The 68401-nt window shown below is 39.9% G+C and overlaps 2 protein-coding genes across 3 annotated transcripts; one reads left to right on the forward strand and one right to left on the reverse strand.

Annotated features, from left to right (window-relative positions):
• Positions 1-28143: 28143 nt before the first annotated feature.
• RPL7 (ribosomal protein L7) lies at positions 28144-34810 on the reverse strand. Its single transcript, XM_015855784.2, has 7 exons — positions 34682-34810; positions 33842-33944; positions 32873-33039; positions 32080-32217; positions 31648-31757; positions 30426-30636; positions 28144-28206 (listed from the first exon to the last, which is right to left on the reverse strand). The coding sequence occupies exons 1-6, from the start codon at positions 34693-34695 to the stop codon at positions 30428-30430; spliced, it is 741 nt and encodes a 246-aa protein (XP_015711270.1). The 5' UTR covers positions 34696-34810; the 3' UTR covers positions 28144-28206; positions 30426-30427.
• An 866-nt stretch (positions 34811-35676) lies between these two features.
• Positions 35677-60115, forward strand: RDH10 (retinol dehydrogenase 10). 2 transcript variants are annotated; one of them, XM_015855783.2, is made up of 6 exons: positions 35677-36250; positions 36565-36800; positions 54817-54915; positions 56300-56445; positions 56783-56914; positions 58739-60115. In XM_015855783.2, the coding sequence occupies exons 1-6, from the start codon at positions 35971-35973 to the stop codon at positions 58860-58862; spliced, it is 1017 nt and encodes a 338-aa protein (XP_015711269.1). In that variant the 5' UTR covers positions 35677-35970; the 3' UTR covers positions 58863-60115. The 2 variants fall into 2 exon arrangements, with proteins under 2 accessions (XP_015711269.1, XP_015711268.1); XM_015855782.2 differs by having other exon boundaries at positions 35679-36250; positions 36562-36800.
• The last annotated feature ends 8286 nt before the right edge of the window (positions 60116-68401 follow it).

A 68401-nucleotide genomic window follows, 5' to 3' on the forward strand; every position in this document is an offset into this window, starting at 1 on the left:
TTTTGGAAAAACCTGAGAATACATAAGAACAGAAGCACCAGAGTAGTCGTGTTCATCACCCATCAGCCTCAAAAATTCTTGTGGTGTCTACAACTTCGTGTTTAATTTTCTCATGCAGGTAACAGTTCATGTCTGTATCACCAGTACCATTTGCCCCCACTGGTATCAGTAGTAAGGGGGCATTGAACTCTTAATTTTAGCTGCCATGTGTGAATAGGTTAACATGAGCAAGTTGTGGATTCAGAAACTGATGTGTTATTTGCATTTAAATGTATGGTGGACTACCACAGGACAGAGAGAAAGAATTATGTGCTTAGTGTGAATCTTGGTGGCACAGAAAGCTCCCATGTCCACCAGAAATTTCAAACCTTTCAAGCATCTAGAAACATGCCGTATTCTGCCAAGTACTGAACATTTGTCTCAGCAAAAAGCTGCCTAACACATTTCTGAAAGTTGAAATAAAGCATACCACCTCCTCCCCTAAGTTGTAGAGAGAGATAGCAAGATGTCAGTGTGCTATATTTCAGATGAATTAAGGTTTAACTCTGCTTTTTTACAGTTCAAGTTACAAAGACATCTTTCTTTACTAATGGAGAATTTGCTATTTGCCTCCCACATGCTATTGCTGCTGTTTCTTATAAATACACAACTATAAGATTTGATTTTAAGATATATTAAACATCTAAAGCTCATAGTGATTTCAGTGGGAGCTCTAAGTTCTCAGTCTGACAGGTCCCCTACTTCGTTCTCTGATTACAAAGACCGGTGTTTTCTTTCCATGAAGTTTCTATACCCTTTAATGTCTCACTCTAAAGTGTTTTCTTTTTCTTTCACCTGAATGCTAATAACACACAGCTTTTGAGGACATTCTTTATTTCAGCAGTTAGCTACTGCTTATTACTTGACCTGAAAGGGAGATGATAGGTATTATTATCTCCAGTTTTAATAAAAGAAAATCTGTGACTTGTGGGCAAATGGGAAAAGGTTCCTCCTCCTTCTTATAAACCTTTCTGTGTAAGCTCCTGCTTTCTACTGATGATTATATAGGGTTCCTCTTAAAACTGGAACCAGTTCTTTTTCTAACTAAAATTAATTGCTGGATGAAGAGCAGCAGGGCAAAGATTGCAGTGATGTTAGTGGAAAGACTGCTGTACCAGCTAGAGAACCTAGCAATTAGTGAAAATGCATATTGACAATTACAGTGCTAAGACTAAATGTAAAAAGCTTGCAGGTTTGAGGCACATCACAAACTGTAAACTGACATTAAAATCTTTAAAACCTGTTATTTCCTTGCCTTTGCGTAAATTTACCAAATGATTTTTAAAATATCTTAGGAAATTCATTCTTGTCCTATAGTTCTTGAGCAACCTTCTCAGGAAGCCTGACTAACAGAACCCAGAGAGTCCATACACAGTTTTGAAGTGCAGAATGTAGTGATACTGCACACAGGGCAGTGATACTGCATATAGAGCACTGTTTGTACAAAAAGACTGCAATTGCCAGGTAGAATGGCATCAAGGCCACTGAAAGAACTTCTTTGCTGAAGAAAACTCTTAGAACACAAAGGATGTGTTCTAACACCTAATGACAATAGAAAAGTCTCGATTTCAGACTTCCATACAACACCTATTTCTGTCATGAGTTCAACATTTATCTTATACATTCTTATTCTTTATAACTGTCCTGTTTCAATGCATAGGCCCCCCAGGGGTAGACTTGGATGGCTGAATCTGAATATCTGGGCAGTATCTCTAACAATTTTGCTTCTCTGTTTCATGAGAGAGAATCCAGCTTTATTAGATTTTTTTCCCTATTTAATATGCTGGGTATGTGCATGGTTTGATGTGCAGCATAATATTTGTTTGGTTTTATTTCCCCTCTGTGACATATAAAATCTAATAAGCGAGCCTTTTTCTTTTGTTGCTATGGCAGAAAGATTCTTGAAACACTTAGTGATAGAAAATAATTTAAGAAAACACGGAGTGGCATCTCGCTTCTATTTTTGGCAAGTTTGTTCACAGATGTGTTTACAAAGCCAGAACTCTGTAATGCTCTAAGCTAAGAGTTCCACAGTGAAACAAAGCCAACCTCATAAAGTTCAGTTACTCCAGAATCTAAATTCTTATGCTAAATGTATTATTGTTCAAAAGCAACTTGTAAGGATCATTTACTGGGAAGGCATGCCTTCCTAATGATTTCCAAAGAAAGCATTACCTTTTTGCCACAATGAGGCAACACAAAGGGTTCGTGCTTTACAGGCCATGATTTCAACCCTCCAACAGTTCACTACTCCAGTACTCCTTCGATATTCTTTCCCAGCATTTTGCTCACCCACCTCCATCTGAAGTCTGGACATTTTGCAAAGTGTCACCATTAAGGAAGTTTCTAGCAACATTTAAACTTCTCAGTGGTTCTGGATTTGAGGGGTTGCACCACAGGCCTGTGGTATCAAACCAGTAAAGTAGAGAATCACAAGGTAATGATTCTGTCAAAATCTTGTTAGGAATGATACCATGTCAGTGACATTTCCTGGCTATGCAGTGCTTCATTGATTTTAGCTTGTAATGGCGTCTGATAACTTAGTGTTGGAGGACAGAAAAGATAAAATCTTATTACTGATTTAATGCTTTTATCTTCTCTCCTTCTCCCTCTAGTCCTATCACTGTTACATGAGAGAAGAGGCCGACCCCCAGCTCAGTAAAACCTCCCTTCAGGTAGTTATAGAGAGCAATAAGGTCTCCCCTGAGCCTCCTGTTCTCCACCTGTAATGATTTTTTTGTCACACATTCAGAGGATTACCAAAGCTGCTAAGCATTTGAAAAGCTCATTTTTGGAGAATCTGCTATCAACAGGCTTGACAGCTCCTCAGGCAAAAGCAAAATCACATATTTCCCAGCAAGCATCTATCTCTGGTCGATCAAGTGTGCCTGCCTGCCTTAGCAAGAAAGCACATCAGGGTGGTAAGGGTTTTCTTCTGGCTCACATTCAAAGAAATAAAATGAGCTTACAATACTTCTAAAAGTAAATTTTAATGAATGATTTTTTTCATGGTGTTGCCAGAAGTAACCAAACACAGTAACATATTGTACATGTTTGTATTTGGCTTTTTTTCCTCACAAACCTGGCTCCTAATGGAGTCGTGTAAGAGTTTTCAAAAGGACAGGATCTTGCAGCAGATGACTTTTGAAGCCAGGCCCCAAGAAGCAGACAAGCAGAACTTAATATCTCTTCTAAAGGGCCCTAGAAATAGCTGATGCCAGGAAAAAATAATATCCTTTTTTAATGTAAAAATAGTTTTTTACGGGTCAGAGATACAACACCGTTATCATACAAATATTTTCATGGGAAAATAATGAATTTACAGTATTTTGCTGAAATATTATCTGAGGAAATGATGTAATTACATGTTACAATGAGAATCTGTTTTCTATTATTTTTCTCCAATTTTACTCCATGTCCCAGTTGCCACTGCAACTGCATGCACAGCAGAACAAAAAAGCAAGTTAAAAACTAGGATTAGAACAGACAACTGTATGCACACAAAGGATGTGTTTCACCAGCTTGTGAATTAGGAGATGATAGTCACTGGAACTTCAGATTTCACAGTGGAGAGATCGTCTTGTGACAGTGGGCTCTTCATTGCATCTAAGTACAATAGGATAGAAGTCTCTTTGCTATTTGAAGTTGGAGGAAACAATGAAAAACAAAAAGATTACTGAGCCTGTTCAAAATGTATAACCTGCCCTCTGGTAAGATTCCATAGAGCAACAGAATATATTACTCCAAAGGCGCCTCTAAAATACCCTACATCCAGTCACTCAAACACCACTACCACAGACCAAGTTTGATCCCAAAATCCCACAGCAGTTCTTGACCTTGGCTTGCAGCTTCCTTAAAGCACAGTACAAAGGCTTCATCAGGATCTAACCCTACATATATGGAAGCACCACAAATTCTACCCCAGTGTGGGTATTCCTTGGGATCACCAGACTAGGTTTATCACAGGTAGAAGATCAAGTTTTTGTCTTCTGTCTGGTAGGGTGTGGGGGAAGGCCACTCAAGGCTCTCTCTGATTATTCAGGGTTGTGAAGTGCTTGGGATGAGATGATGGGGATAAGGCTCTCTTCCCTCATCTTGCTCCGTCCTCGAACCTGTCAGCTTACCTGTTGGCTGTATTGCTGAGTACCTCCTGTTGAGGGGGTTGAGCACTTTGTTCTTCCTTCACAAAAGAAGAGAGGAAGAAGTGGTAGGCCTAGAAGGCCTCATAAAAATACAGCTATACTTAGAAATATGGAGTGATTTATTGTGAGTGATAAATTGGAGTAACTGGAAACTCAGCCAGTTAGAGGAGCATGAAACATCACAGTGGTGTACAGAATGCTGTACAACAACCTGGAAGGCCTAGTCAAGCATGGCTATCAAATGTGCAGTTGGAAACGCCATAAGTTTGAAAGAGAGGATAGTATATAATTACTGGGAGTAGGGTCTTACAGAACTCAAACTTTAAAGCCTGTTGGCACAGTGCAGAAGCTGGTGATGTTTTCACTTTTACAATTAACTAAAGTTTAATATTTTTTAAAATATCATTAAGGCTTATGTTTTATTTTAATGTTTAAAGGTGGTTTTCTGGATTTTTTCTTCATTTCCTTCTGCATTTCTAAATCATATGCAAAAAATTCCCCAAGATCTTCATTTTTGTCATTAAATATAAGTGTTTTATTATTGTTGTGTAATATAAACATCAAGATATCAATGGATACAGGGAAAAAAAAAAACAAAGACAGTCCTCTTTTTTAATTAGATAGATACCATCCATGAATATAGCAGAGCTATTTAAAGTGCATTTAGAGATGCAGAGTCTGTTGTACTAAAGTTGGACATGGAGGGTCTCTGAGCTCATCAAGCTGCTTCTTTGCTGTAAATCATTTCAGTGAAAGAGGCAGTACTGCATGTTGAATCAGAAGACTGGATCACCACTGTTACTGGCTTGTATTAAGATTTAGCATTATGACAGCATTCCACCCATGCAGTGTGAAAAGGAGAAACGTGCAAGCTTGATGATGTCCCAGGTTTTCAGATTGGGGAAAGACAGGAGCATGTTTTTTCCTTCTTGCTCTTTCTAAGTCTTCTCCTCTTCCTGCAATCTGCTTTTCAAAATGTGGTGATATAATTCTAGAAATTTAGAGAGGCGTTTATGGCAGACAGATTGTAATTTTTTGCATTGCGTCCTTTCGGGCTGAGGTTGTGGTGTAATGTTACAGCTAAACAATGTGATGGTGAGCTGCTGCCAAACAGAGCAGAATCACTACAGTTTACCCTCCATCTGCATTTTGTACTTTGGCCCTTGCTGCCAGCTCCCAGTGTTTCACTTGCATCCTACCTCATGTCTGCATGGCTTCAGGATTAGTCTGTATAGGTGGCCCATGCCACAGGAAACTAAATCTTCTTCCCCAGACGGAGTTCTCCTGGATCAGCTAATCCATGATTGCATGTTCACTAGATCCAAAACACAGCAGTGGTTTTCAGTTGTTTGGGTATTGGGTTTTGTTGGTGGTGGTAGTAATGTGGGGTTTTTGTTGTTGTTGTTTGCTTTTGTTGTATTTATTTAGTTAGTTATATTATTGTAAGCACCACAATAAGTTAAAAGTTTGAGAATGTAGAATCTCTATTTCTTCCACTGCTGCCTATGTGCACATCTTTGTTTCCAGGAACAGACTCATGTAAATGTCACAAGTGGCGTTTGGTCTGTTAAGACTCTTTCAAAAATTAAACAAGAAGGGAACACAGTGCTTACTAAAACTTAAAGGACAACACTGCGTGTTTTCCTGTCATCGCTTGTGTCTTCTCTAACTTTGTTAGACTGTGATGAAATATATGTCCAATTAAAAGATTTGTGAACTCTCACTGATATTTGTATACCTCAGAAACGAGCATTCTCAACTGCTTTGCTTTGTGGATCCATGGTGTTGCAATCAGTTCAGGCAGACATGGAATTCTGAAAAACAGAAGGCCACCCTCAATGATCAGACTCGTCTCTGGCCGCAAGAATTCTGTGTTACTGCCTATGTGGGTCAGAAGCAACAATTTCTGCTGCACAGGCAGATTGATTGAAAAAGCAAGGTTTGTTCCTCTCAAAAGCAGCATGGATGATTCAGAGATCTGGCTGATCCAGATGGTACCTGCTGGTTAGGAGGCACATGTTGTTGACAATCACACCTGACATCTTCAGAAATCCACCTCACAAATACAAGATGTCATGACAGCCTCGGTAATGGAGACCAGATCTCTTTATAGCTGACAGAAACATTTGTTTGCATTCCACTGGGTGATTCTGTTTCCCATCACAAAGAGCTTAAAGAATTTCTTGACATTATGAGTTTTTTAATAGCTTTTCTTTTTATTAACTTAAACAATTTTCCATTAACATGCCAGTCTTCTAACTATTTGTTTAATGTCTGAGGGTGATGTAGAATCACCATAATGGCTGCTTTATCACCATTTTCTATGCTGGTCTAGTCTTTCCCCAATATATATCTGAAGTAATCCTATCTGTCAGCATCCTCTGTTCTCGTTGGAATAGTGTGCTGGCATTACAATAAAAACAATATAAAGCACAGTCAGCCTCATAGAGGGTCTTACTCATAAAGAATACAAAACCGATATCCAGAGGATTTCAGGATGTGTTACAGGGTATGTTTTTGAGAACAAAGGGTTTTATAAATAATTTCAGCTAGTTTTAGAAGTTTTCTATCCTCCTCTGCTGAAATCACAGAGATCTTTCTTTGAAAACTCACATCTAATTTTTAATCCCTTTGCTGGTGTCCCAGTGTTTTTAATGATAGTCTGTACTGACAGGTAGAACACTTCATCATTACAGAAAGATTTCATGGAAAGGGTTGTTGTGGTTCTAAATCAATGTGGTTCATTTACATCCATGGAAATCATTTACTCAATCGTCCTTCATTTGGATTTATGGAATATGAATGACTTAACCAGAAAGTACAGTAAAAAAGCAGTAAGTTGTAGAAGAAAACTTCATTGATAAGTTCAAATGTATTCATTTAAAACATGNTGGAATATGAATGACTTAACCAGAAAGTACAGTAAAAAAGCAGTAAGTTGTAGAAGAAAACTTCATTGATAAGTTCAAATGTATTCATTTAAAACTTGAGCAGCCCATAGACGTTGTCATAAAATTAAATCACCCTTTCTCCTTGACAGTCTTTTGTTATTATGACCCACAAATCTTTTGACTTGTTGAAAAAATTTAGCCAGCGAAAAAAGATCAGCCAGGGCAAACAAATGTTGGGGGCTTCAAGAACCTATTTATTTGTGTGCCTGTCAGTAACTGATGTGCTTACTGTCCTGTGTTGTGAAACAGTTTCTGCCTTTTCACTGCATTTATTGGCACCGCCACGTCTCATGTTATAGTAGATATGGTTTTGAATAGCCGTGCTGTAACATATCTACACATGTAGGGTCTGCTTTTCCAAGTGCATTCCTTGGCATGAAGGAGCCTTTCAATGTGAATTCTGCATTTCCCTTGCAAGATCCTGTACTGTCTGCCCATAAGGCAGTGTAGGTTGGCTACTCACCTGCCTCAAGCCAAAGTGTCACTGTCCACTGCTGCCTCACTGCTCCATTCTTCGCTCATGAGCCACTCCCTGAGCAATCACAACAAGCCATTTTAGCAGAAAACTATCACTTTATGTTAACTTCGCTCATGTTCTGATGGAAATAAGGCAGAAGGTGATTACATGGCATCTCCAGGTGGAGAAGCAGTGCTTTTGGCATGATAATAATGGCAAAAAAGGTGCATGTCTCCTGCATGTTCTATAATGCTATTTTCAGAAGTTTCTCATAACCAAGTATCTCAGCACTGCAAGATGAGCACATGAAAGGACTCATTCTCAAAATAATTTGCCTCTCATTTTAAATTTATGAAAGGACTTTAATAGGAGTTAGTTCATTGATGCTCTTAAATATATCCAATGTCATTATTATGACCTAATGTTAATGCCCCATATGTCTCTCTAACTACTCATTTTGAGCAGAATATACCTCCACTTTTTCTCTTGAGGCATAGTGAGCAGAGTGATGCACTACCTTGTCTTACTTTAAGTCTCTAGAGCTGCCAAACCATCCCATCTTTTTTCTTTCTTCAGACAAAAAAAAAAAAAAAAAAAAAAAAAAGAACCCCATCAAGGTCTGGTGCTCTGCTTTCCAACATGGTACTCTCTCTATATACTAAGAACACAGATATAATGTAGGTATATACACATGTCAGTTTTTTACAGATCGAATGCAGCATGAATGATACTGCTTTGCTATCTGTCATAACTCCCTGTAGGTGCTTAATCTTGCAGTCTCAGCTATTATGTCCAGAGGATAGCAAGTTAAATGTATAGCTATATTATCATTTTACTCTTGAGTGATGTTTATAGAAGAATGGCAGTTTTGCTGGATACATAATTCTGAAACTATGTTTCTGTGGAGCCAGTGAAAAGATGATAAAATTTACCTTTCCCTTCCAAAACAGAACAAATCCCATAGTACGTTCTAATCTCTAATTTCCAGGTTAAGTTAATAGTGTCATGCAATTCAGTCTATCTTCATGAGCCTGGCTCTTCATGTCACTAAATAGCGCTGTTACAAGAGAAGCCATGGACAGACCTGCAGACAAACTGCCAGAATTGCACTGCTTGTTGTTAGTGCAGTTCTGCTACTCCAACAGGATTTTTTCTCTTTGTTCTTACAGGCATTCTACATAAAAAAAGGAATAACTAATCCTTTGTTGGATGTCATTGTTCAGCCATCCTGACAAAAGAGTACAAGACAGACCTGGCCTTGGAATAAGTGATGAAGCATGCTCAGTACTTCCTGCATTCTTTCTTCAAAACCTTACAAAACAAAGGTCTTAATAAGCTCCTAAAGCTCTGTGAATGTATCAGTGCTTTTGTATTGTGCTGAATGAATGGCTTGTGGAAAAACAAGTTTCTACCTCAACAGAGAGAGAACAACTCAATCTGTGGACATGTAGCTCTACCTGCATGTAGGACAGTTCTCCTCTCTCATGCATTTCAGTGTTTTCAAGTTCTTGGATTTCTCTTTCAGATCACCTCCCTGACTCAGTTCACGGTGCTCCCTGCTGGCAGATCAGCATGGAGGCCAGACACAAACAGTAGGGTTGAAGGCTGGAGACCAAAAGCTCTTTTAACCAGCTTTGCTGCTTTCCTTATGTCAAACACACATGCATTACTGTACATTAAATTATTTATGCAAGCATTGCTCGGTTCATTATGTCAGTTAGGTTCATGTGAAGTACATACACACTTCCTGTAGTAAAACTTTTCCATCATCATAGAATCATCCTAGAATGGCCTGGGTTGAAAAGGACCACAATGATCATTGAGTTTCAACCCCCTGCTATGTGCAGGGTTGTCAGCCATCAGACCAGGCTGCCCAGAGCCACATCCAGCCTGGCCTTGAATGCCTGCAGGGATGGGGCATCCACAACCTCCTTGGGCAACCTGCTCCAGTGCGTCACCACCCTCCGTATGAAAAACTTCTTTCTAATATCTGACCTAAATCTCCCCCGTCTTAGTTTAAAACCATTCCCCCTTGTCCTATCACTACTTATCACTGCAAACAGCCATTCCCCTTCCTGTACATATGCTCCCTTCAAGTGCTGGAAGGTCATAATGAGGTCTCCCCAGAGACCTTCTTTTCTCCAAGCTAAACAAGCCCAGTTATCATCCACCCAAAACTGAGCCTGAGCTTGATATTGAGTGTGCTACCTACCAACCAACCATTTCCTTTTTTTTTTTTTTTTTTTTCCCTGTTTTCTGGAATGGCACATTCATGTGACTGGCTTCAATCTTATTATGAAGAGTTTGGGTTTTTTAATTTGTTTTCCTTTCTGATAATTGACAGCAATATTCCAGATCAGATATATTTGTGTGATCCAAAGTATTCAATACAGTGATGAAATAACTTCTCCAGTACATATTGTGATTTCACAAAGTTTAATTGTAAATAAGGCAGCTACTTTACAAGATTAGAGACGTCTGGATACACTTGGTTGTTAACTGTACAGAGGGCAGAATACATACACTCGTGTAAGTGACCCTCTTGTTGAGGTGCAAGGTTCAGAGTGGACCCTCCTGGTTCCAACACACCCTAAACCACTGAGGTAAGGAGCCTAGGTGTGGCTGAATCCACTCTGAGACCCAGGGCTGGTCAATAGTTTATATCTAAGGATTATACGTGCACAGTCAATGTAAGATATAATCTTTACAAAGCTAGCAAAGTCTAAAACTACCTGTTAGTCACTTACCAAAGATTTGTGTTGGCAAGATATCATGCCATCAGGGTGTAAGAGATCTCTGTACAGGTGTAACTCCAGGAGCTCTTAGGCTGCTCACTGTTAATGGATTGAGATGACAGATTCAGTCGTAGGATTGCTTTTTAGACTCATGCTCAATTGGTCCTCAGCTGTTGAACCAGGTGTCTGCTATCAGTTCTTTCAGCTCCCCAGTTTGAGACAGATTTGTGGTTGTTAATCTGTTTTAGCAAGACTGTTATCAGTACTGTTGCTCATTGTCTTCCTGTGCAAGGTCTTCTGTGCAAAGCCAGGCCGAAGGAGGAAGCTGAGAGAAAGAAAGAAGGGGAAGCGAGGAGCACACTATCACACTACTTCGTTCTGCAGAGAAGTGTAACTGTGATGGGAGCAAAGCATCCTGGTACTTTGGCACAGCGGGGAGTGCAGGTATGCACAGAGGAGATACAGAGATGGAAAAATGGAGGTAAATAGTTTGTAGTAAGGCATATAATAACTTTATGTTATATTATATATGAAGAGAATATTAAATAGAACACTGTTGGAAACTGGGGGCAGAGGAGATGCAGAGATGGAAAAATGGAGGTAAATAGTTTGTAGTAAGGCATATAATAACTTTATGTTATATTATATATGAAGAGAATATTAAATAGCAGAACACTGTTGGAAACTGGGGACAGTTGAACAGTTGTGAGGAAAGAAGAGCTCCTACAGAAATGACAGTGGCTCTGTGCTTTTGTTATTGCTGTGGGGATGAGTTGTTTTTTGTTTTTGTTTTATTTATTTATTTTGCCAATAGAAGACATACCATAGAAAATTCTGCCATCTTCGGTTTGGCTTTAATACTCAGTTTAGCAACATAGAAATCTCTGGGGTGTGCTGAGCTATAATTTCCCCGTCTGGAATTTGACAAGAAAATTGGATGCAATTTTACATGGGTAAGAAGCCATACTGAACAACAATCAACATCCTTCATCTAAGTACCCCATCAGAAAAAAATAAAGGAAATCAAGTGTATTCGAGCAGATAAAGTGGATACAACTGTTTCTGGTTAACAGTATGGACACGTATTGATGAAGCAAAGGGAGATTTTCTAAACCATGATGATTTAATTGACATCAGGCTTAGCACTGGCTTAGAGATTCAGCACATACCTGAGATATGTAGAGTGCTGTGCAGGAGTGAGATCCATAGCTAGAAAGGAAGGAGATTGCTCACAAGAACTTCTTAAGTAGCCATGAGCTCTGCAGGAAACAGTGGAGCTACAGAGAACAACTCTATTGCTGTTTGTATGCTGTGTTTCAGTATGATGCTAACTCACAACATTTATCTAAGGCTTCTTGATATAACACAACCATAAGTCCAAGAAAAATAACATATCTAGACTGTAGTCATTTTCAAAAGAACCCTACCACAAAACTTGGTTAAAAAAAAAGCTGTGTATTACATCTGTGTTTTTGAAAGTCTCTCTTACTTAAATCAGCTCCTTATTTAGAACAAAATTCTGTAATAATTGCAATAACCATTAATTTGTGATACGATTTCTAAGAGATTGTTAAATATATTCATTTCAGTGATGTTTTTAATAAACTGTGAAAATAAATGTAATATTATATAAATATAAATTTCCTTATTTTAAAAGAGGGGTTTTTGTGTTATCATTGTGTTTTTCTTCTTGTCTCTTACTAAGCTTGGCTATAAGAATATTCTAAATAACAGTCTGTTTAAAAAATGGTGAAGAAAATGATTGTCCTTTCTATAGTTGCAGTGGGAAGAAACTGAATGCAAGACATAATAATTGTAATACAGGATATTTAGCACTCAGAATGTCATCTAGTCACTAGTCTTATATTCACTGGTCATCTAGTCTAGAAACATCACTTAATATTCCATGTTTTGAATGAGATAGGCAAAATTTGGGAAAGTGTATGATTAGTCCTAGTAAAATACATTTGTCATACATTTGTCCCATTAAAATACAAGTTATTATTTATACACTGTGATGCTTTAATAAGTACACAAATACACCACATCTTGTGTGCCAGGACTGAAGGACTACACTTATTTCTGAGAATAAAGGAGAAAATAAATATAGTAAGGGACTAAAAGACCAGCTAACAGGCAAAATCAGGTTTTTCAAAATGTTACTTTGTGAACACAGTTGTTTTTCTTTGCTGTTGAAATCCCAAAATTACTTCCTTGCTTTGTCTACTCAGCAATTTTTTTTCCTTACCAATGTGTTTCATACATATCACAATTGGGTGATGCATATTTTATATCTCTATGGATAAATATATAGCTGCACCACATTAAATCTAGTCTGCTGGTGAATTACTTTGCTGGTAAATTTGCTCTATAATAGCTTCATATTTATGTAGATAAATATTGCTCTATAATAGCTTCATATTTATGTAGATAAATAGTTTTTTCCTGACTTTTTGAAACATCAGGGAAATCCTCTCCACTCTCTTCACCTCAGCACATTTTCTTCTTCAGACTTCCACTGGGTGGCATTGTTTCTCCCATGTAACAATCCAGTAAATGTGAGTTTCCTCCAAACTATGTGATTCTCCACTAAACTTGGAACTTAGCTCTTCTCTGCCTCTTGGACAACTATTGTTGTTGCACGGGTGGCATGGTTGGTAAGAGAATGTTCTCTCTGGAGTATGCTTCTTCTGTCTATTTATGGCAGTCTACAAACAGTCTCTGACGTAAGATTTTCAAGACTATGTTGAGAAGAACTGCTAAGCGCATTTCTTCTGTTTTCTCCTTTTCTATCCCAGGGTTCTGGGGAAAGCAGCATACTTGGCACAAATTGTCTTACATTTTACAAAGCCTTTTATTGATAAGGCAGTATTAATGAAAACAGCAGCAAAGAAATAGTGGAGGAAAAAATATCTAAGAACTGTACTGTACAAGGACCAGGCAACAGACATTTCAGTCTCTTTCTATTAGCTCCAGAATACTGGCACCCAAAGCTGCTACTGAACACAATAAAAGAAGCTTGCATCCATGTTGGAAGAAATCTCAAAAGAGTGCAGACTTTAATCGTCTCCTCCTTCCCCTCCCCAACCCCCAAAAAACAAACAAGAATATGCACAAAAAATAAACTGAACTGAGGGGGTAGGAAGAATCTCCAGTCTTTAACTGTCTGCAGAACTTGAAACTGAAGGCTATAAATGTGTCTGTCTCTTCAACGGGGTACCTTTCTTCGCTTAAAATTTGCTTTTATGAGTATTCCTACACTCAGAGTTGAATGATGACACTGATTGTATCCCTAACTTTCTACAGAATAACTCAGAAATCTTCTGGATATGTTCCTGCTCAAGCACAGGAGCTCTGGTCAGAGGGAACTGAAATCTCTAAGCATTAGCATCAGTCAGCATGTGCTGTCATGGGACACATAGACTCCTAGACCTCTTCTACAGCCACCAATTGTCTACTGTTCATACATCAAGTATTCTTCTATATTTGCCCGTGAAAACTAGTGAAATAATACTTGTGCACAGCTAAGAATATGATATTTCCTGGTTTATTTCCAGGTCCTTGGGTGTATGTCTTGACAAATTATTTTATATATAAAAAGACAATTCCTGGCATGTAGCGTTTGGGTGACAACTATCATCTTATTCCTAATTATTAATTTCTCCCTGCTTTCTTGTTCTTAGTGGTAAGTCCCTCCCAGAATACAATTCCACTGTCTTACCCAGATCTAATATAAGAACAACTGTCTAGTTCTTAAAAATTAAAGAGAAAAAAACATTCAGACAATAGAAAAAAATAACTACTTCAGTACATACAGCTTGAAAATCAGAAGGAGCTCAGTTTTAATTTGAATATACGTCTTAAATGATGTCAGCTTCCAGTTGTGGCCATTTATGGTTTAAGGTGGTATTTTGGATAGGATGGGTAGGACAGCAATGAACCTCTGTTAAATATTCCATATCTGCACATACCGGCTTTGAAAATGACGTACTCCTTAAATGCTGCATGCTGCTGCTAGACAAGCTCTTGTTTGCCAAATTATTGGTCTTTATCTTTGATCTGAAAACTTCTTAAGAAATACTGTATTGAGTGAATCATTTCTTTACCGATGTCCAGCAATTAAGCAGAAAATGTGGCATGATTTGCAGAAAAATATCATGGTCTGCAAACAAATTTGACTAAACACGATAGCTGCCTTGAGAGCCATTCAGATCTCATAAGCGCTGACAAATGTTTTGCCCTGGTTTAGGAAGATAACACATCTTTTTTAATGCACAGTGCCAAAATGTGAGGAAATAAATATGCTGAGTTTCACTATGTGAATGGCAGCCTTTGGAAAATTATGAAACCTTCATTCTGATCTCTGCAGCATTCTGCAGGAGCTGCAGGTGCTTAGCAGCTTTGAAATTCCTACAAGCCTATATAATGAATCAGTGGATGGTAAACGTTTGCTAAGCATTTTCAGTGAATATTTAAAAACGTGGGGGTATTTCAGAGGATAATAAACACTTTTTATATCTTAGAGCCCAGAAATTGAAGGTGACACATAAAGAACGTGAAAAGTGTAGTAAATTAGTCCAACTTTTATTCCTGTATAATGTTATGGTGGTGCGAGATTAGAAAATGGGATCCTTCCACAAATTCTGGATGTACACATCAGTACAAAATGAATCTTTAGGTCTTACCAGACAGAGAAAATAGATTTTGCTTGCTGAATAGTTATTCTTCTGTAAAGCTAGGAAGTATAAATAGGTAGGTCATTCTGAAAGTCATGCCTCCTATTTTTTTTCCCATGGAAACTACAACAACTACAAAGAGCACAATATTGGACAGAATAAATTCTCAGCTACAAAGCTCTGTTTTTCAAACGTCACTATCATTAGCTATGTATTTTTGTCACCAGCAATGATGCAATCCAGGAAATTGTCCTCTTCAGCCACATGTATAAAGGGGTCCAGCATTGACATCATTGTTTCTAACACACTGAAGCTGATATTTAGCTCCACATACAGTTCTCTGGTTGTAACCTACCAGTTCATGTGGATGAGCTGATCAAGATGGTTTTCATTTTGTGCTATGACAGCCGTGCATAGTCTGGAACATGACTTATCTTTCAGACCATTGTCACCATCACTGAGACACATCACTCACCACCTCACTGTGCTTACATCCACTGTTTGCTCTCCATAAATGTTCAGCAAGGGTTTATGACTCTCAATGGGTACAGTTTTTTTCCAAATAGAGTAATTCAATTTTATGACATTGCTCTGTACACACTTCTGTGTCAAACATCATTTTGTCAAATTACCCCTCTGTTGCCATCTGTCACACAGCAACAAAATGAAATGGACTATGGATGGGAAGGTTCAGCCTCTACTGGCTTAACACCAACATCTTCCACGGATGTCATGTGCCAACATAAGAAATTAGGATGCATTATTTCCAGAGCAGGACTCATATTCCATTTCAGGCCTTTATCTATGGGTCATGTAAGAAAGCAGAACAGGTAAAAGTGTGTGAATTGCACTGTGCTACCTTGCCAACTGTGATATAAATGTGTATACACACTATTCTTTGTATCTCAGTATTACAGTAATGCATATTCACAAATCACACTAAGAACCTTCTGATCTTCTCTGTGAGAATATTTGATGACTCAGCTATTAAAGTTGCAGGGTTTTTCTTTTTAGGTTTCTTTGTTTTCTTTCCTCTTGCATTGCAGCAAGAGGAGTACACGGGATACTTAAGGATGATACTCAAAATTATCTCTAGGGAAGTTTGCCAAAAAAAAAAAAAAAAAGGAATTGAATGTCTAAGCAGGCCTGGGTTTTATAATTTGAAAAACCTGTACTTTCTTGTCTTAGTTATTTATCCACTGTCCCATGTATCTCAAGATCTTCATATACTTTTGTCTGGATTTGTTTTAAAGAGTGTGAATCTTCCAAGTGGAGATGGCCATTCTTTAACATGCTGAATTTGTACTTGTATCAGACTTTGACAAGATTTTTTCTCTATTTGCCCGTATTACTATGAACTCTTTCTCTGACGTTTTAGATTTGATGTCTTGCCAATGTGCAATACGCATAATAAAATCTATTTAGTTTTTGCAGGGTATTTCCTCTATAGTCAATTCCTCTATCTAGTTAGCTTGAAATGAGAAAACCCCTTTATCTGTGGCAGTTCATCACAACTTCTGGGCAGGTCTGTGTTTTCAGAAGCTTTACCAAAATTTTTGCTGTCTCGTACAAATGTAGTTGAAGAGCATGTCAGCCTGGACACAAGGGCTTGAACAGGGAAGCCGAACCAGTGCTCCGATGGTCTTAAAGTTGAAAAACATCTTCTTCTTTCTCTTTTGTTTCTTCTTTTCACAAGGAACTACTTCTTGCATTTGACAGAGTTGGGTGTTGACATCTCTCTGTCCACTAAAACCCAAAACACCAATTGAAATACAGATAGTTGTATTAAGTCATGTTCCAGTTCAAGTCAAAAACATTATCTGTTTAATGTTTTCCAGTAATGTTTCTTTGAAATTTGCATGTCTGACTATAAAGTCTTGGTTCAGAAAACTCTTATAATCAGTCTCTGAACACATGGCCCATGATTTAGTTTCATTGCAGCAATAAAAGGATGTTCCTTTTCATATATTTCATGCCAAGAAGTAAAGTTTTTCTTTTCTGTAGTTGAATTATTTATCATTTTGCTCTGGCTCTTCAGAATTTCAGATAATTATCTTGTCACTCTAATTCTCATCAACTGTCTAACTGTAATATCTGGCAGTCTTCTCAGGAGTCTGAACCACAATCAAGTCATATTATGGACATTCAGAACAATCTCTTTCCTGAAAAAACTTTCTTACTATTCGACATGGGCTTCTTCATTAAGTAGAGCTGCAGGAGTCATTTATCCCAAATGCTACTACAGATGCCCAGTATGTAGGTCTAAATCTTTGGAACAAGGAATGCCACATTTTGCACTTAAGGGACAGGGTTTAGTGGGGTGGCAGGTGGGTAGTTGGATGAAGCGATCCTGGAGATCTTCTCCAACATTGGTGATCCCACAATTCCATGACTTTATCAATAATTCTCTGTCCTGGGATGAACCCTTCACTGTGACACAGATAATCTTTTTTTTTCCTATGAGTCTTTACTAGAATATTTAGGACACTAATATCCAGGTACTGTTGTGCAACTATCCTTAAACTAGATGAGTTTCAGGACTTGGCTTAGCCAAATAATTGCATAGTTTTCTTTTTATTAAAAAAGTCTTTTCAGTGCCAATTGTTGGGTGTTTTAGCATTATTAGAAGCTGTTGGCTGTTTAATTTAAATAGCTGCTATGCTGTGATCCTTATAAACAAAATGGGGGGAAAAATTATTTTCCTATGATCCTTGCTGCAATCCAGAAAACTTTTGTGGAAACTGTGGAAAATAATTTTTAACATCTGGTTCTCAATATGATGATTGAATTGTTTAATAATATTGAAATAAGTGGCTTATCTCAAGGAACTAAGCAATCTGCTGCCTTATTTGGTAAACAATCTTGAGTCTGTCAAACTAGAAATAGACACAGCCTTATGATAAATATTTAAGACACCAACAGAATTTCTAATGATTTTAGTTTTATAATATGCACAGTTTTCATGCTGATTCTTTTGTTTAAAGAGCATTCCTTCTATCTTCGTGCATGTTTGTTTTTTGGTTTTTTTTGTCCTTATTGTTTTTTGTAAACAAGACAATCAAGAATTGATAAACAATATCCCCAAAATAACTTTTCCTTGTCATTATATAAGCTTTTGCGCTCACATGCATTAGGCAAATTGCTTTAAAAAATGTTACAAAATGCTCAGTACATTTAAATGGTGAAAATCTGATCAGGTTCAATATCTAAGTTTCCCTGTATCTGTGCCAGATAGATGCATGAACTGAATGGTTCTATTTAAAGCAATTCCCAAATAAATAATTGGCAACAGCATTTAGATTTAGTTGGGTAAGCAGGACAGCAAAACTGCTTCAGAAAATCACCACAGATTCAATTTTCTAAGCTCTATTTATGTCTCATGTCTCACCAAAATGACCGGGGTGTGTGTGCAAAAGGAGGAAAGGTAGGAATAGATGAAGAAAAAAGAAAGTTGGGAGTTTCTTACTCTCATGTTTGGGATGTGAGGGAGGGAATACCTGAGATGGAGAATCTTTGGTGTAAAGTGTATTTTAAAGACAATCTAATGACAATCCATCTCAAACTTCGTAGGTTTGGCCTTCATGGACATGGATAAGGACACCAGGTTGTGCCTTCCTAATCAGGATCTTCCATCAAAAATAAGGGTTCTGTTTGCTTTAAATAAAAATCAGAGAGATAAAGATTTGAAGGGTGGACTATTCAGTGAATGAGGAACTGATTGGATAGTTGCAGCCAGAGGGTTGAGGTCAATCGCTACATGCCCAGGTGGAGGCCAGTGACAAGCAGTACCCTCCAGAGATCTGTGTTGAAACCAATACTCCTTAACATCTTTATCAGTGATATAGATGATGGAATTGGGTGCACCCTCAGCAAGTTTGCTAATGACATCAAGCTGAACAGTGAGGCTGATACAGCAGAAAGAAGGAATGCCATCCAGAGGGACCTCAATAAACTCAAGCAGTGGCGCCTTGTGAGCCTAATGAGGTTCAACAAGGCCAAGTGCAAGATTTTGAACTTGGGTTGAGGTAATCCCAGATGTATATACGAGCTGTGAGAAGAACTCTTTAAGAGTAGACCTGCTGAGAAGAACTTAGGGTTTCTGGTTAATGAAAAAGTTATCACGAGTCACCAGTGTGTGCTTGCAGCCCAGAAGGCCAATGGTATCTTGGGTTCCATCAGAAGAGGGGTGAGAAGGGTTCCATCAGCAGGGTGAGGTAAGTGAACCTCTACGCTGCCCTCATGAGGACCCAGCTGGAGTCTGGAGCCTCCAGCACAGGAAAGATATGGAGCATTTGGGGAGGGTCCAGAGGAGGGCCATGAAGATGAACCAGGGGCTGAAGCACTTCTATGAAGACAGGCTGAAAGAACTGGGCCTGTTCTGCCTGGATAACAGAAGGTTGCTGGGAGAACTCATTGTGACCTTCCAGTATTTAAAGGGAGCTTATAAACATGAGGTAAATCAACTTTTTACGTGGGTCGGTAGTGATATGACAAGAGGGAATGGTTTTAAACTAAAGGAAGGAAGATTTATGCTAAATCTCTAATGTAGAGGAGCACCTTTGTTACCATGAGAACAGCGAGGTGCTAGAACAAGTTGCCCAAAGAGGCTGTGGATGCCCTATCCCTGGAAGTGTTCGAGACCAAGTTGGATCAGGCCCTGAGCAATCTGGTCTAGTGTTTGATCTAGTGGCTTGGAACTTGATGATCCTTGAGGTCCCCTCCAATCCAAGGCATTCTGTGATTCTATGAGTGCAGTTTGATAGCAGTGGGTCATAATGAGTCAGTCAGAAATGTGCTGGAGCTGTTCATGTTCCTCTTGTCTGTGCTATTCTCCTCGGGCCTTTAAGTCCTCATAAGGCTTATTTATTTACCCTCCATATCGTATGATTTTTTCAGCAAGCCCTAACCTGGGATTCTGCATAGAATAACAAATCTTCTGTGGTGTGCTGGGTAGCACAAGGAACAGCCTGCAGTGTTTCTATACTTCCATGTTCCAACATTAAGCAAGAATTAACATGAAAATATTTAGTTCATGTTGAGCCATCTCAATGCATAGCTACTCAGAGGCATCTGCATCATTTGTCTGCATAGTTGGAGGCAATGAAGCACTTACTACTCTGTATACTCAAAGGTTTTTCTATGTCAGTACAAAATATGCAAATTTGCCGTGTCAGGGGTGTGTTTGACCATGCTGTAAACACAGTTTCCTATGGAAAGTAATGCAGTTGTTAAAAAGAAAACACTGAACAAGCAAAAGGAGTTAACCTGATTCCACTGAGAGAGAATCTGCTTGTGAGAAATCTCTACAGCAGACTGAAATCTAGCTGCTGTTGGTTTATTTGCTGGAAGAAAACCAGACCATCATTTGCCCACTTCCCAGAAGGGTGTCTGTGTGTGTTCTCCTTTCTCTCTCAACAGTACTAGAGTTGCAATCTTGCAGTAAGTCCCAACTGCTAAAAAGACTATCTCAAGGAAGCTATTATGGAAAACACTGACATCAGCCCAACTTCTCTGTTGTTGTACTTGTACTTCTGGTGCCACAAGAGTAAAGACCGGGTTGCTTCTTTCTTGGAACAAGAAATGCAGCAAGAATTGCTAAATCTAGCTTTAATTCTTTGTTGGGTTATTTTGTTTACTTAAAACCTTCTTTGTCCAACCTCTAATTACATGTATTCTGTGTAAATATGGATCAGAGAAAAAACTTCACAAACACCAAGACTTAAGTACAATTTATAGACATGAGGACAGTGTGGATGCTGTGAGAAGTGAAGAAGCAGAAGCAAAATCATCACCTGGAGGAGATGCTGGTTTTCAGAGTGATCTGACACATTGCTTAATACTCTGTTCAGATAACTGTAATCATTATCCTGTTTTTCATCTTTCATCATTGATAGATAAATCAAATTCATTCAAGTTGGAGAAAATAACAACGATGAAGCATCCAGATGTGGAGTCTTCTGTAGAGGAGAGACACGGACCTGTTGAAGTGTGTCCAGAGGAGGGTCACAAAAATGACCCAAGGAATGGAACACCTGCCTTACAAGGACAGGATGAGAGTACTGGGTCTGTTTAGTCTGGAGAACAGAAGGCTCTGGGGAGACCTGAGAGCAGTGTTTCAGTATTTAAAGGAGGGCTGTGAGAAAGAAGGTGACTTTTTAGCAGGGTCTGTTGTGATAGGACAAGGGGAAAGGACTTCAAACGAAAAGATGAGAGATTAGATTGGATATAAGAAAGAAGTTTTTTACAATAAGAATAGTGAAGCACTGAAACAGGTTGCACAGAGAGGTGGTGGATGCCCTGACCCTGGAGGCACTCAAGGTCAGGCTGAACAGGGCTCTGAGCGACCTGATATAGCTGTAGGTGTCCCCGTTCATTGCAGGAGAGCTGGACTAGATGATCTTTAAAGATCTCTTCCAACTCAAACAATTCTATGATACTATGAAAAAGCAACCAGTCAGAAACAGGCAGCAAGAAGGCAGAAAAGGTTTAGGTTTATAAGGCTTTTGGCCACATAAAGTAGCAAAGTCTGATAGACATCTATGGTCCAAAAGAGCTAAACCACAATCATGAGCCCCCTGGAAAGCAGGCATCTCCTCCAGCTGATAAGCCAGATTCCCTCCTTCCGAACAGTTACGCTTTCATCACTGTTGTCTTCCTCAGATGAATTAAGGTCGATAAATTATGAAGGACAAAAATGTTTAATGGTGATTAGCAGGGAAGGCTGTTAAATGATTAGTGATGCTTTTGATGAGCAGCTTCTTTCTATTTTAATGGCTCCATAACATAACTGTACTAAAGTTTATATCATGGAAGTCAGACTCTTTGTTCACTGACCATTAGCACAAGTTATTAAGTTGTCACATCATTACACAGTCCTAAGCTTTTTACTCAGCAGCACTCTTGCCTCATTTAGTGTAGCATATAAAGGACATTCACTCAATGAACAACAATTCAATACTGTTTTCCTTTGCTTACTCAGTGTGTGGCCTTCAAACTGATTTACTGCATATTGTTTTCCAGACAGAGCTATGAAGACTGTTAGGAATTTTCCTCACTAGGGTGCACACGTGTGTCTCACAAAGCAAATTATTTTACTGTTGTTATAGACAAGGAGCTACACCACACAAATATTACATTTGAAATTATCTGCTAGTTTTGGTTGCCTAATCTGAGGCATTCTGGATCTGCTTTACTCAAAGTATTTGTGATGAATAGGCCTTTATATGATAAAATACAGATCTCATTGCTCTTACTGCAAGTTCTGATAGTTTTGGAAAGTAATAGCCTGAGTTCTCCAGCCAGGCATGTAGAAAATAAAGAAGTATATGCTTACAGTCATTTAAATGCAATAGAATTCAATTCTTTACAGTAAAGTAGAATTAACTGACATCTTTCTCTTTCAGTACCCCCGTACCTTACTTACCGTCATTGCTAGATGGAACAGGTATGAACAAGCTTGAGGGCTTAGCCCAAGGAAGAACCTGGAAGTGAGGATGCAGCCCTACAGCCTGCAGGGTGTGCTGGGTGCTCCTCCCGGAGATCAGGGCTGGAGCAACAGCAGTGTCACCTGCTGGAGAGCTGTCCTGAATGAGTCACAGACTGTAGCATGAGAGGATGAAAAATAAGGCAGAACCATAGCAGAGACAAAGCATGAGTGTAGTTGGGTAATATGGAGAGAGGCTGTAACGCCTCCATCCCTGGAGAACTCTAGCAACAAAGCTCTGAGCAGCCTGAGCTAACTTTGAGGTTATTGTACTTTTAGCAGGTGATTGACTTCAAGAGCTCTCATTCAACTTATTTTTTCATCCCTATTATCTACTGAGATTACCATTTACTTAAAAATTATCTTCTTGTCATTATGGAGCACACTCTTGCTACATAAATCACATTTAAGTGTTGCTCTGAGGCTAGAGATAATGTCCTACTATTTGACATTGCACTATGAGTGTTTATCTGGCTTAGTGCTTTGCCAGGGATCATAGTGGAATACTATGAGCTGCCATATCATCTAGTACAGTTATTCACATTGAACAGCTGATAATGGCAAAGACACTGTCTGCATACATTTACATCTGTCTCATTCTCTCTTTGCAGGTCACTACGATGGTAATAAATCACTGAAACAGAATGTGGTTCCTATAAATGCTTTCACTTTTTATGTTGAAGGGACACCTTTCATCAACAAGCCTGGGCAAAGATAGTTTCTGCCCTGCAAATGAGTCCATATAGAGATGTACATGTTTGCAGTTTTGCCTTCAGTCACAAAATAAGGATCATCTGCTAATTTGGGCAAAAACTTTCCCAGTCAATATGAATGTGGGTACTGTGGTCTGAAAAGAGGATTTATCTCATGCAATAAAGACAAAAATAAATTGATGCGCTGTGGGATTTCTGACTGAACAAGGAAGGGTTATTTGCAGTCTTTGCCAGAATCATTGCTGCCTATTGTTGCAGCAGTTACCAGGAATTAGTGCCAGTTTGGTTCCATGCAAGGCAATGTTCACAGTCCTCAACATGTCTCACTGGATTCTGTAGTATCTGTGAGCACAATCACTGCCCATAACTTACCTCTTTGCCAAGGTAGGAAGAAATTGCAAGGCACTGAGCATTCACTAGAGATTGTGCAGTCCTCATTTGTGACTGTAGTGACCAGGTGTCAGAGCCCTCCCTGACCATAGGACACCAGCTGGCACAAACCCCTCCACTAGCCACAGATACCTGCTCTCCAGCAGCAATGGAAGCTTAATTCCACAATTCAAGGCTGTAGATTCCACTCCTGCTCTTTTGGGATGAGTTCTAGCTCACCTACTATCCTGCCATGTAAACCTTGGCAAATAGTGTTTTCTACTTAGGCTTTTCTCTTAGCAGAAAGAAGCCAGTAGTACTGATATCAGATAATTACTTCAAAGTCTGCTAAGAAAAGTGCTGTCATACAAAGGCTTTAGCAATGGAAGCTGTAGAACAGTAGTTCATTTCAGACAGCCAGACTGTAATCCAAAAGAGGAGAAACAAACAGCTTGACAGCAGGAAGCCAGATGTCAGGCAGACAGGATAGCAGAAAGTTAACTCAGTCCTTCCAGGTACTGGAAACGAGCTAGCCTGAACTACTATTCAAAATACATGCCTTTAGAGTCATTCACTGAGCTAGATCATTCTTAATTATATGCGGTAAGGCAAACAAAATAAATTAAAAGATTAAATGAGGTTTTGTTTTTGTTTTAGACTTTTTGTCTACCAAGGTTCATGCCCTCAAAACACTTGAGAGCAGCAGTTTCTGAGGTAGTAATGTGAAATAAAACAGCAAAGATCATGCAGAGGCCTCCCAAAACACCAGGCTCCAATCTGACAAAGTGATCGTTAAAACTAAACCACAATAATAATAAAAGCAATGCCACCTACCAGTTGACATTATGCTCAAGTCAAAGCTAAGGCCTCTTCACCTTCAACACTTCGGGTTATAAATAAATGGAACACGTACGTCCTAGATCCTCTAGTCTTCTAGAGTAGTCTAGAGCTCTGTACTACCAAATAATTGATTTAATTTCTTCTTTAACACCTTAATAGCACTTTCTATGTCTAACTCAAGACAACTGTACCACCACCCATTATTTATGCTGATTTCAATCCTTCTGGCTTCTCTCACAAAGATGGGAGATATCAATAGACTGTCTCTATAAAGAAAAGCTTACCTCAATTTTCCTTCCTCTTTTTACCAAAGGATATTCCAGCATTAGAAGATATTAGCAAAATACAACAAGAAGATTTTAAATTTAAAAAGCTGGTATTAATTCTATGGTTCTATGATTACCATTTAACATTTAGCCATGTTCTATGCTTTAGTCATATTAAACAGTGCCTGGCAAAAGATGGTAGAAGGATAAGAGTCCACCTGTTATTCAAACTAGAGTTAGAGATGTTCAGAGCCTGATGACTCTCCTTTTTTGATATCTTGGCTCAGAGTGAATTTGTTTCTATCTTGGAGGCCTTATAATGATGCGTGATATACAGTGTTAGTATCAAAACTTTAAACATCACCCTACTGATGTTATTAGATACTGTTGTGGTATTCTATATATTAGATGCTCAGAATGATTGAGACCTGAAAACTTCCATTGAATTTTACTGGAAAGTTAAGAGAGAGCAGATTTTCAGTAACAGCTGCCCTCAGGTACAAGCACGATTATCCCAGTGTAGCTCCTAACAAAGCGCAGGAGTGGAAACGCGTGCTATGGATAAACACATGGTACTCATGTTCTGAACTCTGCTGTGAGTTGGTTATATGGAAGCAAGGGTCTAACTTGTGTCCTTTTGAGTACCTGAAGAGATTGCATTATTAACTTCTACCCAGTGAGAGGCTCTATGACTGCTGTATACAAAACTCTTGGAAATACATCATGCGTTTTAAGGGGAAGAAAGAAGAAACAAACCTCAATTTAGAAATGACCACTGACAAAGGACCTGGCGCGCTACCAATTAAGTGTTCCATTGGCTAATTATCTGCCTTTAAAAATGTTTAATTTGAAGCCAAATTTCATCTGGCCTCAAATTCAAGACATTTCGTCATATTGTAGCTTTGCTGTATCAAACAATTCTTTTATCAAACTATTTTTCTCCACGGAGGTAATTATAGGTAGATCCTTGTTTTGTAACCACGTCTGTCTTTAAACCGAATAAATTAATCTCTCTTAGTATTATAAAGCATGTTCTTGATTCTTGGCATGAGAACTGGATACCGCATTTGGCACATGGATAAGCACTACTGGAACAAAAGTAATATTATCTCCCCCATACCATTTGATATTCCCTTTTTAAAGCATCCAAAAGTTGCATTTGGCCAAGTGGGAGCTCACGTTCAGCTGACTATCCATCATGTCTCCTAACCTTCTCTCAAAACGCTGATGCCTGGGATGGGCTCCCATTCTGTTTCCAGATGTATGACTTTACACTTGGTGATAGTGAAGCAAGCTGTATGAGCTGGACACCAGCAAAGGAACACCAATTAACTGTAAAGCCTATAAACCTTAGCATGCCTGAAAACTTTATAAGCAAGTTGTTAGTGTTTCAGAAGTCTCCCGTTGCTGTTCCAAAGGCTGTTAGGTAAAACTTTTGGCTTCGGTTCTGAGGAAAAGAAAGGAAGATGATGGCCATTCTGAAAGAGGAGTTCACAGAAATATTATCCCAGAACGTGTCAGACTCTGGCAGTTGTAAACAGTGAGAAAGTAACATGTTTACAAGACCCCAAACTTTACCATAAAGGATTTACATTTTTTATTGTTTAGGGGCCAAGTGATTTTCTTCAGCATTTTTAACTCATATTACTTCATAAATGCTCCAAGATGTATATCATTCATGCATTGTGTAAGTGGATCATGCCTCATTTCCAGTACAAATTCTGACCTTAACTATCCAACCACGAGCTGTTGCTCTAATTGCACACTATGGAACATGCCCAGTGAGCGTAATTAAAATACTTGAATTTGTGCTAGCGTAAGGGGTGACCAACCCCTACATCTTACTGCCTATCTGTGCAGCTTTAAACTAATACAATTAAGCCTGTAGCATGACAAGATCCAGATGAGAACAAAGGTTTTCCATGATTCTAACAGCAATGTTTAATTTCCATGGGAAGTTTTTTCCTTTCATCCAACAGCTTCATGACAATGCTTTCCTATTACAGATCAGACCGCTTATCCCATTAAAAAGATATTTAAAAGTGAAGTACTTCAATGGTTTTCACTCACCCACAAATCCACTTATTTACCCATAATATTTATTTACTTGCACTGAAAATCTAATGAACTGATCCAGTCTGATTCAGTACAACTATCAGCTTAATTGGATATAGGTGGTGTTACTTTCACCTTAGTCACAATGAACTGTGTTAATACATTTCGGAGCTCCAAAGTCACAGCAGGGGAACTGTCACATATCTTCAGGTTTCATAATTGAGTGGCTCAATCTGTAAACACTGTTACCAAATGACATTCAGTCCTTTCAACAATTTCTCCCTAGTCATTACTGAAAGCACTCAGCTATTTCCAGTGAAGCCACCACCTTCACTTCCTGAGCCATTTTATAAAGATATAACAAAATTAGTATTTGGCAAGCTTTAACAAACTGGCGTTTCTGTTAATTTTAGTATCAGTATCCTTTGTTAGTGCAGTATATAAAGATAGCTCATCCCTGAGAAAATCATTCAGATAGAATAGATGCAATCTGTTTATCTATTGTATTGGATGTCCCAGCAGGTTAAGATCCTTCAGTGTTATCACAGAATGGTTTGGGTTGGAAGGGACCATTGAGACCATGCAGCTCCAACTTCCTGCTACAGGCAGGGACAACTCCTTCCAGACCAGGCTGCCGAGAGCCCCATCCAGCCTGACCTTGAAAGCCTCCACAGTGGGGGGCACCCATAATGTCAGTCTGCATGCAAGTTCCATTCAAAAGTTCTGCAATTTAAACAGTCCCTCTATAAGACGCTCTTTGGCGCCTCCGGTGGCGCAGTGGTAGGAATGCCGCTCACAACACCAGAGGCCCGGGTTTGAATCCCCCTGTGGCGCAAGTGGTAGAAGTGCCGCTCTGCTACACAGGAGGCTTGAATCCCAGGGGTTGGACTCGATGATCTCTAAGGTCCCTTCCAACCCGCACGAGACTGTGAGACTGTAAGACTCTGGCAGTCCTATACACCAGCAACACTCACCCTAATCCAAACAAATCTGGTCATCTCCAGTTCCATGATATCCAAACTAAAACACTGCAAATATATCAGGTAAAGCAGAGTAATTACTCAGAATGTTTCAAATACTTTTTGCATATTGCGTTTTATTTTTCCTTTGGTAAAAAAATAATAATCTGAAGTTGTTTAGAGCTTGAAGTAAATACTATGACATTAAAACCAGCATCTTAACGTTTTAAGAACAACAGATCTAACCTTGACTATTCTTCACATAAAAAAATTCTCACATACTTATTGTCAATAGAATAATAATTAATCCCTTGCCTGACTGAAGCTGAAATCAGTATTACCTGCATACTGGCAATTCAGAGAGTAATTCATTGTTTTAGTGAGGTTATTCCACATCATCTTATCAACTAATGCTGCCATAATAAAGGGTTACCAAAAGAACAACTGAGGTGACACTGTTTTGTGCAAGAAGATTTTATTAACAGACCAGACTTTGAAAAACTGCAGCTGGGCATCTGAATCTGAAACAGAAAGAAACAAGTATCATTGGACACACGCAGATCTGAAACTACTTTGGCCACCCAAAGAGTTCATACACTCTTACATTTAATCATGCAGCCTAAGAACACTTTTTCTTTACCAGACTTCAATAGTCTTGCAAACTTTGTGACATCTCTGCACTGAATACACCAACTTCCACTGACAGAACTAACTGAATAAAACACTTCTAATTTAAAGCATTGCTATCTCTTTTCCTATTTTTCTGAACACTTAGCAGAAAACAATTCTCTACATGAAGACATCCTGAAGCACTGAATGTATTTAATATCTTCTCCAATAACCCTGATTTCAGTAAGTTTTGGGTGTTGTTTACACAGAATGATTAAAACAAAAAGCAAACTTGTCTCAAGTTCCTTTTTAAGTCTGTTTAAGAGCTAATAGCATCCAGTAGCTTAAACTGAAAGAGAGTAAGGTCCTGATGTCTGCCAGTACTGTTCAGATGCTCGACAGTAAAGATGGAGGGCAAAGGATCTACACTGACAGAAAAGTGTGAATTAAATATAGTATCTCTCATCTTATGCTCAAGAACCACACAGAAACGTAATAGCAGTTGTGCTCAACCTTTCTTCTGAAGACTCACAGATTAACTTTAGAGAAGCACCTGGGAGAACATAAAATTTCTAGAGAATGCTACCAAGAGCAACATAACACCACCCAGGGCAACAAACATTAGAGCACCTTGCTTTCTCCAAATCAGTTCTTTACGTAGGCAAGCTAAGAAGGTTTATGGGAACGCTGTCCCTGGTAATCAACTATTTTCCTGAAGAGCCAGGTTTCCATGTGCTGTGTAATCAGTTCTTTAAAGGTCCACTGCTTTGTACAACAAGACAAACAAAAGACTATGCAAGAAGTTTGGAAGAGAGGAAGAACAGCCTGCATATAAGCTTCAATAAAACAGCTCAGCCAGACAATGAGAAGGTTATCTCATGAGGCTGTCTCTGGCTTCTTGCACAGAGTATCACAGAATCACAGAATGACCCGGGTTGGAAGGGACCTCAAGGATCATGTAGTTCCAACCCCCCTGCCTGGCAGGGCCACCAAACAAGCAGATATGAAAGAGCTCAAAAAACCAAAAACACAACAGCACAGCTTGATTAAAAAGCAGAGAACACCTTCCCTTCAAAAACATGTTTCTAAGAACAATTTATTATAATTTTAAGAAGTATGCTAATAATCCTATTAATAACAAATAGCTTCTACTCCAATTTTTAGCTCTAAAATCTCATTACTACCTGCTATTTTTATTAATCAAGCCCTTGGAAATTACTAGTTCTTAAGCAAACCAAAAGCTTCTTGTCTTTGAGGAGTTTGGGGTAAATTGCATTTTTGCCTGTTAGTTTTTCCAACTGTCCTGAAACAACAAAGTTTTCTTAAATTCCAGAATATTTGATGTAGCAAAAAGGCATTTATCCTTAAGGGAAAATTGATAAGGGACAACACTGAAGCTGGCTTAGTGTGTGAGAAAGCTGGAAAGATGGGAAATACGAGACTTCTGAAACAAAGCTTTGTGTTTGAATGGTCAACATTTATCACTAAAACAGGAACAGCAGAATAACAACGAATGATAGGACAGACAGTTTGAAGCAGGTACTAACACTTCCAAACTGCTTTAAGTGATGTGTCAATGAAACTTCCCATTTCTAAAGGACAGCGTCTTCAAATTGGCAAATTAGTCTTTCTAAAGTAAAGCCTTAGGTAATATGAAAGCCTGAGTTGAATCATTCTGAATGAAACCTTAGGCTGAAACTTTAGACCATTAAAATGCTGTAAATTGAGAATTTAGAATTTAGTTTTTCCCAATCCTAAATAAACTTCCTTCTTTTTAGCAGAAATCAGACAATAATATGAGGAAATACTCTATTACCATCACAACAGTAACTGTATGAAAAGCTTATTAACGAGAACTGAAAACTGTAGCCAAAATCTAAAGGTCTCCCATCGTAACATCCAAACAATGCTTTCATACATGCAATTAGTGAAGGGAAAACGAATTACCAGTAATGCTTCTACTTCATAAACGTATCATCTATAATCAACATTTAACTTCACAAAGACTGCTCTACTCGGCTATTCCAGGTACCTACCACTCAAGCACAACTGAACTGTCAACCAGGAACAACTGCAGCCTACATAGCAGAGATAGAATAGTGGATAACATTAACATTTGGTTGTATCTTACCATTAGTTCATTCTCCTTATGAGTCTGTTTATTTGATCTTCTCTGTTACCAGCATCTCCACCCTCCACAAAGTGGATCGTTTTCTTCTTCATTCCACCCCGAGGAGAGGATAACTTGAAGGGCCAAAGGAAGTTGTTCACAACTTTGAAGTTCTTGCCAACAGTGTAAATTTCATGGATCACATCTTCCATGCAGATGATGCCAAGTTTTCCTAGAATTCAGAAAAGTTGTTTCTACAAGGTCTACAAAGCCACTACCAATGACAAGCTAAAAACTGTCTGACTGCCGTATCTATCACTGTGTGAAAAAGCATCCACTTTGTCAATACAGCCCATGACTAACTTTTCCAATGCAAATCCCATCAGTAGCAGCTGACTCAATATTATTTCACTGACACTTTTCGTATTTGTGTCCAGCAATGGGGAACAAAATGACTGCTCAATGGATCTTCAGAAAATAGACTTTTAAATACACATGGACACAAGTTACACGTAGCTCAGGGAAAATCACTAAACAATTTGTGTAGTTGAATGATGCAACAGCATGTTTTCTTCATGTCATTCTGAGTTCTTCAGTGACTTGTTACAAGTGAACTTCATGAAATACAATGCTAAGAAGGCAGGTGGTAGTAACACAATATCTGTACCTTCTGAATTTGAAAGCATAAAACACGACACTTTGACTGGAAGGGAGACTTAGATGGGAGAAACTTCACTATTTCTTGGTATAACTTGGAAAAAAGGAGCCTCTTAGAGCTCGATCTACTTCCTGACAATAGACCACCATGTGTGCTCTGACAAAATACACTGATGGCTTTAATAGCTACTTCTTCTCACAGGAACTTTAAAAGACCTGTTTGCCAGAGCATGAAGGTCTAAGTTACAAGCAGATTCTAATACTAAATTTGAAACTTCAAAGCAATGTATAATGAATTTTCTGTAAGAAATAAGTGTTGGAGCAGGAAGAAATATCCACCATCATATTAAAGGTCAAGGGAATTACAGTCAAAATTTACAAATCTAAAATCTGAACTTTGATTCTCAACACTTTTACTTTCAATACTTCCTAATGAAAATCACTGCATGCTTTGTATTAACACAGAAATAGACCTACTAATCACTAGATTCCCAAGAGACAAATAAGGACACTTGTCCAGCTTAGCACTAGTCATCCAACTGCAACTAGTTCTGTTCTTGTTTTGTAGAGTGAAGTTTGTATTTACCAAGGCGCTTCCGAATCAGGGAGTTATCAGTCAGAGCAATGCGCTTCCTGTTGATCTTGCCATAGCCACGCTTGTAGATCAAATCATGCACGGACTTCAGATTGGGATAACTGAAATACCAGGTAAGAGTTACTGAACTGTACAAGCTGGATGCAAAATGGAATTTCAATAGCAGACAATTCGAGTTAATTCCAGCACATCCCAAAAGTAAACACAAAAGTAACAGAGAAGTAAACTTTACTCCTACAGAGCCAGCAACAGTGCTGGCAACAGAATAATCATATATAGCAAACACTGCCTTTCCTGTTTTCGTGCTCTCCCTGCTTTGATTTAAAAACAGTTTGAGCACAGGAAAATGTGCAAGACTAGTATAGCAAAATCCAAGGCAAACAACATTTGCATTACTTCGATAGAACTGAGCATGTTACTCACCCCCATGCAATATAGGGCTCAACAATCCGCAGCATGTTGATGGAAGCTTTGTTGAGTTTCACAAAGGTGCCATTAAAAATCTGACGCAGGCGAAGAAGCTGTAACACCTTCCGGACCTTGGGGCTGACACCATTGATACTAGAGGAACACAGCAAAAAGCATCAGTTATCTACATCTGAAAACATATTGGTAACATTGAAGCAATAACAAGCGTTAAAGAAACAAAAACCCAAACAGAAAAATAAACAGTAATGTCCTTCTATCTTAAAACACATCACAATTTAACCCATTCCACAAAGTAAATTTTGTGTGTTATCATATTTATGTATTTCAGGATTAAAGGAGATTTAAGTCCATAAAAATAATTCAAACAAAAATTACACTTATTAACTACGTATCCTTGTGTTCTCCTGTATATAATTCTCTTGTTAGTTTTCTCTAACACTTCTACCAGAACACAGTTAAACAAGCACTTCTAATAGCACTCAGTAGGGAACAGTGGTATATAATTTCATCAAGATGAACTCAGACAGACTAACAGTTTGCACGTCTTGTTCTGCTTTGTTTGTGCTTTAATAAATCAAGGATTCCCAATGGCAGCACACACAAAGCAAAAGGACTTCACACTGAACTACAGCACTAATATATCATCAACATGACGGCCAGTACTTTCCCAAACATCCTGTCAAAAGCTTGGATTTATGTGAACATTTAAGCTCACAAAACAAGGGAGGTGACAAAAAAGAAACAATTTCAGTGCTTCTGAATATAAATAACGTACTCTTATTCTTACCCTCTTATCCTGATGACAAATGCAAGCTTGGGTTCAGCTGGAACATAGTAATTACCGGCTTTTCTGGCCATCCTGGCCATGCGGATCTCCTGTCTGTACATGTGTCTGTACTCCTTATGGTAAGCTTTGGCCCTTTCATAGATGATTTTCCTTTGCGCTTTCCGAAACTGGAAAAAACCAAACATTACTTAAGACCATATAATGCATTTTAATACACGAAAATCAACTTCAAATCATTCAGCACGTTCCTGGTGATGTACCAGGTGCATCTGTCCATAATGTGGATTCCAGGATGACCATCAATCAACTAAAATGTGGAGAACTGTGCCACACTGCAATAGTGGCTTATTTTGAACAATGTATTACCACATATTGTGCTTTATCCTCAGAAGATAACATCTTTCCTTGCTGAGCATTAACTTATATGAATGTTTTGTCTCAGCTCTGCCTAAACCTAATTCTTTATACACAGTTTTGACCCCCTCTCGTGAATAATTCATATCTAAACATTCAGAAAACATTGTGGCCTTCCAGTACTTGAAGGTAGTGTATAAACAGGAGGGGGAAGAGCCATTTACAAAGATGGATAGTGACAGGACAAGGGGGAATGGTTTCAAACTAAGACAGGGGAGGTTTAGGTTAGATATTAGGAGGAAGTTTTTCATACAGAGGGTGGTGACACACTGGAACAAGTTGCCCAAGGAGGCTGTGGATGCCCCATTCCTGGAGGCATTCAAGGCCAGGCTGGATGTGGCTCTGGGCAACCTGGTTTGGTGCTTGGCGATCCTGCACATAGCAGGGGGGCTGAAACTGGATGATCATTGTGGTCCTTTTCAACCCAGGTCATTCTGTGATTCTATGATATAAACGCTATCAAGTTCCTGAGTGCTTTCTGTCAGCAGTGATAGCAGCTTGCTGACCTGCCTACAAAAGAGACAGAATCCAAGCAAGGAGTCATGCAGCACTCACCTTTTTTTGGGCCAACAGCCTCTTCAAACGTTTGGCTTTTGCAGCTGCATAAGCCTGTCGCCTCTTCAGGAGGCTTTCCGGGACAGATGGCACCTTCTTTGCCCTAAGTGACAAGAAAAACACTTTTAAAACCCAAGTTTACTAAAACCAGCACATCATAAACACCAAAAGCAACAAGAGACAACATACACGCAGGCCTCATTGACTCCTGTCAGTTTACTGAGGCACACAACTTGTCCTCACCATCACCAGGCTTCAATACAGCCTGAAAACATCAGCTTTTGTATTAAGAGAAGGAAGTATGACATATTATTGCTCGGTTTGTAAACACCTATAAAAAATAACTAATAATTCAACTTCACGAAGCATTTAGGGAGTAGTTTTAGGAAGAGAAAAGCCTGATAATAATCAAATTCTACATTCATGACGTTCAACGTAACTTGCATTTGAAATTCCTTGATGTTTTAACACGTGTTAGACGGTACTAACAGGTCGGGCCTGCTCCTGTACTACCAGCGCCTGCGAGTCCTCCCATCCCAGCACAGCCACCGCAGTTCCCCACCCCACACAGCCGTGCCCGATGCCGACTCTACCTCCTCACCCCACCTCAATACGGGCTACTCAGCAGCTTGCAGAAAGGCAGGGCCCGAGAAGGCGGCAGCCTCATCGCCACCGCGCTCAGCCCCAACCTCCCACCGCCCCCAAGCCACCCTCCAGGTCACTAGCAAAGGCCACGCAGCAAGTGAACGGCAAACACCGTCCCGACGGCGGAGGACACCGGCAGGCGCCGCCACAGCCGCGGATGGCGGCGGATTGCGGCAGGGCAGGGCGGCCACTTACTCCTTGTCCGCCATGATCGGCGCCGGAAGAGAGAGAGCACGCGCATGCGCGGGGACAACTCAAGCCGCTTGCTGCGCGGGCAGGGCCCTGCGCAGGGGAAGGACCCCACGTATGGGTGGCCGCGGTGGTGCCGGACCGAGGTGGTAGGTGCGTTCCTAAGGCGGGTTACATCCCACCGATCTCACTATAACGGGGGAGGTAAATAACATCCACCAGCACGTAGGTGTGCGATAAAACACCGATACAATTGAGTGCGCCCCGGTGGCGCAGTGGTAGGAATGCCGCGTTGCAACACCGGAGGCCACAGGTTCGAATCCCCCCTGCGGCGCAAGTGGTCGAAGTGCCGCTCTGCTACACAGGGCTCGAATCCCGGGGGTTGGACTCAGAATCACAGAATGAGTCGGGTTGGAAGGGACCTCAAGGATCATGTAGTTCCAACCCCCTGCCTGGCAGGGCCACCAAACATACACCTTTACTAGATCAGGTTGCCCAGGACCCCGTCCAACCTGGTCTTGAACACCTCCAAGGACTCGATGATCTCTAAGGTCCCTTCCAACCCGCACTATACTGTGATACTACTGTGATACTGTGAAAATGGGCTGTAAGCGCAGAACCCGCTTTCCCCTCCGGTTGCTGTGTGCAGCCCTCCGCCCTCCGCCCTCCTCCCGGGACCAGCAGCGCGCCGTTCCCGCCGCTGCCTCCAGGTGGCGCTGCAGGGCGGGGCGGTGCACGCTGGGACATGTAGTCGGGGCGGGCTCGGCCCGGCGTCCGGCAGCACCGCTCGGGAGGGGGGAGCCGCTGCGGAGCCGGCAGGACGGGCCTGGAGCGGCAGCCGGACCCTCCCCCGGCGGAGGGGCGGGAGAGCGGGGCGAGGAGGGGCCGCGGCGGGGGTGGGGGTCCAGGGAATGCGGGGCGGGCCCGGGGGAGGGCTGGGGAGCCCGGGAGGAGGGGCCGAGCCGCCCGACCCGCCCTATATAGGGCGCCGAGCGAGCAAGATGCTCACTGCCAACAGCGGGGCCGCGGGCGTGTGGGGACGGGGCGGGCGGAGATCTCCTTCCCTGTGCTCCTGCGTTGGGCGTGGGGTGCGGGACCGAGCACGGGGCGTCCCGAGCGGCGACGGGCGGAGCGGGGCAGTCCCGGCAGCGGGAGCTCCCCCGGTAGCGGGCTGTCCTAGCGAGAACAGCGGCCCCAGGTGCGGAGCCGGGCGACAGGGAGGCTCCGCTCCACGCCGTGCCCGCCGCTGCGGGCGGGGGTGAGGGCCGCCGGGCCGGGGGCGAGGGGCTGCCAGCATGAACATCCTGCTGGAGCTGTTCGTGGTCACCTTCCGAGTGCTGTGGGCGTTCGTGCTGGCCGCTGCCAAGTGGCTGGTGCGGCCCAAAGAGAAGAGCGTGGCGGGGCAGGTGTGCCTGATCACCGGGGCGGGCAGCGGCCTGGGCCGTCTCTTCGCCTTGGAGTTTGCCCGGCGCCGGGCGCTTCTGGTGCTGTGGGACATCAACACGCAGAGCAACGAGGAGACGGCGGGCATGGTGCGACACATCTACCGCGAACTCTCCGAGGCCGCCCCCAAAGGTAAGCGGGGCCGGGCGCTGCCCCTCGGAGCCCACCTGCGGCCGTCCTGCCCCGGGGACCTCCCGTCCTGTCAGGGAGCCGGGCGGGACGTTGCGTTGTCCTGAGTGTCCCTTCGTCCCCGCGGCGGCTCCCGGCTCTCAGAGCTGGCAGCGCTAGCGAGCAGGCGAGTTCCCGTGTACCACGGTGACACCAAAGTAAACAGAAGTTTTAGTGCGTTGGAAGTAAGTTTGCTCTTTTGCTCAATTCTTTATTTGCCTGCTGAAATGCACCTAAGAACGTTTTTCTCTTTTCTTTCCTCTCTTATTTGCTAGTAGTTGGAGACGGAGAGAAAGATGCGCTGCCCCATTGCAGCTTGCAGGTTTACACGTACACCTGTGATGTGGGCAAAAGAGAAAATGTCTACACGACAGCGGAGAGGGTCCGCAAAGAGGTTGGAGAGGTTTCTGTCCTGGTTAACAATGCTGGCGTGGTCTCCGGGCACCACCTTTTGGAGTGTCCTGACGAGCTGATTGAGAGGACCATGATGGTCAACTGTCACGCGCATTTCTGGGTAACTATATGTTCATATATTACCTTTTCTATCAGTTAATTTGAGGGAATCAACTGTTGTTGCTTAACTCCCGTCTCCTTGGTTTTGCACTTGATCCCTTTCATTTGCAAGCTCTCCACTTTGTGGGCTTCTTTTTTAATGTCTAACAGGTAATGGTGGGTATTAAAGTTATTAATAAATTACTTTGAATTGACTCTGTGCTCTTAGAATCTTGAGTTCACAATCTCACTCACTTATTTAGCTCCATATATGAAATCTCTTGCAATCATAACTTCTGAATTTACATTAAAGGTCGTTGCTATTAAGGAATGACTTTTCTCCCTCCTTCTGCAGTCTTAAAGCAGAATGTCAGCAGCTTTAAGATGCTGCTTTGATGACGGTTGCAATGGCAAAGTTGCTCGCTTTGGGAGAAAAAGGCTTATTAGAAGCCCTGCTGGAGATCTTGTTTGAATTGCCTTGGAGGCAAATTGTTGCTTTTGGTGGCTGGGAGGGAAGGCCAAGAAATCAAGCCAAGAACACTTTTTGGGGAATCCTGTGTATTTGTCATCATAGCTTTCTCCTGGGGCTACTGGTAGAAGTAAGAAAAATCTTCAAAGCTAATTCTGAGGTGATACTGTAACTAGCAGATTGTTATCAAGGAGAAGTTATTTGATGAAGCTGTTTGATCTTTGCTCTTCTTGTCTGCCCAAATCTTGTTTCCCTGCGAGTTTTATTTTTACTCTCACTGTAGAGTGGAGCTATGTAAGTCAGTGTGTTGAAGGAGGGCACGATGCACACTTGGGTTAGCATTAGCTGTCAGACTGAGCCCATTGTTAGTATTGAACTGTTCTTTGGTCCTTCAAATAGTGTTATGAAATACACTTGCATAACAATCAAAAGATTAAGCAATCCGAAATATGCTTCGACTTGAGCTTTCTTTGGCTGTTCTTACCTTTGGATGATAAAATTTTGTAAAATCCTCCTCTTTAAAACTTAGAAGGGCCTCACAAACCTGGGGCTTTAACGTGGAACTTAAATGCTGTTTCATAACCCTAAAGGAGCCCCTTCAAATCTGCACTGTGAAATACTTAATGGCAGAGCAGTCTTTTTCCAATGTATTGTAAAGCTTGCAGAGAGTTTGCTTAAACTTCAATGCACATGAGATTGTTTAGAAACTATTAAAGTATATTTTAAGGCAATTTGGGCAATTTGAAAGGTTTGAAAAAGCGCATAAGACCTCACAACATTTAATTGCTCTGCATGTTCCCTTCATAAAAGTGAAACTGATGCTGAAGCAAGCAGAGATGTACACAGATTTAATGGCTGTTATTGATGTGGTCTAAAAGCAGAATTGACAAAGTTTCCAAGAACTCTAAATTATGACATCACCAGGAATTAAAATATGGGAGGATCCTAAATTCTCCAGCTGTTCTTCCTTCAGGCCTAAGTCATACACTTATTTATAACATTGTTTCGGAGGCCTTTTTAAAGCATCCTGTGTGTGTTCTTTTAGAGTAATTAAATATTAAGCTTAGTCTAGTATTGCTGTGACTGTTATTTCCACAAGTTTCATTCATTTCTAAATGTTAGTATCAAATGCCTTTAACTACAACTTGAGATCTTGGCGTAATCTTCTAAGGAGCAGTCAACACCCTTTCTATTTACTAGAGGATCTGTTCTTATGTGTGCTTCCTGCAGATCCTGTGTCCTGCTTTGCTTTTCCTTCTATTTATTTTTTTGCTCTTGGCAAAGCTTTTTCCTAGTCTTCCCCTTCCTGATCTCAGAAAAGACTGGCTTGGCCAACAGTGGGTGGACTTGTATTAGAAAATAATAATACTTAATTCATAAGATATCATCTGAATCAGCTGATTTGAAGCCAATTTTTTTTCTTTCTTTTTTTTTTTAAATGCAAGTCAATGCTGACTTAAATAAAACAATCTGTCTAGATGTGTGAAGTCTTATGCAGCTAGACTTTTCCATGTCAGCTAAACTGGTGGTCCAAAAGCAAAGGAAATACTCTGGAGCATTATGTAGACTTCTAACTATTCTTGAAGGATGTTTCATCCAAAAAGCTTTAAAAGGATTTTGTATTGACATGAATCTTTTGTGTACCATTGCTCAGTAGTTCAGTGTTTGTGCTTTTTGGAGTCTTTTGGTTTTTCCGTTGTTTCTTCTCTCTCCTGTGTAACACGGTACGTTTTCCCTCATACTTTGATCACTAACAAGCCTCGGTGTGTTTCTACATAAAAATGTCAAATGGAACTGTGGCACTGTCCCCTTGAAGCCCTTGAAATGGGGTTGACTGCATGTTCTCTGTGCAGGTGAACTTGTTTTCCGTGAGCAGCTACGATTCGAAGGCTGCTGAATCTCTGCAGTAGGCAATAAAACAAAAGCCTGTCACTGGTCTGCTGTTGTGACTCTAACTGGGCTGTGTACCATATCACAAACTGGCAGCAAGGAGAGCTTTAGCAGCATACCACAGCCTAAACAGATGCTTTCCATTTTGCTGACATCTATGATTTGTATAAGCCTTCCTATGTGTGTTCTATATAAACATGTCACCAATGCATCATGTAGCAATTTCCACAGCATAAAATCCATTGCAGTATTAAAAACCTGTTATTTCATGCTGTGATAACTTGAATGCTTCTGATATTGAAAACATAGGGGCAAAATGCATTCTCAGTTTGAAACAAGCCAGCTCTGGTTTACTATAATTTGCAGATGCATAAAACTGTTGCAGTAATATAACAGTATCTTTTTGCCAGTCTGTTGCAAGAAATAACTTGGCTGCACTTGCCAGTTACTGGAACAGAACTTCTGCAGACAGGGAGTTCTTTATGTCAGGATCCAGACCTGAAAAATGTTTAGTTAGCGCAAGATTTAGCTGTTGCTTCATCTATTTTAAGCAGAAAGGTTATTTTCCTTAATGTTTTACAATAAAGCTTAACTTAAGTATCAGCACATGTTTTTAGATCATAGAATAGTATTCGATAAAACTACTGTACAAATTATTTCAGGATGGATTGAGATTTCTTGTATCTATTATTCTGCCTGAATGTGAAGTTGTAAAGCCACTGCTGAATAGACAAGTATTAGTGTTGTACCTCAGAGTAGTTCCTGGTGACTCCTCCCAGATTCAGTTGTTGAATGAAGCACGATGATGATCAGGCACCACAATGTTCTGTGATAAGAAGATCCTTCTGTACAGCAGATTTTCAGTATCCAGCTCTGAGAGAACAGTGATACCACTCCTGCTTTTTATTGTTGTCTCAGTGCTCTGAAACTTTCAATTTGAAGCTCTCCTCCTAGTGAGTTCTCTTCAACTTACCAAAAGGGGGAAGCAAAAGCATTTAGCTCCAGCTGTGTCATATTTAAAAAGTGGAAAGCTAAAGCCTGGACTTGTTCATTGCTGCATTACTGTCCATTCACTTATAAACTACTCTGTTTCTGAGGTTATGCATGTACATCTCCCTTTGCAGGTATATAACAAATTCTAAATGGTCCAATGCTGATAATATGAGGAGAGATACTGTGTAAGAGGGAAATGCTGCTTGAATAAATTAGATATTTTGGACTATGTAATCCCCTAAATGTAAACAAATCTTTAAAGAAAAAGCTTAGTGGAAGCTGGAAAGGTACTGGATTAAATACATATTTATGCAGGTATTGCAGTTGCCAGCTTAATCTGTCTGAAAGACTTACTAAAACCTTGGAGAATAAGTGGCTTATCTATAAGTACTGATCTAATCTCCAGCTCTGAGGTTTCTGTGATTCTAATCTCATACAGTTCCCCAGTGTTCAATAGAACTCATACCTGTGATTGGTTTAAATATGAAAATGCTGCCCATCAAGTGTGCTCGGTGACTGTTCTACAGAAGAAAAGATAACTTAATTATGTGAAGCTGCATCTGAAACTGTACCAGGACAAATCTTTTATAAACTATTGGCTTAGTAGTTTAATTTTTGTCTTCATTTCTGAAGTTCTAATGTTTATGATAAAATATACACACGGTATTCTATTTATGTGCCAACTAGCTGTATTTAGCATTGTGGATGAGTGGAGTTAGCTGTCTTAATTTTTAATGTCATGATAATGTGTCCAAAGAAGTTTGCTGACGAAGTTTATAAGTTCTTGACTTTTTTTTTTTCTTTGAAAAATGAGTTGGATCAAATTCAAGCCAAACCATGTGTATATGATCCAAAAAGTGTCATCAAAACTAACTCTTCCCTTGCAAAATGATTCCAATTACATGCCACCAGTAAATTACCCTAGACAGCACATGTGTTTCATATAATGCAGTAGCATGCTGGGTAATGAAAATGAACCAAAAGCAGTCAGGCTCTTAGCTACAGAAATAGGGTATTGGTCATATTTAAATCTTGCAAGTGCTTTGGTATGTTTCTGTGGTTCATATGTTCTTGGGTTTATTTATCAAGGAAATAGAGGAAATCTTCTATCAGTTGAGGAAAATACTGTCTTCCAGATGTAGTTTTCTAAAACATCCATTTTACCCTCTTATGCAGCAATGTACTTAACAAGAGCATAAGCAAATAAATGGCTGTATGTGCATTTCTGGAGCACGAGTGGGCATGAGACTACTGGTTTAGAGCTTTCTTTACTGATGTACAGTATAGTGTACCAGGACCTTGTCAAGCACAGTTGTTACCAACCTGGAGTTGTCTAATCTGTAACAGTTGGTTACCTGCATCTTACAATCTGTATGAATCTATAAACTTGTCTTGTTATATTTAAGTTGTTGCGATTGTTTTAAAAAAAAAAAAGATCTGTCTTTTGTTGACTATTTTCCAGTTTTCTGATACTTTTTGAGGAAATAAACTTAAGAAACACATCTGATTAGATGTCTCTGCTTCACTTGTGGAAGGGATCTTGCATCACTTCTGAGAGCAGACACAGGTGTGGATTAAAATGTGTACTTATTGACCAGAAGACTTACCGAACACATTGAATTGGGGAGGTAGATGAGTCTCAGTCATGTTTAAAAGAAAAACAAACAAACCTTAGTTTCTCATCTGTAGGAATTGTATGAATTCAAGCAATAAATTAGTGAGAGAGAGGAGCTCTAGCAAAACAACTCCTAGAGCTCTTGGCTTCATGGGCTACATTTCCATCGGGACAGTGGGAAGAATGTTTTGAAGATTCTTTGGGTGTGTTACAAAGCTAACTTTCTGTGCTAGGTAATCTTACTTGCGTGATGGAGAGTGCTGACCTGTTTTGTTCAAAGAGCAGTTGAATCCATGCATCTCCCTTTTCTGTAATGGTGTCAAGTGGTTTTTTGTCCTTGTCAGTTCAGAGAGCTGAAATGATGGCTCAGTGGGTCTTAAAGTGCTTCAATTATGCTCCAGCTTTTGTAACTGCTCCCAGGCATGCTTTTGAGGTGAATTTTCTGCATCGTTTGAAAGATGTATGGAACTTGGGCTCAAAAACAGAAAATAAAGATTCTCAAATTGCAGCCCATTAATTGTTTGTTGCCTGTAGGTTGGTGTATGTGAAGGTGGTGTACCATGTGGCCAGCCGGTTACGTACATGTGCTTGACTTGCTGAAGTTAGCGGAGTTTAGGTGAAAGCAATATTATTTTCACATTAAAGCAATGTGATGGGTCCTTTAAGGGAAAGGAGAGTTACTCTGAGGAGAACGTGCCAAGACTTCTCAAAGTAATTAAAATACATCTTAAGTATTAGTCAATTATTAGTGGCTTGTGGTTCCAAAGCCTTCTAAAATAAATCTGGAAGTGCAGTGTACCCTGGAAAGAAGAGGTCCTTGAGGTAATCTCACACTTCAGTCTCCTGTGACTTTTTTATGAGGGTTAGAGACTTGTCAGCAAACCATATCAGTGCTTTCAGGACTGCTAATCTGCTCTGAAGCAATGATGCTGGTTGAGTGATCGGTGTGGTGATTGAATACCTCCTTCTTCTGGAATGAGTTAAGTCAGCTGAATAAGCAAAAACCTCGACACTGACTTTGGTCTGATATTATGGTCTTACTTATGGAAAAACTGGGGAAGTAGGAAACCTTGAATGGAATGATAGTTCTTGCCACTGTGCTGTTTAACGTAGCTTGAAGTGGAGAGGGCGCCTCTGCTGTTTTGGGAAATACTCCATATAAAAATAATTCATATGCCTTCTTTGTCCTGTGGTGGTTGGAAGAGCAGTGCTCTGATGGGGTATGATAGAATTTTAAGTTACCAGTTTTTCTGTCTAAAGTAACATTTATAATTTTACAAAAAGCAACGATGTTAATGGGATCTTAACATGTTATTACCTTTCTGTAATAACCAAGTGACAGTAACACACATTTAGAAGACAGATGTATTTGTGCACTCAAATACAGAGAAATGTAATTTTAATTAAGTTGTCTTAATTAAATCTAAATAAGTGTCTTGCTAACCCAGTATTTTCCTTGTGGCAGAACCAGCCTTCAGTGAGCAATGTGAGCTAGCAATCCTTATCTGTAGTTCTGAGGGCCATCAAATACTCTGACTAGATGGGTTGAGGGAAGATGAATGTTGTGTTTTCCAGCACTGTTCCTGCCATCTTTTAGCACCACATTTTTATAATCTTCTCTACTTTTTATCTGTGTGAGCTGGAAAGTGTTATCCTTTCCCAGTACATCTCATAACTTGATTTGATCTGGATCTTTGTGTGTTTGTGTGTGTGAGGTTTTTGCTTGTTTGTTTGCCTGAGTTTTTGTTATGCTTTTGTAATATAAAAACTTTCTGAAGTCCTCTGTAAAAGCCAGAGCATCATTTACTTGATAAACCTTGCTCCCCAGCCTCTAAGGTTTCTAATTATTCACACTGACAATAAAATTGAGTAATCGATACATGTGTGTCTTTTGTGAAGAATGGTAAAAGTATTTCTACACAGGCAAGCTAGTGCTGAGTCGCATGTGATGCTGTGTGCTTATGCCCGTGGTCTTAGGCTTCTTAGTCTGTATAAAAATGTGTATTTAAAAGTATAGCTACAGTCTTAAGTAAGTGGGCATAAACTGCTGGCATCTCAGTTTCTTATCATTTGGTTTGAAAGGAGATATGTCACAAGCAGGAAAGAGATTTACATCAATGCTTAAACTTCTGAATGAACGCTTTGTTCTTGTAAATAATTGTATTAGAATAATGATTTATATGCCAGCCAAATTAACACTTGACACAAGTGAGGTATCACAATCAGGAGGGGAGGGCGTTATAGGCCAAGGAATGCAGAAACAGCTGCAGAGCAGAGGTGACTCTCTTGGTGTGAGCCTTTTGAAATTCAAGTTTGTTTGGCTGTTGAATTCTGCACCTAAATGTGCCCTGGTCACTTCTGCCATCTGTTTGAACTTGTGTGACAGTTTCTCAAGCACTCCACTTACAGCACTAGTTTGTATAAGTTCTTGAGCATATGCTTAAATATAACTTGGCCACAATTTCTGTTGACTCAGGAAAAAAATTAAGGACAGCTTAGTGGTGGCAAGCATGGGGGCATCCCTTGAATGTATGATCCTTGGATGAGCCAGTTTAGCACACAGAACTCTCCGGAGGGAAGCTTCATTTTCTTGGCCTAATTGATTAGTTTTGCTTCTTAGAGACCACACTTGCTTTATCAACGTTTTAGACGTGCACTGACCAAATAGTACTTCTGTCAAAGAGACTGGAAGTAGGATAAAACCATGTGGCAGCAGACAGGACCTCTACAGCTGTTAATCCTGTTTGTTTTGTTTTTTTTTCTTGTGAGATATTCAGTTATGGTGCAATTACTTTCCTTATTTTTTTCTTTTTAAGAGTAATTATATGAAACAATGACCTAGTTACTGAGTTAGGAAGGGTGAGTGAAGTGACTCAGCTTTCATCTGCATGCGGATATTGTATAGCAATGACAATGCTGTGGAGGTACTGTCTTAAGGTATGTAAAGAAATCAGACTTTTTTTTCCTAGTTTAGCCTCATTTTCAAAAGTCAGTTACGTAGATTGTAAAGCACGAGTGATGACTTCATGTTTTCCCTAAGTACAGTTCTGTAGTAATATTTGGAAATATGCAGACTAAAATATTAAGTGTTACCAAGTATTCCAGAGCATGACTAAGCTTATGGCAAGCTGGAGAAGAATGTGTATTTGGAAGTTGGATTGCGTTCTTGTTCACTGAACAGAATATTCTGAGCTCTTATCTAATAGTTTTTCTAAAATGAATTAGTTATGTGGATTTTTCACTGACTCACGATGGCACATTTTCATTTTTTTGGTCAAGATTATCACATAGCTGGCAATAAATAACTGCTCTCCAAATGGTTGGACATTTGCTACAAACTTGTGCTAATGAAGGTGAGGGACTAATGTGTTTGTTACACTAATGTCAACATTGCTCTGCAATACCACAAATCCTTTGACTGGGCCATTTGTCAGTATATAAACAAAGCAGAATTTCTAGTCATTTGACTTCAACAGGGCTTAAACCCAGCTTTTGTGGGAAGAAGGAGCCAACTGTTAACTTCTCATATTGCTTCACCAGAAAACTCTAAAGTAACTTTAAATTTGGCATTTGGATAAATGCAAGTTAGGTCTTTACTGACAGATCTGCCTGTGGAAAAAGATGATGTTGATAGTGCTTTCTACTGGAAATGTAACTTAAGTCCCTTAGCTTCTTATAGTGGTGTTGGAGTTCTGTTAGTTTTGAGTGTATGGAAAGCTCAGATGCTAATATGGTAGTTTAAAGAAAGCAATTTGTTCGCTTGAAACTGCATGTTACTTTTCAGAGACTTCTGCCAGGTGTATAGTGCCTGTTTTAAATTGAACAGTAATCATGGTTTGGTAGTGGTTATAGTCTGAGAGCGTTAAGAAATGTTGTTTGTAGACAGTAAACATCAGTTCACCTAATTGAGAGATCTTTGGGCAGAAGGGAAGAGTTCATCTTTTGAGCACGATTACTTCATCTGTAAGCTTTGGCTCTCATGCTTGGTTATGTCTTGTGCTGAGCAGAGAAGCCTGCATATATGCAGTTTTTTTCCCAAGTTCCACTCGACATTTGTCACATTTATTTTCCAACGTGAGGCAGTACTAAATGTGTAGTTATGCCTCCAACAGCCCTCTTACCATGCTGTCTAACCTACTACTGAAACTTCTCAGCTTTTACAGTTTCAGTTTGGCATTTGAAATGCACCATCATTGGCAATGTTTGTTCTGCTCTTCTTAAGGAGATAAACTCTTCCCCTTGCTCATTGCTAGCTGTTGAGAATCCAGTACGATTGTACTGTCTGGGCTTTAAAAGCCATTGAAATTCAACGTAGACAGAATTGTCTGTGAGTGGTCTGAATGAATACCTTTAAGAAGCTGGCAAGGAAGCTTAGTCAGTGGAGGGCTTCTCATAGCAGGGGAACATCATTTTCATTTTGAAGATAATGCGGTATTCAGGTGTCCTGGAGTCAGCTGAAAATACATGCTCATCTTCAAATTTCATCATTTGAAACAGTCAGTTTCAAAACATGCTCATCTAGATACTCTACACTGCCTTACTGGATTTACTTCGTCCACTTGAAAGGTCTCTAGACCAAAGGAGAAAGGGTAGAAATGGAAAAGATGCTCTTTTAGAGTATGATAAATATATTACAGACAAAAGTATATGGGAGATACAGGAGAGAAGTAGCAGAGAAATTAGCATACTTCCCTAAGATATATACTTTATTTATATATATATATATATTATACAATTTATTTTTTGTATTTTTTATTGTATTTTTTATAAACTCAACACAGGGACAAAGAATGCAGGGTCTCTGCTTGCTTATGAACTTTTCTGTGCAAGAGGAAGATGAATGTTTTGTTGGGAAGGGAGCTGGTATCCTTGACTTAAATGGAGAACGTCCTCCATTATTCATAGCTGCATGAAATCAAAGATTTGCAAAAAGAGAAGAGCCCTAACTGTACAGTTGGTGACTTAAGTAGCAGTATATACTGATGCATGTATATAAAACAGTTATGCAAGCAGTATCTGTAAGTACAGATCAAAGTAGATAAGTTTATGTGCATGTATGGTAGAATATATACAAGTATGTCCATGAAAGGCAGCCACATGCTTCCACAGAAACGACTGGTGCAGCATACACTCATTAGGAGGACCAGACACGTAAATAGAAGTCTGACATCTGTGGGTGGACATAATTTTAAAAGCTTTAAAAATCTACAACCTGTTTCTTCTCAGTAGGGAACAATACAAAAGTTCTCAAGAGCAAAAAGGTGGAAGCTGCATACCAGTAACATGAAAGCTCTAACTTCCACTTGCTGGTATAGAATTAACAGGGGTAGTTCAGCTTGAATGCACAGAAAGCACACAAAGCAGTGGCTTCTCTGAGCAAGCAAAACATTCTTAAGGAGAAACTGGGACTGCTTTTGTCTGTGGTACATGTACCTAAAGTACCTGCCCTAGGTAAAGGTGTCTGAAGTGCTGCTATGGTGGTGAACACAAGGAAAAGGTTTATGTAAGGCAACTGGGATTAGCTCTAGATTGCCATAAGCATTAGGCAATGATAGAATTTCCATCTTGACTCTCAAGAAGAAAGTTTCTGAAGCAGGAATTCTGTTATTTAGGTAACATGCTTGAGTACTTTCCTACACTTCAGAGCAAAGGGAGAACAAAGCTGTTTTCTGTTCCTGTCCTAGTTATGCAATTTGGGGTAATATCACAGGAAATGAAGCCCTTAAACGAAAGGGGAGGGAGAGAGAATGTAGTGACATGATAAGGTAACAAAAGTCTCTCTTGCAAGGTCCTTTCCTAAGCACTTTTCATATTCCACTCTCTGTAGAAACAACCCCTTTCCAACTAAGCCCTGTTAACAAACTATACAAAAGACAATTTAGCCAGGCTATGTTCAGTTGTTCTAGGCTTGGCATAATTAGTTCTGGTAGTAAAGAGTAGAAAACAATGATTAATGACTGAGAGATAACTGGTGGTATTAGTTTCCTGTGATTATTTTTTTTTATTAGCATTACTTATCTTATCTTTACTATCTATGCATTGTAAACAGCTTTCTGGCACAAAGTTCTGATTAAGGAAACTACTTCATTCAGTTTCAGCTTTCTTCTGATACACTCAGCATGAGTTTATTCAGCATAAGAGGAACTACTACAAGAGCTGAAAGGTTCACAAGAAACAATGGTAGCTATTGATATTTCAAGGAATTTTGTAATGGCACCCTAAGTACTACAAATGCAAAACAGTGTAGATATGTAACTATGGATTATAACATAATTTGTTCAGCAAATAGCATTGTAAATGTTTGTTACTACTAAAAAACCCACTTATAAACCTCCATAAATGAGGTTTAACCTAGTTTTCTACAGATATGATGCTTCTCAGCTGATTGTGTGTCCCTTGACAAGCAAGGGATTTTGTGGATGGATCAGCCACGAGAGAGGAGAAAACAGGAACGTTAATTACTAATATGGATTCATTAAAAATAATTAAATGCCAAACAATTGATTCAAGCAATAGGTTATGATTTCACTAGGTGAAGACTCTGTGTACTTCAGAGTCCTATTTCACACAACATTAGAGAGAGGGAAAATAAATATATTTCTATGTAAATCAAATACAGTTTTCAATTATCTGGTGTTGTCTTGGTGACTTAGTTCTTTAGAGTACTTATTTTGTTACCTTCACCTCTTAACCTGGTTAGATTTTATCTGTAGTTTCACTCTATCTACAAATGTAGGGCACACAGAGCCCTACATGTGCCCCTGTGTGACTTTGCTTCCTTGCTACTTGTCATCCTTATGGACTTCTTCTTTCAGGAGCTTCTGGTTGCAAGGCAACTGTAACGTTATTACTGTGCATGTATGTTAAGCATTAACTGCTGTTGCAGTTCAATATTAAAGGAATCCCCATGGTCCCAAAGCAGTGGGTTTTTATGTAAAGGACAAATAAAGCTTTAGTGAGAGATTAAAGGTTGTGTTGCCTGCCAGGAGGTAAATAACTAAGGGACCCCTTTTGAAATGAAATATTAGAAGCGCTAGGTTTTTATTTTGAATGCAAGGCCTGTTCAGATAGTTTCATTCCATGCTTTTAGTACAGCTGGTTGTGGCAGCTTGGTTTGAGGAGGTCATATGTATCTCCTGTTCCTTTTTACCGTAGAAGGATCTGGGCATGATCACCCATGAACAATCCAGAGGAATGCGTGGTTCTTTTTAATTCACTACTTTATGAAAATTACGTAATTCTGACTTGTTTTTCACAATAGTTTATTGAGAATAGAAGCTGAAGATCAAAAATAGCGCTGATCTCTACGGCTATTTAAATATTTACTTAGACAGTGGCTAATTATCCAGAGGGGGCCCAGTGGTTCTTAAAACCAGCCAGCAGAGACATCTGAGCTCCTTTTAAGTTGAAGCACAACTTTGGTCCCTTACATTTGCAAGGTCAACAGTAGTTGTGGGCTTCTATCTGCCTTCTGTAGTCAGCCTGTTAACAACACAGCTGTGTCTGCTGTGCCGTCTTTCTAGTGTCCAGTTCAGGACTTTTGATGTAGTCTTGCACAGTCAATCTCACCTTAAACTAATAATTTGGAGATAATTGTATACTGGAATTTAAGAAGGGTGGGGATATAATACAGAAGAAGTAATTGAGATGATAGTGCAAGTGTCTAATTGTTGTGCTCAGTTCTAATTGGAACCAATTAAAAAAATAAAAGGGAAATGAACAGTTAAATCCAATCTTGTAATGGTATGCTTTGGTGTGTGAGAAGGTATTTTTGGTTATTATAGCCTATAATGAGAATAAGTTCTCCTTTGGGAGTTACATGGTTCTACAGTATACGTTCAAGACTCTTCTAAAAATATTTGGCAATGGCTTTTGTTATAATGCTGTGAATGAAGTTTTACCCCACGTTTATAAAATGCATTTAAAGTGGTTATCTTCTGAAGAGAGACTGTATGACTACAGTTGAAAATAACTTCAGTATATTTACAGGTAAGTTTTCCATGATTTTTTTCTGCCTTTCAGGTGCCTCGCTTTTCCTTTCAACATGCAGGGGCACCCTGTTGCTATTCTATCCAGTTTGGAAAAACCTACTTTAAGACGTAGGTTGCCACAGCTGGTTTGCAGAACAGTTTGGCGTTTTCTTTTGTCAGGTTTCTGTGCCTTACTTTCCACTTATTGGAATGGAAAGAAAACTGGGGCATGTGGTAATTTCTGAGTTTTGCCCCATAGAATCACCCAGGTTGGAAAAGACCTTGAAGATCATCAAGTCCAACTGCAGCCTACGCATAATACCCTAACCATAGTACCCATGGCAGCCATGTGCTGTCCCTACATGGAAGCAGGAGAACCTGCAGTGCGGTACTGTGATCCACGAAGAAAGGAAAGAATATAAAATCAAATGCCCATGCGAGGAAGAGAGAGGATGCAAGATGCATTTTAAATAGAAACTGGGATTTTTTTTTATCACTGTCTCCATTGTTTCAAATTAATACTTTCATGTTATTAGCCATGATAGCAGGCTGTTGTGACTCCTGCTGCCTTAGTTGCTGGCTTAAATAGAGTCATCTAGATGGGTCTGTGACTAATGTCACCAACTCTGGATCTTCCTGAAAAGTTTTAACTCCAAGATTAAAAAAAACCAATGCAGTTACCCAAATATTGTACGTTTTCATACTGTTATGGATCTGGCAATCAGGAATAGCTGTGCCTTAGGTAAAATCATTATCTGTTACACCAGCATGCCACTCTTGTGGATTAAAAACAGCAGTAGGAAGACTTGCCTGTTCCTATCAGCCCCTGAAAAATAGCTGCATTCCGTCCACCTTATATGAAGGGGTCATATGGAGAATAAGCCATCCCTTTGGCATAAAGGAATTTCTGCCTTATTTGTGTTATCAGAGTAGTTGTAAAGGGTGGTTGGGTGTTGGTGGAAGACAGAAGGTATGGAAAAAAATACTGTATTGAAAAATAGAAACTTTAAAGGATCTGAAACATTGGTACCTGCTTTATTGTTTCTTTAATATAAAAGCAAGTTTATAAACATGAGGTAGCATGTACTTTTCCACTTCGGTGTGCTTTGTGCCTTCAGTATTCACTGTTTTGAGCTGCATACATCTAACATTGTTTTCTGTGTAGGCTTGCTTTCTACTTTAAGAATAATTACTCCAAAATTTAATTAAAAAAATCACTTTCCCAAACAGAGTATTTCTTCATATTCTCATTTGCTGTATTTAGGCTAATTTGTCTTGACATTGCAGCTGTGCTGTTCTTTGTGTTGCACAATCTTTTGAGTTTTGTTTCATTAAGAATGGAACTAAAGAATTTGGGGAAGGGGAGGGAAGAAGTGCTAGACTGTTAGAAGTTAATTTGCCGTAAACCAAAATGTTGAGAACAGATTACGAAAGCTATGAAGTGACATGTAAATGCTTGTTCAGTTTCACACTTATGAGAAATAAGTCATTAAAGCTGTGTGCACGTGGAATACATGTTACAGCTACTGGGAGTAGTTTGTTCTTACTTATATATTCAGAAGTACGGAGGAAATTGCTTAGAAGATTTGGAAGTGGTCTTATATGGAGCCTGAACATAAAGATTAAACAGTCTCAAAAACAAATAAAAGAACTAGCTCTGCTCTCTGTTCAGAGTAGTTTCTTACATTCTGCCTGTCCTACCTTCCTGCTTTGTCTAATTTGAACTGCAGGTTAGAAAACTTATTTTTATTATAATTTGGACTTGTTTCTGTTTGTTGTTTTTCTGGGAGAGAGGAAAATAAGAAGAGAGCAATTCTGAGTAAAGAAGATGCTTAACTTTATATTTCTGTGTACCTTTCCTCATTCCTCATAGCATAAATTCCTTTCATCTACTGTACTTGCTGGCTTATCCTCTGTGTTGAAAAGTGTACTGCGTTTGTCATTAATAAAAGACCTCGCTCCAACTTGAACCACTTAAATGATTTTAGTTATATGTCTTCCTCTGCAGCTGTGAGAGGTAAAACTGAAATTAAAAGATCAAACCTGAAGGCAGATAGTTTGATTAAATCATTTCAGTTATTTTGGGGGCCTGGTTCTTGACCTCTAATGCCATGGATGGTACCACATTTCTTGCATAGTATCTTCTAATACTTTTTTTAGCGGAGGATTAGTGTGTCCATGCATCACCTCTGAAAACGAATGTGGGCTGTGCTACCTGTTCAGACAAATGCCAGATGGGAAGGCCACCCAAGAGGCATCTTGCCCCTGAACCAATCGAACTTTGAACCGCTTTCTCAGCATCACGACAAGCACAGAGAAGATGTCAGGTCTGGTAGGCAGATGTAGCTGAAGCTGAAAGAAACTAGGTTGGTCTGGTTTATGTAACAGACAGAAAAACTGGGGACCAGAGTATGGAGGAAGCTGCTTTGATCAACGAAGTAGGCTGTGCCAGAAGCTCAGTAAGAATACTGATTTATTTGGGGATTGCATATACCACGAAAGAGAATAACTTCACTTTGGGATTGTTTTTCTCAGCAAGAGGAGGTTGGGAGGAGCAGTGGGCAAGCCTCACTCTGAGACTGGAAATGTGTCCCCCAATAGGGTGTGTCTGCCTCTCACCATGCGTGTTTTTAAGTACTAACTCCAAGCTGCAGCAGATGGCTGGAGGATGGCAGCACCAAGATGACTTGCTGTTATCCATTTAGCGAGGTGTTGATAGTTGACTGCTGTGTTTTGTACGTTTTTGATGGTGCAACTATCTTTATCAACCATAAGGATAGGTAATAGCATGGATTTATGGGCACAATTACAATTCAACATATTTCCTCCACAACTCTTGACACTAAAAAAGAAAGAAAAAAAAAAAGACAAAAAGAAAGAAGGCTACAATATCATAGAAAATAAGAAAATAAAACCACCCGAAAAGTCTAAAAAAGCAAGAGAAGCACTTTCTTGTTGATTTTCTCCTATCAGATAATTTTTATCTGTGTCTTGGATGTGATAGGACAAAAAATCTGTTGCTACGTTTTCCTTTCTTTCTCTCCCTCCCCTCCTGAGGGACAAACTCCAAGGCAAGTGCCTCTTTCTGCTGTTCCTGTGCTTTGCAGGCAGGGTTTCAGTCTGCATTATCACGCTTTCTGGCAGTGTGGGGTGGCAATCAGTCATTCCAATGTGATGTGGACAGATAACTGAGACCTAAGTGGAAACTGCTGATGGAACTGACTAATGCTCTGGAGGAGAGTAAATTGTTAGCAGGGCTGAACTGGGTGCTCTGCTGTCTTAGGAAGTTGATGTGGAAGACCTGGCCCAGTGCACAGTGGTCAGTGTTGTGGGGTGACTGCAGAGAAATAACGTACTGCATAACTTGAGGAAAGTGAAGCTTCTTACCTTTTTGAGTCTGTGTTGCCTCGTGATGACCAGGCTTTCTTGCCACACAACATAGGAAGAGAGGCTGAAACTTCATGTGCCTGGCACAGATTAGTCTAACAAGTGAACTAAATTCTTGTCTGAGTCTCTGTATAAGAGGTTTAGAGATCCCTGCCACGAGGAAAGAAACAAATGCAAGACAGCTTGCTCTCAGATTATATTTTGTAATTAGCTTCGTTATACAGTTATGACAGAATCTAGGAGTTATATGAATCAACGGTAGAAAAGGCAAGGAGTCAGGAGGTCTGTTAATCTTCTATCATCTGCCAGCTATCCAGTGAAAACACTCTTTTGTGTGGTTTTAGGAGGTCTGGATTAGTCATTTAACACCTGCAGGCAAAAACGTTGTACAAGAACATGTGAAAATCATTAGAGCAAAACTATCCTGACGTCTGTGATTGGAAAATGCAGACAGCATAAGAATGGAATTAGATGGATTCAGCTGTAGCTTGCATGTCTCTTTAACAATGCAGCTGACAAGATTCGGACCAACAATTAAGCAAGCAGCAAATACTTCAGGGGCATTTGCATACTCTGGGTTTGGATCCAAATTACATGGGAAGACTTGGTTTCTGGGAGGACAAAGAATTTGTAGTTCTGCCTGAGTTAGAATGGGAAAGAAGCTTGGCCATGAGTAGATTTGTATATTAACCACATGCTTTTGTGATTAACGTACGTTATCTGTAATTCTTTGGCAACTTAAAAGTGTTCTAGTGTAGTATGCTGATTACCTACAAGCTGAAGTAAATAATAGCTGAAGAAACCCTTTTTCTAATTAATTGTTTTCAAGCATATATGGTGCTCTGATTGATAGTATATAAAAAAGTTAGTGTGAATTCGCTTCAAAATCAGGTGAGAGAACTAGATATTATAGGAGAGTTGATCTTCTGAGAACTGACTTCAGTTTATCACTTAGATTTTTATTTTTTTTTAAAGGTGTTAGCTCTGATTTGGGTGTTTAAACAAACAGACCTTGAGATAATTAAAGTGGTGGTTAAAAGCATTCATCTTGACACTTGATTTTGTTTTATCTTTGAAACTCTTCAGATACAGAATTAATAATGGATGTATACATCTACATTTAGTTAGAGCGGTGCTAATGGATACTAATAAAGATGGAAAACAGTTCAAACTAGCAGATGTTTAGTGTATTTTGTATGTGAAAGGTAACATCAGCAAAGCAGCTGCCTCTCCAACATTTCATTGCTGCAAAATGCACAGAGTAAGTTAAGTGGATAAAACCAACCATATCTAGCTGAGAAAATACATCATCAATAATTAGAGCTGATAATTGGCACTGATCTTAACACAGAAATACTGAATAGCGTAATTAAACACTTTGCATTCCTTTTTCTGCCTTTAAAAAAGAAGTGACTTCCACTTTAGGTTCGAATTATCTCTTTCTGATAACTAGTCTCTTGCAGAAAAATAAACATGTCTGAGCTCAATTGATCTTTTAACCTTCACATTTCTGGAGATACGATCGTTGCTGACTGAATTCACAAACATACTATAGATTTTCTATTGGCATTTTTTGAAAAACCAAGAAGTTCCAAATCTATACAGTGATCTCCTGAATTCCTTATAATAAACTGAGGTAAAGGTTTTGAACACTTATAACTAATGTAGTAGTTCACTTATTTTCTTTTACTTGATTGTTTTATTTATTTTGCAGACCACTAAAGCATTCCTTCCGAAGATGCTGGAAATGAATCATGGACACATTGTGACAGTTGCAAGTTCTTTAGGACTGTTCAGTACTGCTGGAGTAGAGGTTTGTTGGATTGTATTAATCTGGCTTGTTTTGTTTTTTATATTAGCAGCTAGAGAGAATAGTCAAATCTTCAAAGGTATTTGGAGGTTACAGTAATATGGATACCAAATAACAGTGCTCTGAGTAGGATCCACAGGACTCAAGCAGACACTGTATTTGTGCACTTGCCACTTGGAGTGAAGGCCTAGGATAGAATTTCATTCAGAATGCTGAATGACTGTTGAGTAGCCTGGTAACTACTGGTAATTTGGAAAGTATCCACCTACCCATTTCTGCCAAGAAATGCAGTGCTAAGGCTGAAGTCAAAGGCAAGGATTTTTGAGAAATCATGTTTCTTATTTCTTTCTTTATCTGTGAGAAAATGGCTACCTACTTTCCTTACAGAATAGATGACTCACCTGCCTTACTAGGCTCCAAGTTATAAGCAGTAGGCCATCTAGGTCCTAGCAGCCATTTGAGAACACCAGTTTCTGTGACTCGTTTGATACATAAAACCGGGTAAGGATTAGAGCACATTAGCTTGCATTTTAGGTCATTAGTACAGATGCAAGTGGGAACAGAAATCATTCAAGTAGCGAAAATGAATTAATAAGTCTAACAGAATGATGGTCTTACTACCTTGTAAAATGTGGGGTTGGTGGTTTTTTTTCCCGTGTAGCTTAGGCTTAATCCAGAATCTTAAACTGCCTTATTTGTTTGTTTGTTTATTTATTAGCAGAAATGAGTTAAACTGGTGTAAGTTAAAGCTTTTTAAAATGTATTTACTTTCTTGAGAATTCTTGAGAGGATTTCTTAGACAGTGGGTATGGGCACATCCACCTGAGAACCTGAATGTGACTGCTGTCTCTGCAGTTATTTTTGAATTCTGAGTATTCTGAGATAAGCAAACTGTACATTTTTCTAAAATTAACTATGTAATACAACCAAATCTTTGTTATACCTTCTATTGAAACTAACAAAAAGTAAAACATGTCAAGTTTCTGCACCTATGCCCTGCCAAATCTGCTTGATATATGCTTGAAAACCAGCTCCTTCAAATCTGACCCCCAGGTAGTATCAGATTTCTCAGTCTTCCATTCCAGCATTTGATATTAAGCAAACTGCTCAACAGAGTAACTTGCCATATGAATCTCCCTTATTCAGAATCTTAAATCCAAGTTAATCTCATACATTCAACTTTTCTGTTTTCATGATTCTGTGCTGATTGCTTTAAAATAGAAGTAACAGATGAGTTGATGTGATGCTATTTTCAGTGGGTGTCTTTTGTTGTTACTTTCTAAGTTTGTGTAGGATCACATCAAATATGCTTTGGCTTCAAACGTGATTCATATCTGTCCCTTTTAAGGTGCTATTTTTTTCCCCCCCTTGTTCATTCCCAACACAGGATTATTGTGCTAGCAAATTTGGAGCTGTAGGTTTTCACGAGTCTTTGAGCCATGAACTGAAAGCTGCTGAAAAGGATGGAATCAAAACAACTTTAGTCTGCCCTTATCTTGTAGATACAGGAATGTTCAGAGGGTGCAGGATCAGGTGAGTAAAATTTGTCTCTCTTATGGTTGTAGTTTTATAAAAGTACTTGAGAATAATTTAGCTCATTACCATAAAAATATTTAAAAAAATATTATGTCTGCTTTCATATGTTACTGTGATCAGTAATCCTGGCCCCAGAAAGGGACTTTCTGAATTTCCTTGATCCTATGGTACTTAGCACAAGTTTTGACCTGTATTTCCTATAACTGGGTAGGGAAAGCAAAAGTTGAACTACTTGTTTTTGCTAAGGCATTCCAAAAGAAAGTGAGTTAATGAACTCTCTATGTTGGCAGTCCTTGATATATCTTGGTTAATCAGCTTTAATAAAATGTTTCAGAAAAGAAATTGAGCCTTTTCTTCCACCGTTGAAACCAGAATACTGTGTGAAGCAGGCTATGAGAGCTATCCTTACAGACCAGCCAATGATCTGCACACCTCGCCTCATGTACATGGTCACCTTCATGAAAAGGTAACATCTGAAATGCCACTTAGTTGGCAATACAAGCAGCAGAATGCTGGTAAAGTACATTAACATGTCCACTTTCTTGATTTAAACACTGTCATACCTGTATAGGCCATAGGTGCTGTTTAGTCATAATTCTCATCTCTTGGCTTACATAAGTGTCTGTTGCTATCTTGGGAAGTTCCATTAAACTGTGATACTATGTATTGTACATCCTAGTTTTGCATTTCTATTATCTATCATTAGATTCATGTTCTTTTCAACAGACTTTTCTTCCATTCTGTGAGTTCTTTTTATTTAGGAATGGGGGAATAAGGAAGCTTCCAGCAAAGGAACCTGTAACTGTTTGTGTCTAGGAGCTGTGTGGAGGAGGCCCTGCCTGCAGATTCTCTAGGGCTTGCATCAATACAGTAAACAAATTGAAAATCTGCACATTCAGAACCAAATTGCAGAGTCCGTTTGTAGGAAGGGTTATTTTAAGGAATCATCTCCTTTGTTCTGTCTAACACTTCAGGTTTGGGATGAGAACTCTGTAAGTAGCCTTCTGTTTCAGTGATGCAGTGTAATACAGGAGTTGGCTCAATTCCACTGATGCATCATCACTTACATGCTAGTTTGTAGAGAACAGTTTCACAGCTGTATGGATTTTTCTGTTTCTTTAACCTTAAGTCTGTAGTAGGAACCTTTAAAATCTTGCTGTCCTGTGAGCGCTGGTTGAAACTGAGAGCATTGGGATTTTTGCTGTACTTACAAAGCAGTTGTTCTCTGCTTCAAGTCTCTCCTGGTGGACAGAGTCACCAAAGACTAGGAAGGACCTTGACTGCTCTCATCTTTGCTGGAAGAGAGTATGTGTGTGTCTCTTTTGCCAACAACTTGAGAACACTACAGTCTTTGAGCTAGCTTCAACCAGAAGCTCAGAGGGCACTTCAGTGCTCTGTGCACAAGCAGTGCCTTCTGCAACAACGGTCACATCAAAGGCCCTTAGGGTTTTCTTGCATTCAACACTTTAGCTTCCAACAGGGAGATCAAAGCTTCTGCATAATCCATGCCCCAGGCAGCAGCACTTAGATCAAAGGCCCTCCAGTGGCTACTGCACAAACAGTATGACTGCCAGCAAAGACACCTGTACCAGTGACATCTATTTCAGTGATCCTTACTCCTAATGCCTAGATTCTGTGCATTACTTTCCACTAAATGAGTGTCTGTCATGCTGTTTCCAGAGGCTGTAGAGACCCCATCTTAGTCCTTCATGAGAGCTCCTAAAAGTAGTGTTTTATAGATATAGGAAGAAGGGGAGGGTCTGTAGCCAGATATTCATCTCAATTTATCTCTTGGAATTTTATCTGAAGGGGAAAGAGAGGAAATTGCTTTCATTATTTCAGACCTCTTTTAGAGGATGGATGGCTGAGTTTAGAATGTGTGTAAAAGTTGTTAGACATCCGGTGATTAAAGAATTGCATAAACTAACGCTAATTCCAATTTAGCTTTTCCTAAATGTCTGATGACTTCTGGCACTGCTTTTGGTTGTTAGTAGACTTTCTGTGGTGTATTTGTCACAGGTTTGTGAAGAAGCAGCAGAAAATCTGTTCTAAGCTGATAGCCAGCGAACAAATAACTTCTTCCTCCTCCTTTATGCCTGCCTGTATGACTGAGTCCCTAGAATGTCAATTTTCTCATTAAAATGTCCTGGAAAATACTTCTATTGAACTGCTATAGGAAACCCCTGCAATAGCTGTTATGTTCCATTTGAAAGCCCAAGTACATAATGAACAGAGCTTTTTTTGCATTTTTATGCTGTTTTCTAACAATTTCCTAACTTGTGTTTTGCAGTATTCTGCCCTTTGAAGCGGTTGTGTGCATGTACCGGTTTTTGGGAGCAGACAAGTGTATGTACCCCTTCATTGCTCAAAGGAAGCAGGCTACAAACAACAACGAAGCAAAAAATGGAATTTAACACTGGTTTGGATGGACTGACGTTTATAGGTGAATATGATAATGTTACCTGAGTGAATTGTGAAGTGCACTTGCATCTAAGAGATGCAAAAAGTTATCACCTTACTGTGGCATTCTCTTGGGTCCTCAACCTGTGTATTGAACTCTAAAAATCAATGTTTTTTTATATACTGTAAATAAAACTGACTAGAGTACTTGGAAAATGTGATAGGTAAACAAGGTGAATTTACAGTGTAGCCGCCACCATTGTCCTTTAGAATCTCACTGTATGTACAGTAAACTACTTCTTGTAGGGATGCACTGTGTGATATCTCTTCCTCAGCTTACCAAGATGTGTAAAAATTGTGTACAACCAGAAGATGTGTGTCTCAGAAGTTGCTTGTTTTTCCCAGTGGTGTTTGGTAAGAGGCAGGGAGGGAAATATTGATACTTAAGCTACTGCATATCACCTTTTAGCAAATTCAAGGATGGTTTCTGACTGCGTCTCTTTGCTTGTTAACCCAAGCTCTCTAAAGGACACATGGCCAACTTGTGGTGTAATTCTCTTTTGTACCAATTGTGTGTATTCTGTTTAAACAAAGATATAAATCTCTGCAGATTCAAAGACAAGTGGATGTATCAGAACTACATTCAAACTTGTACTGGGCATCTGGTTTTCTAGGAATGCAGTCAGTGATTTAAATCGACTTTTTTTCAAGTCACTTGATTTGAATTATGCTCTGTTCTGTTTCCCTCTATATATGTCAGAGTCCGGTCTGCTGTTATGGACTATGTTTCTTTTTGTAGTACTTATTTCCGACAGAGTTCTCCCACCCCCTGAGGAAGCTGTTGTACTCAATTTCTGTAACTGGACTTGTGCCTAAAAGACAAAGCAACTCAGCTGAGATACAAACTGTTTATGTAACTGCTGGTCGTACGCCAACTATTAGCAAATAAGAAATAGAGTAATGCCTGATGCAACTTTACATGTGGAGTATGGAAGGGTGTAAAGATTTTTTTTTCAATTGTACTCACATTGTAGAACAGCAAACGACATTTTTACAGTATTTTTTGTAAAGCGAACAATTTTGTGCCTTGAATTTGGTAATCTGTATTAGTGAAGCATTGTAAAAGTGAACTTCTACCTCTGTATCTTAATGTATACCATCCACTTGTAAACTACTATTGGACAAATTGTGATTACTTTTTTTAGAATGTCTTGTTACATAGTGACCAATGCCTGTGGTTATTAAAGTGAGCCACCTTTTCCTTAAATCACTGATTGGAATGCTTCCTTGAAAGACTAGTTCAAGCTACTTGTGCGTGCTCCATAGCTCTTTGTCATCAACACAGTTCACATACTTATTGCTCAGTTCCTGTGTCCGCTTTGTCAACTACAAGATTTAGTTCGATCTCTTAAGCATTAGTAAGTACCGTGAAATTAAGCTTTAGCAGTTGATGCTTTCTAGTTTCTAGCCTGGTCAATGGTGTAATTGGTCAGTGAGCATCTGAAGAGTTTTGGTTTTCTATAGAACTTCATTAGATATACGTAAAAATAACTTGGTGTGGATGTGATTTTAAGGGATTAAAAATGTTTCAGTGTAGTCACTGTTATTACTCATTACATGAACATAGCACACATACGTTGTTTTTTATTTTATATGTTTGGAGAATAGTGTTTTAACTAAACCTGTTTAGAAATTAGTTTAAAGTAGATGAAACTGTTTACATTAGCGCTTATTCCAAATTCCATCCACTTTTGAAAACGTCTCTTAATTTGACCCCAGGGAAGTAATTAACTTCATTCTCTTGCAGCAAAGTCACTAAGAGTAAGTACAGCAAATTTTGATTCTATTACACAGCATAATTTTAATGCACTTTTTCCCCCTTCTAATGTGTTTTAATCTATATTGCTGTCTGAGACTGAGAAGTAGCTTTTATAGTTGATATATTGATTCCCAAAACGCTTCCTATTCTGACAGAAATGGAGAAATAAAAAGCTGACCATAATATGAAGTTCCTATAAAGCATCATACCATTTTATGGGGGTAATAGATGAACTTAGAAAGCAGATTTCAGGGTTTGTAGAGTTCTACTTCAGTAAGCAGATACATTATCATACTGGTTTCTGTGAGCTCCGTACTATACCAGAACATAGAGTTCATCTCTCTGTTTGAACTGTTTGGCTGAGGCTCATGGTTGGTGCCCTCTGTGACCATGTATCTAAAAGCGTTCAGACCCTTACCTTTCAATCTCCTGTTCAAAAGTCAATTAGCTGCATGTAAAGAAAGGAGATAACAAATGCCATGTAGATCTTAGAAGAATTGCTTAAGTGCTTGTCAAGAGGTCCTTTGAGACTAATCTTATATTTTCTTTTTAGTTTGTCAAGTAATATCAATGTTATTGCATACAACATCCCTGGAGACAGCCATAACTACAGATTTAGCAGAACTGATAGCATGTCTTTCAAAATGCTACACTGAGATTCAATTCAAGTTTCACATGTAACAAATTCAAAGTGTTAGATTCTCCACTTCAGGAAAAACTGATTTGGAAACAGTTGTGGAACTTCTGTCAACTCTGGCCATGCCTGGAAAGGAACAGAACATTAGAAAGATTGTCACCTATCCAAGACATTTCTTTGTTGGCTTCACGGCTTTCCAGTTGCACAGGTGCAGCATGAAGAGCAGGAACTGATGACTTGTGACTAGGCAAATAGAGATTTCTCCTGCTTAGACTATCCTAAACTGCTGCAAATTCAGTGTTGCACTCAGCTTCCTTTAGCACTGGAATCAGAAATTATGACAGTTACTGTGTAAATAGATCAGATTAAAAGTTTTAAATGAATATTGTAAATACACAATTTGATATGGGAAGGTTTTCCTTCATTCTATAGGACACCAACTGTTATACCTAGGTGAGCAAACATGACACACCTATTGGTAGCTGTCTTTGTCATGCTGTAACCACCAGCTGGAATAAGCAGATCATTGAAAATTTCACAGAAAGCTCCTATCTTAACAACACTAGGCTTGTAGTCATGTACATCAGCTATTTGAAGATCATTCTCTAGCACTGCTTTCCTAGTACACATGGCGGATCATGCTCTTGGCACCTCTACAGCGGCACTTGTGGGTTAACTGTCAGTGGAGAGAAACAGGCACTACCTGAGTTAGGATCTGGGGATTTTTTCATCCTGTTTTAGTCATGATGTACCTATATGAGGATTGGGTTCTTTCACTGTGAAGGAGCTGGATTCTTTCTCCCTAAAGATGTTTGGCTAACTAGTTGAGACATTATCATCAGTGCTTGGTCACAGGAGGGGTGCCTTTGGAGATTATACATGTACCTTTTAAACAGAAGCTTGAAAGGTATGAGATAACACTTTTCTCTCTCTAAGGAATAAGCTTTCTTGCATTTGGTCAGTGTTAATTATTTGTGCACAGACAGTTGCTGCAGTATAACTGGTATGTCAGAAATGTATTCTCACAACCAGTCCTATCTCATGGTATCTTGCTTTGGCTTATGCTTTGAGAATCTGTCTGTAAGTGTCTACACAAATAGTTCTTTAGAGCCAGCTGTGTTTCTGGTGCCCAGTGCCAGCATAAAAGGCAGTGGGCACAAACTTGAGCACAGGAGGCTGCCTCTGAAGATCAAGAAAAAACTCTGTGTGGTGCAGGTGACGTAGCACTGGCACAGGGGCTGTTGAGTCTCTTCCTTGTCTGAGTGATAAAAGACAAGTTTAGGCTTTAAATATCTTCAGTTTTGGTGTTAGCAATCTCTTGCACCATGTACATGTTGGTTACTTTATGTTTTAATTTCTTTGCAGCTTGGAGCACCAAAGTTAGATGCCTACTGTAGTACAGATTGTTCTTTCCCTGCATGCAGATAGGCCTGGTTAGGTGGTGAATCATTAGAACACAGTGCATACCTTACCTTACATCGTATAACTGGTGCAGAAGACCTGTTGCTGAGGTAACCTAATCAGGAACCACATCCTTTCACTTCATAATGAATGAAGAATCCAGGAGCAACCTTTGCTCTCTATATTCAATATAAACACTGACACAAACTGTCATAGCTTATGTATGTGGACAAACCCTGAAAAGCCTCGTCTTTATGAGGAACTTGGGCAGTTCAGAGGAATCAAAGATGCATAGCAAATGCACATAAATTAAAGGATAATACCGTGATCACTGTGGTTCTGGACATGTGCATCTGCACAAGAGTTTAATACCTATTAAAGTGTTAACATCTCAATTTGATTCCTAAGTTTTCTCAGTGTCTCTGAGTAAAGTGTTCCTAAGCATCTATTTAACAAAAACAGATGATCACAACACTAAGTGGTAATCCATTATGTACTTAGCTGCAGAGTCTGTTTCTGCACATTAATGCATTAAACCTAAGTTTTCTGAGTACACAAGCTTGGGGCTCTACTCATTGCTTACAAGTTCATGCTGCACAAGAAGGAAATAGAACTGTCATTCCCAGGCAGAAGCTTTACTCACTGCCCCCAAAATGCAGTTAGGCAGAGCTGGTTGATGAGGGCAGTTGATTTAGGGCTGACATAGTCAGGAAGCTCCTAACCCTGAATTCCAGGTGTTTAGTCACACAGCTGCTCCTCTTCCTTGCAAAAAATAGTGAAGCTGAGAAGTCTAGGGGCAGTCCCTGACAAAGTTAGAAATACAGTTACAGAAATTCCCCAAACCTGGTGTCCTAATCAGTCTGCCATGATTCAACCTGGCCATTAAATGCTGATGCATGTAGTGACAGAAAGTTTGGCTTTATTGTGCCATCAAAGAAGCGAAGAAATCTGTACTAACTTCATTTAAACACAGTTTAAGTGGACAACCCAAATGTTTAAAATAACTTCAGAAACTGTATTACAGCTTGCATACTTACCAACTCCTTAATGCTGGCTATGCACAAACAATTCATGTCTGCCACAAAATGCAGAAAATAAGCTTTTGAACTAAATGATGAATGCATAGAAGTCATGATAGTGTGTGTGTGTGTGTGTACATCAGTTAGATCAGCAGGATGTTTTATCCCCCTTCCTAAGCAGGGCTCTTAATGAAGAAGTTGCAATGTGTTTTCAAAAACAGCTCCTTTAAACACAGCCTGACCAACTTGCCTTCCAAATGTTAGCCCGTTCTGACCAAAAACATTTCAGCAAGCAATATGCCTGTCCCAGTGTCTATGACACTTTGATAATTGGAGCCTTTCTTTCCTAATCCAATTACTGATAAAAGCTGCTGTGGCACTGAGACATGGGGATCAGCTCAAACAGAGCCATTAGCAAAGCCAGTTGCTGCGTCCAGGGACAGATTATTGGTAGGAGAGGAAGAATGGGGTGCTAATATGGCCTTACGGATTTCTTCTCTGTGCCCCATGTTAGCAGCTTCATGCACACACAGCACCCGGCCACATGCTGACATCCAGTCCCCACTGGATCACAGCTGCAGCCAGCCATTGTCTGAAGGACACTGCCAGCACTCGTCACACACATCCCAGCTCAGGAGTTACTCTGGGATGACCATACTTACATGTATGCTTGTGTAAATATACCCTTACATTTTGCAATAACTGTAAACTCTTCCAGCTTCATTTAACATAGTATAGGTGCTCTTCATTTTATGGGGTGTCTGTAGGGAGTTCTGATCACCAGCTCTTGCCATGCTGCTTCTACTACTTCAATCTTGCTTCTGGTAGAAGCAGTGGGAGCCCTAACACGAATACATAAGCTCCAAGGGATGAGTGTTTCCTCAAGGCCTCAGCTTTCCCAGGGCTTGCCTGTGAACTGCAGTGCTTGACATGCTGAGGACTGCCAGTTTCTTGTCTAACAAGTGCTCACAGTGGTGGGAAATAAGCACAAGGCAGATGAGACCGAGGCTTCCAGTGGAGGGATCATAAACCAGAACAGTCCAGCAAAAACACTGATACATGGATTTTCTCATCTCTCACTTGTATCCACACTCCAAACAGCCTGATAAGAAATGCCAGCTTTTCTCTGCTTGCAGAGATTCAAAACAAAAATCATGTAAACAGTTGTTCTCCTTGTTGTTGTTTTTTTTTTCCCGAACTTACAAAAGTGACCATTTCTCTGGTTCTTTAACTAACAGTTTTGACATGTGAAAGTAACGTGTGGCTCACGTGATACATCATCTTCTAATATGTGCAAAATAAGGCAGTTCATTAGTCTCAGAGCTAAACTGGGAGTTCCCGAGGTTCAGGAATTCAGATTCCTGAATGCTAGGATGGCTCTGAAAATTCAGATTGGTCAAGTGATAGTTCAGGCTGTCTGTTCAGGTGTAGCATTCCTTTACATCCTTATTTTGTGAAGCAAAGCAGAACAAAGAGAGCAATTAGAAGGTGTGTAAGTGTCCTTCCTAGGCAGCAGAACAATAAAAGCTCTCCACAGTAATGCCAGGTGTATGAAAAGTTCATAAGCTTTGGGAGTAAGTTTTAAAAAATAATTTGAAATATGATTTAATATGGAATCTTTATGTATAGGTAGAGTGCTTACAAGCCACAGCTGGTGGTGGAGGTTTTCTCAAGAAAATAACTCATTACAGTTTCACTGAAAGAAAACCGTAATGACTTTCAGCAAGCCACTGTCCATCTCAGGATGGGACTGGGACTGGAGCAGGGAATGGAAGAAAAGTTATGCCCAAATTATCCATTCCTGACAAAAAGCAAGATTTTAGCTGATATGAGCAAGTACAATAGACCTGGAGGTAAGTGTTCCCAGAGTCTCCAAGAAACAGCTTTTAATGTTCCCTGGCTTTTCGGTATTATAAATATCTGCAGTCCCTTGTGAAGGTTCTCCTCTGAAGACCTAGAGCATCTAATATGAGCAGTCAGGTCAGCCAAGGCAGCCCCTTTTTACCAAAGGGCAAAACTGCACATGAAATTCCACGACCCTTGAGCTTGTGAGACCCAAGTTTCTTGTTTTCTCAAAAACACATATTTTCTTTTTTTTCCCCCTTCCTCCTGATGCTTGAACGATCAGATGTGGAGATGCTGTCAGTGTTCCTGGGATTCACCTTGGGAAGGCGAGTCTTTGTTACTAAATATTTGGAATTGAACCTAAAATTATTCTCTCACTGGGGACTCATAACACAATCTGCTGCCTTGAAAATTCTTACACAAAACAGCTTGTGGGACTGGGATGGCTGGGAAGCAGAGAAACTAATACGGCACTGTGGGCCAAAGGGAACGAGGCAGAGCAAAAGCTAAAGCCCCACTGGGAAATTCATTAACCACAGCTCCTACAGCTGCTGTAACTTCCTGTTCTGTCACTGTCTGGAGTTTTTCCCCAAGTCTCACTCCCTGAAGATAATCCCAGTGTCGCGGTCAGGACTGTGAGGCCTCTCACCTGCCAAGGTGCCGCATCCTCGCCTCTGTCCCTGCTGGGCTGCCGGGCCTGGCCCAGGGGTCAGGAACAGACTCACATGGCTGACCGAGTCAGCCTCCAGAGGGGAAAAGGAAGCTATTTACCATCATTCTCGTGCTCTTGCTTCTCTCCCAGCCTACGCTGGGAAGTTTCAAGCACCCACAAACGAAGTGGGGGTGATATTTACCACGCACAGCAGTGATTTTTCTTGCCCAAGCTTCTGGCATTGCTGCAGCTGGAGAAGCTGTCCCGTGAGCTGTGCTCTTCACAGCCATTCAGCTGGACAAAAGCATCTTTAGCCACAGACAAGAAAAGCAGGGGCCACATACCCTGACACCCTTCTCACCTAGCAGAAAGTAAGAGAAATCAAGCAAGTGATCAGGAGTATGCAGAGATGGTCAGGGTGCTAAACAGAGCTGTGCTGAAGATTGTAAACTAATCCTTCAGCAGTAGATATATTGCCTTCCTGTGCCCTCATGAAGAGGACAGCCACTGTCCCACCTCCTTCTGAAGCTGGAATGAAGCTGAGGCCTTTGGCAGGGCTGGCTGTGCTGCTGTGTGGGCTGAGTCTGCTTTGGCTCCTATTGTCCTCACAAGAGCCAAGAAAAATATTCCTGACACACCCAGTGCACAATAAACACCAGGCTGGCATTTGGCGCTCGCACGGATGAGTCAGATGGCAGGGATGGGGGGGCAGTGCCGAGTGTCCTCATGGTGGAGAGCTTCCAGATCCCTTAACTTCTCCACAAGTGAGGCCTTCTCAAGCAGAAAGCAGCCAGGGGTGGGAGACACTCACCTCCCACCTATAAAGAGGGCAAAGCGGTTCAGTGGTTAGAGGGACAAAAAGATGGGCATTCTGAGTGCCACCAGTATCCTGGTCTCTGAATAACACGCTTGAGAAATGCCTCAAGGCCAAGTTCTGTCATCACAGACCACAGCCGTGGTAAAGCTGATTGCTTTTCAAGGATCAAGGCTGTTAGGCCAGATTCATCACCCAAAGCCATTCAGGCACGCTCCCATCAAAATCAGCAGGACTCATTGGGTGAGTGGAAGGCTTCTCTGTTGAAACAGCCACCACCCATACACCTCTTTTATTTCAATTTCTGCTTAAATAACCACCTTGGTCTGGTAGCAGTCTTAACCGGAGAAGCTGTTGACTTTCTACCTGATGATCTGTAGAAGGGCCCCACTGCTGATCTGCTCTGTGTGTTCTGTGCCCGTGACCAAATCCCTGGCTCACAGGAGCCCAGTGCTGGGGAGGGGCTATTGAATAATAAAGGGAAAGAAGGCTTATTGACTGCAAAAATCTGCCCACAAATAGTGTTTCACAGTGTTACTCTGCCTCCATCCATTACATCATGGCACTGGGCATCTGAACGCATCACTGTATTGTTCAAGTCTACAAATTCCTAGCAAAAATTGTTATCCAGATCTCACATGCCACTAAACAAAAATGGTTTACATGTCCTGTAGTATCATCTTGCTTCTTTGCAAACCCTTGTTACCTTCTCCCTGCCTTCTTCCTTATCAAGTCATACTGCGCTAGATCAAAGCATGGGTTTCCATCTTGGACTAGCTCTTGGAGCATGCAATTTACCTCACTTGGGCACCTCATTTACCTGCTACACCATTTTCACAGGTCTAACAACTGCATCAGCTTCACAGATCAGGTTTGCGGATGTGTTTACAAAGAGCAGTGGTTGCTAGCAAAAACACACATGGTAGACTGGCACTGAATGCAGAATTCAAACACAGTGAAATGACTTTATAGATGTCTACCATGCACAGAAAGCAGATCCAGCACACAGAAATAGCCCCCTCATTCTCAAATCCGTATTTTGAACTGACTTTCAACCAGGTGTTTCCACTTTAATTTGATCCCAAGCATTCCTAGAGGTGATGTAAGATCCAGATCCACAAGGTAATAACGAAGTCAAGAGTTGAAAAATTATCAAGGCCTAATCTGGCAATTTAGTCCCTTGTAAATCATTGTGGTTAGTTATTGCAGGGCCATTCTTACCAACCAAGTTCTCTTGAGACTTAGCATTAACTTCGCCACCTGTTTGACTGTCAAAGAGATAAATTTCCTTGAAGGGAATCTTCCACTCCTGACTTTATTTATGACTGGGGGGAAGAGGATGGATCAACTGGGAAACTTCAACTGC

The sequence above is a fragment of the Coturnix japonica genome, chromosome 2, assembly GCF_001577835.2.
Source record: "Coturnix japonica isolate 7356 chromosome 2, Coturnix japonica 2.1, whole genome shotgun sequence".
Classification (NCBI taxonomy): Eukaryota; Metazoa; Chordata; class Aves; order Galliformes; family Phasianidae; genus Coturnix; species Coturnix japonica.

What these genes read in the sequence shown, in the direction of transcription:
- RPL7 (XM_015855784.2), bottom strand. An exon ending in TTTGTCATCAGGATAAGAGG is followed by an intron (nt 32,218 to 32,872) that starts GTAAGAATAAGA and finishes GTGTTCCTCTAG; the next exon opens with TATCAATGGTGTCAGCCCCA. An exon ending in GAGCCCTATATTGCATGGGG is followed by an intron (nt 31,758 to 32,079) that starts GTGAGTAACATG and finishes CTGGTATTTCAG; the next exon opens with TTATCCCAATCTGAAGTCCG.
- RDH10 (XM_015855782.2), top strand. Translation starts at nt 35,971, where the DNA reads ATGAACATCCTGCTGGAGCTGTTCGTGGTCACCTTCCGAGTGCTGTGG. An exon ending in CTCCGAGGCCGCCCCCAAAG is followed by an intron (nt 36,251 to 36,561) that starts GTAAGCGGGGCC and finishes CTTATTTGCTAG; the next exon opens with TAGTTGGAGACGGAGAGAAA. An exon ending in ATGGTCACCTTCATGAAAAG is followed by an intron (nt 56,915 to 58,738) that starts GTAACATCTGAA and finishes TGTGTTTTGCAG; the next exon opens with TATTCTGCCCTTTGAAGCGG.